General features: G+C 43.7%; 1 protein-coding gene across 1 annotated transcript; it reads right to left on the reverse strand.

The window, feature by feature from the left end:
* Positions 1-8232: 8232 nt before the first annotated feature.
* GNGT2 (G protein subunit gamma transducin 2) lies at positions 8233-59010 on the reverse strand. Its single transcript, XM_063963552.1, has 2 exons — positions 58779-59010; positions 8233-8415 (listed from the first exon to the last, which is right to left on the reverse strand). The coding sequence occupies exons 1-2, from the start codon at positions 58860-58862 to the stop codon at positions 8290-8292; spliced, it is 210 nt and encodes a 69-aa protein (XP_063819622.1). The 5' UTR covers positions 58863-59010; the 3' UTR covers positions 8233-8289.
* Between the last annotated feature and the right edge of the window lie 13079 nt (positions 59011-72089).

Below are 72089 nucleotides of genomic sequence, written 5' to 3' on the forward strand. Positions count from 1 at the left end.
AAAAAGCATTCGGACAGAGGTAGGAATGGGGTCAGAGATAAATCACTTTCTTCTAAAGGGTGTTTATATGACGGTGACATTCCTATACAGAGAACTTATTCGGGTTTCCAAATGATGTATAGTATAAACCATGACTAAGTTTAGTGCCTCAACCTTAGATAAGGGTGAAACCCTTGAGGCCCATATGGGAATGGTCTATAGAACATGAGACATTCCGATGATGGGGTTTCGGCCCACTTCAAGGATTTCCATCAATGTCAACCCACGGACTTGGTCGCCTTTTGCGGAATCCATATCATAAAGGGAAACTGGAGGAAGAATAGTATGGAGGAAGACCTTGCCAAGAGAGAGATGCGTAGCATTTTTGAAATGGGTACCCTACACCCAGCAGGTCTCAACCTGGACTTCGAGACAAAATGGTTCCTGTGATTCCATCATTCAGTCTTTGCTTTTTTCTGGTTGGAAAACCTAAAAATTCCAACCAGGATTAGGGTAAAGTGTATTCTATGTAGGGAACCTAAATGGCATTAAAAATGGCATACATTATACCAGATTATCATGACATATAATAGTAATCCATACACTACTCCGTATCTGAACACCCGTTAAAAAATCATCGGAATGTCTCATGTTCTATAGACCATTCCCATATGGGCCTCAAGGGTTTCACCCTTATCTAAGGTTGAGGCACTAAACTTAGTCATGGTTTATACTATACATCATTTGGAAACCCGAATAAGTTCTCTGTATAGGAATGTCACCGTCATATAAACACCCTTTAGAAGAAAGTGATTTATCTCTGACCCCATTCCTACCTCTGTCCGAATGCTTTTTTGCTACATATAACACATGTACCCATCCTAAAAAAGGTTTTTTTATATGCAGAATTGGAAGGAAATCTTAAAGACCCACTTAATATTATTAGATGGAGTACCATGTATTTTCTGTGCTCTATGTTCTGTATTGAATTAGGCCCGTTATTGGGTGTACAATTAGCTCGTAGTTTTTGTACTTTTTAATGATATTTCATATAGGTGTTTACTTCCCACCTGCGTTCCATTGTAATTGGAACGCAAGAAACAGGAAGACTCACGGCACAGCTGCCATGGAGGCGTGATACACCGAGTGACGGGTCACGCCACTACAATGCGGGATGACGTCAGTTTCTACAGACACGTCACCCTGCATAACCATGGTAACCAGCTCTTGTGGGCGACGCAATGTTTGAGCGGTACCATGACAACCACGTCTCAGAGCGGGGTCACGGTAACCGCTCACTGCAGCGATGCATTGGCTCACATGTAGTATCACTTCCGCCGGATGTCCGGCGGAAGTAGTGTGCGTTCCAGACGTAATGGAACGCAAAAAACGTATATACACTCTCCAAACTCCCTCTATCCTTATTTTTCGTTTAAATACGATTGTTTTTATCACAACACCCATTGCAGTATTTCACCTTTATAATTTTGAGTTTATAAAGGTTATATATTAATTAATGAACCAGGACCCGCCCAGGAAGGGGCGGTAGGTTACACACCATGCCAGGTATAAATAGAAGGCATGGTACACCACACATGCACCTTGACAAAGACTTTTAGTAGAAACGCGTTGGTGGGAGCATGTGACAAGTTGGATCACCACAGCAACCAGTTATTCCAGCCAGAAAGCGGTGAGATTTCCCGGGGTAATATCTTTTTCTTACTGTCGGACTAGGCTGTATTAAGATCCTCATTACTGGTTTTTGTTGTGGGGATCCCATCTCTGTTTTATCTTTGGAAACACTTTTTATCTTTTTTTATAATAAATATATTACGTATCCTCAAACGTCCCCTCGTTTGTATGCTTTTTATCGAGCACAATACAAAGTGAGGAGACATTCGAGGACGACAAGACGACTTACCCATAAAGAAACCGCTACATGGAAGAACGGCATCTTTTAAAGTAAGCCTAAATGTGAGCGGCTAATTTTAAAGATTATATGATATTATCACTATTGGAGCACGATTGGAGCATATAAAGCATATATGTTAAGAATCCAAAGAAACCTTTATGAGCTTGTTTGGAATCATATTGAAGTAAGCACACATGTGAGGAGCCCATAACACCTTTCACACCGAGGTGAACCTGTACGGCTAGAACATCACTTCCCATAGACATCCCAGCACAAGGAACCCGGGAAGAAACATTCATATTCCCTATTTCACATCTGGGATTTTTCTCTGAACTAGTGTGTACCATTTGTGTTTTTTTACATGTTACCATTTGGTTTTGGACAACTCACGAGAAGCAAATTTGAGAAGCCTTTGGACTCTGGACTTTTGACCTATAAGGACATTGCATAGTCTCAGCTGTGTCTAGGTAATCTGTATCCATTGGTTTGATGCACTTTGTTTTTCTTTTTGCGCCACCAGTTGGTTCCCATCCCATTGTTTTGCCTTGTTTATGTTCTTTAGGTGTGTGTGGTGACACATCAGGGTAAGGCACCACTAAAGGCTGCATTAGAGTGCGCAGGATTTTTACCTTGAACCCAATTCCACACTTGCACCCATATGAAAGAGCCGAGTCCGAGCATCCTGCCGGAAGCCCCGGACAGCGTCGGCCCCAAAATAAGGCAACTGAACAAATTGATACCCTTATAGATAAATTATTAGCTAGGGGTTATTCCCAGAAACTCCTCTTAGACACAAAGAGTAGAGTTTTGAAAATGAACCGTGAGCATTTACTTAAGAAACAGATTGAATCAACGAAAGCTGCTAAATTACCATGGGTGAGGCAATATAATGCCAGATCTCCTAAAATCAATAAGGTTGCCAAGAATAACTGGAATATATTAAAAACTGATGAATCCCTTCCATTTACAAACACGGATTTAATGCCGTGCTTTACAAGGGGATGCAACCTGATGATCACTTAGTGAGAACTGATATTACTAATTATGACAAACCGACAGGTGTAAATTTCTTATCTACAAAAAAGAATGGATGCTTTAGATGTGGTTACACGACCTGTAATTTCTTACTAACAGGGTATACTTTTTCTCATCCCTATTCGGGTAAGAAATACACGATTAATTATCATTTTACATGCGAGTCATCATATGTGATCTACCATATTTTGTGTACATGCGGGTTATCCTATATAGGGAAGACGCAATGCAAATTCAAGGAACGCATGACAATTCATTGTTACACTATCAGGGCAGGACTAATGGGTAACGGTAAAATGGATCACCCAGTAGCACAACATTTTTTTGAGAAAAGCCATAGTTTGGCCTTATTACGATATAGAATGATCGATTGTGTACCTAAGCCACGAAGGGGTGGCGATCGTAATAGGCTGCTATTACAAAAAGAGGCAGAATGGATCCATCGATTAGGAGTTGTAACTCCACGTGGATTAAATGAAAATTTTAGTCTATCTTGTTTTTGAATATATCAATTATACTGCTACCAATAATGTAGTGTTACTAAGCATGTACTTATGCCTGATGTCTATGACAGACTTTTCATTATAATTACCATGTTAGATTGTAAGCTTGCGAGCAGGGCCTTCCTACCGCTGTCTGTCTGTTTTTACCCAGTTTTGTTCTATTACTGTTGTTCTAATTGTAAAGCGCAGCGGAATATGCTGCGCTATATAAGAAACTGTTAATAAATAAATAAATAAATGTAGGAGGTATAGATCTCTTTTATGTAATGAACATAATGTACTGTACAGCCGCTTTTGCATTTGTTTAGATGTTACTATGATGATGGTTCACGGCAATGTCCCTGTGGGGATGACGTCATTTTGGAGCCAACGCTGTCTGGGGCTTCCGACAGGACGCTCGGACTCGGCTCTTTCACATGGCTGCAAGTGTTTATAAGGTAAGATTATATGTATTGTCTTTTTGTATCCTGATAATAGTGCGGAATAAAATGCACTGAAACGTTGAAATTACATTAAGAGTATTTGGAATCTATTTTGACTGCTGAGTGCTGCACTTGTATGCCGTATATATATATATATATATATATATATATATATAGCCTCCTGACGAAGTGTGATACGAAACGCGTTGGGGCGTGGCCTGTCTGACGCACTGTGTCCACCTGTGCAGCTGCTCCCACTGTCTGATCCAGAAAGGTTTCCCGACGAGTCACGGCTATGCCATAGCCGGCGGCGCGGTGTGTGGTCCCGGGTGGCGGCCAGCGGGTATGCAGTTTGTGCCAGTGGATTTTCTTTGAACCGTGTGGCAACCAGCCCACAGCGTGTGCTATATGGTACGAGTCCTATACAATTTGTCCGTGGACCTGTTACTGTTTTTAAATTGAATAAACAGTCTGCACTATGAGCGCCTTTTCCATTATGTTTTATTCCTAGAAATCAATCCTGCTCCAGGAGTCCGGAGCCTTCATTGGGAAAGTGCTGCGGTATTTATCCTATACCTGTGCTGCAACTCAGAGGTTTCTGGTGCTTGTAATTTTCTCTACTGTTGAGAGAAAAAGGACTGCCAGCGCATCTGCACACCTTCTAATCGAACTGATATATATATATATACATACATACACACATTTATAGCAAACCTGCACTTACTTTCAGACACTCCAAGACAAGCCAGGCCAACCCCCAGTAGCTCTCCAGCTGTTGTGAAATTACAAGTCCTAGCATGCCTTGCCACAGTTTTCTTATTCGGGAATTATAATACTATGGCAGGGCATACTGGGATGTGTAGTTTCATAACAGCTGGAGAGCCAAAGGTTGGCCAGGCCTGCTCCAAGACATGGGATTTGAACACCAATCCTCTTATACACTATTTATGCACTTACTGTAAGAGCACCTTGTCATTCCATTACATTATCCCTTATTTGAAACCTCACATTTCTCAGCAGTCAAACCTGGTATTTGAACCCAGAATCCAGTGGCGGAACTTGTGAGTGGTGGGCCCAGCAGCAAAAATATGATTTGGGCACCCAAGTTTACAATATTCCGCAGTGGGTGACAGGGAGAGGCAGAGGGTAACAACATAATGTAGAGAGAGGCAGAGGGTCACTGTGAAAGGCAGGGGCAGGCAGAGAGTGACAGGGAGAGACAGTGGTTAAAAAGGGTATAAGTGCAATGTCCTGCAACATGCAGAGAACAAGAGGCATGTACCTTGGTTGGGGGCAGAAACACAGTGGCCTCTGTTCGGTCTGTAACAGAGGCCCCTGCTACTTGTGCTTTCCTCAGTTTGGCATCAGGCAGGAAGACTCTAACAGTGCCAGTTACACTGGTTGTGGGATGCCTTTAATTCATTGACAGCTGTGAAGCAGAAATAGTATTACAGCTGTCTGTTAGAGGCAATATGTATGTGGCTGTGATCATCAGCGCTGAAAGGTGGCAGGACTTCCTTATCAGTCTAGCAATCACAAGGTCAGCCATGCCTCCCTAAGATATGGGGCAGGTCCCTCAGATGGCTAAACCCAGTACTAATCGGCGCACATACAGGGCATGTGCGCCCAACGGGGACAACAATTGAATAGCCTCAGTGGGTGCCCAATATGTTTAGGCACCCACAAAACAATTGAATCAGCCCATATGTAGTGTGCAGCCAAACATCCAGTCCACTGCAGCCACACATAACACAGGTCTATTCAGCTGCCATGGTTTATGCTGACGATTACATTTAGCTTTATATAGTTAAAAATAGCAATGATTCCTAAGCAGAAACGGGTTGGGATCGTGTGACTTGCAGCTGGGATCCTGGCGGTTAGCATCCCAACGCCGGGATCCCAGCCACTAGAATGCTGGCAGGGGGCGAGCACAATGAAGCCCCTTGCAAACTCGCTGAGCTTGCCACGCTGCGGGATCGGTGGTTTGCTGTGCTCATCACATGTTCTATTCCCACTCTATGGGTGTCATGGGCACCCACGAGTGGAAATAGTCCCTGTATGTTGGCATTCCGATGGTCAGCATTTAAAGCGGTCGGAATCCCGGCATCAGTATACTGACCGGCGGTATCCCAACCACCGGTTACGTGACTACATCCTGCAAAAACAAATAGCAACATGTGCAAGGTGTTTGACTACAATGAGAGGTCCTGGGTACGACTGCTGAGAAATTAGGTTGGTAAATAATGGAGGATAGAACAGAAGGTGTACATATGCTTCTGTACTTATGGGATCCCTCAGGGTGCCAATCATTCTTCTTCTTTCACCAGTGAAATCATTGCAGGCGGCGGGGCCCATTCTGTCTCCGTTCATTCCCCTCCCTGAATATTTTAACTTATCTCTGCTTGTGCAGAGATCAGTTGCACCAGGGGGGACTGTCCCCATGGCACACTCTCCACTATGCTCTGCATGGGGAATGTGGGGTTTACATAACCATGGGGGTGCAAATATAAGCAGTGTGGGGAGGGGGGTGGGAGGAGGGCCTGAAGAAAGGTATTTCAATTATTCTGGAGGGGGAGGGGGGGAAATAATAATTAAAAAAATACCCTGGTTGCAGGGTATTGGGGGGAAGGGGCTTTTAATGGGGTAGGGGGTTTATAAAACATGTTTGTTTTTGCTACTAAGGGGCTGTGAGGGCTACTACCGTTTAGGATTGGAGACCAGTGGGGGGGAAGTCTATTGACAAAGGGGGTTGGGAAATTATTTTATACTGGGGGCCTATAGACGCAGGGGGATAGGGGGGTACAAAACACCTCCCAGATAGATAGATAGATAGATAGATAGATAGATAGATACTGTATAAATATATATAATTTTTTTTAAATAAAATTTGTGGGGGGAAAAATGTCAGTTAAGTGGTTTAAACGTGAACGTTTGGGGATTGTTTAGGTTGAAATGGTATTAATGTGCTTGATATAAAAAGAATCAACTGGTCATTGTGATAACAATCTGACAATACTGACACACTGATAACCAGAAGCAACCAGAAAACATTCTTACAATCTATAACATAAAGTAAATATTGGAGTAACATTATAGAATATGGTAGATAAAGGATTAGGCATAATACAGGGGTGAACTACAATATATTGGTGCTCGGGATCCCAGCGCCCAGCATACCGGCGCTGGGATCCCGACCACCAAAATTCCAGCAGCGGGGCGAGCATGTGGGCATGATGGCGCACTATGTGCGTCACGCTATTTGTTCTCCATCCAGGGGTGTCGTGGACACCCCAAGAGGGAGAATAGTTGTCAGTATCCCGGCGCCAATATGCTGTGCGCCGGGATCCTGACAGCCAGGATATCGAGTGCCTCCCATGATACAGATACATCTTTGCTACAGTTGTGCCAAACCAGCCCTCTTAGCAAGTTAGCACGCCAGGCCCCACGAGACTATGCTAGCACCAGGCATCTATTTTGCCACAAATGCATCTTAGTCGCAACGTGATGTGACTAGGATGCACCAGGAGACTGTGCTGATTAATTTGATATATATCGGTGTCCAAATGAGTCTATGAATCTGCATACGTAGTGCTACAATGCAGCCGCCACAACTTTTTTCCATGTCAAGTTCCTTTGTACTTTATATACAGACTTGGGTCTAGGTATGGGGAGATGTACTAAGCCTTGAAAAGTGATACATTTCATGGTGATAATGCACCAGCCAATTAGCTCCTAAATGCCATGTTACAGGCTGGGTTTGAAAAAATGACAGGAGCTGATTGGTTGGCACTTTAACATTGTGAAATGTATCACTTTTCAAGGCTTAGTACATCTGGCCCAGAGAGAGATAAAGTGGACAGAGATTAATTACTAGCCAATCCGCTCCAAACTGCCATGTTACAGGCTGTGTTTGAAAAATGACAGGAGCCGGTTGGTTGGTATTTTATGTCTGCTCACTCTATCTCTCTCCAAAGCTTAGTACGTAGACCCCTCAGTCACACACAGATATATGTGTTACATGTCAAATTAATCAGCACAGTGTCTTGGTGTGTCCTAGTAACTCGCTTTCGCTACTAACCTGACAGGCAGGTTAGCTCTATTCTGTTTGTTGTAAACATGAGTTAGGTGTGCCACAGTTCACTTGAAGACTCACATATTGACATCTATTTGATGAACTGGATTTGATTAACATTGATGCAACATATACCATAATCCTTATCTGCAAGCCAACCTACCAGAGTTCTGTTTCATTTAAAACTCCAACACTAGATACATTATATCAAATATATAGTGGATTCTAAAATTTGTAATCATAAACACAATTTATTGTAATTGCTAAAAATCCAATAATTCACAAGGATTGTACCCATATAATCTAACTTGTTACAGAGAAGGAAATAATATATTATAATTTATTGTATGGCTCCATCGAATGAGGTCAGGACAAAGAACAGCCACCCTTCTCTTTAAATGGGTTTTTATCTTCTGGTACTCCTTTCAGCAAGGGGTCTTCTGTTGCTAAAGACTCAACAAAGGTCTTCATTTCTTGTGCAGATTTAGAAACCTAGAAAGAAAAATATATGAATATATTACAATATCAGTGTAAAATGAACATTTGGGAGAAAAATGTCATTGCTCTATTATAAACGTGCAACCAGTGTCTCATGAGTATTACAGGTTGAGTCTCCCTTATCCAAAATGCTTGGGACCAGAGGTATTTTGGATATGGGATTTTTCCGTATTTTGGAATAATTGCATACCATAATGAGATATCATGGTGATGGGACCTAAATATAAGCACAGAATGCATTTATGTTACATATACACATTATACACACAGCCTGAAGGTCATTTTAGCCAATATTTTTTACAACTTTGTGCATTAAACAAAGTGTGTGTACATTCACACAATTCATTTATGTTTCATATACACCTTATACACACAGCCTGAAGGTCATTTAATACAATATTTTTAATAACTTTGTGTATTAAACAAAGTTTGTGTACATTGAGCCATCAGAAAAGAAAGGTTTCACTATCTCACTCTCACTCAAAAAAGTCCGTATTTCGGAATATTCCATATTTCGGAATATTTGGATATGGGATACTCAACCTGTATTTGGAAGTCATAATTATCATCAGTCATGTCACTGACAGCTAATAGGCTACATTCTCATGAATATAAGTTTAATCGATAAACTGGCTGCTTACACTGTGTAGTAACTGCCGTATTTTATGAATTAAAACAAATTGTGATACAGGTTGAGTATCCCTTATTCAAAATGCTTGGGGCCAGAAGTATTTTGGATATCGGATTTTTCCATATTTTGGAAAAATTGCATACCATAATGAGATATCATGACGATGGGACCCAAGTCTAAGCACAGAATGCATTTATGTTTCATATACACCTTATAGGTATCCGGACTCCAGGTCGACAACAAAAAGGTCGACACACCTTAGGTCGACGCCAATTGGTCGACACACCTTAGGTTGACATGGACAAAGGTCGACATGAACCAGGTCGACATGGAAAAGGTCGACATGAGTTTTTCACAATTTTTTTCTTTTTTGGAACCTTTTCATACTTAACGATCCACGTGGACTACGATTGGAACGGTAATCTGTGCCGAGCGAAGCGGAGCGAAGGCACCATGCCCGAAGCATGGCGAGCGAAGCGAGCCATGCGAGGGGACGCGGTGCACTAATTGGGGTTGCTGGTCACTCTACGAAGAAAACGGCACCAACAAAACATAAAAAAACTCATGTCGACCTTTTTCCATGTCGACCTTGTTCCTGTCGACCTTTTGTCCATGTCGACCTTTTGCCCATGTCGACCTAAGGTGTGTCGACCAATTGGTGTCGACCTAAGGTGTGTCGACCTTTTTGTTGTCTACCTGGAGTCCGGATACCGGGATACATAACCTGTATTGAATTACATTTAAACCACCTGCATATTTATAACTGACAGTTGTTCCACAAGTATCGTCTCTACCAGTGTCAACCGACTATTTGCTTATATTTGTATTTACAGAGAGGTATCTAGCAGGAACTGAAGTAGCTTTTAATGTATGGTTTTGAAAAATCGAGATTTTTCTAAAATTGATTATAAGCATAGCCAGCATTCACAGCTGGTCACTATTTCCACATTTATCTTCTGAGAGATGTTTGCATTCAGTAGCATAGAGCGTACATTCAATTCATTGTGAGCAATTCATTTGAGTACAAATACTGTATTTGTCATCAACTATGCGTACAATCTCTTAAAAAGGCAAGTCAATATATCAGTGGTGTCTGGGTTCCTTCTGAGTCATTAATACCCCTTTCACACCGCCACTGCCGGATCCCACCCGGGAATTGGAAACGGGACCTTCCCGGCTGGGATCTGGCATTGGCCGCTGCTGTAGGCTTCCCCGACCTGGCAATAAGCCGGGCGGGTTGCCATAACAGCGGGGGATGGAGCCGGCAGCGGGGGCGGATGCGGCGCTGGGAGATGAGATTATCTCCGTGCCGCCTCTCCCTGCTGTAGTAAATGGGTCCCGGGACGCATCGACCCCGGAGCCCGTTTACGCAGCCACTGTGACTGTATTCAACCCAGGTATAACACTGCTTTATTCCTGGGTTGAATTGCCGGGTCAGGCGATCCGGGATTTCAGCTATGGTGCTTTCACACCGCACGCTGACCCGTGTCAACCAGGCAATATGCCGGGTCGATACCGGGTTATTTGTGCGGTGTGAAAGGGGTATTAGTGGAGCTCCAGATTCTGTTATAGGAAGACGAAAGTAAAGTGTATTATGTAGGTTTCATACTGTGTCTGTTTGACAGATCCACCCTAGTGCTAAGACTGTGTGAAGCATAGGTGCTATTCACATTGGAAAAATATACCTATACTGTGCATGGTGGACACTGAAGATAAGTACATGACAGTTCTTGAAGCCTAGTGTCTTTTGTGCTAGAAAAATGTAGTCTTCACTGATATGGTGGCACACTGTAGTGGAGGGGAAATGCTCACCCTTTGTCAAGTGCCCAACTGAGCACTGAAAGCTATGCATGTAATTATTTCAGAGCTATATCACTCTCATGAGAAGCACTGGCATGTGACACCACCCAAAAATTAGAGATGTATGCGGACCCGCATGTTTAGGGTTTGCCAAAACCACCCTAAAGTGTTTTGGTTTTGGATCTGCATTTTTTTTATTGCTAAAAATATGTAATATGGGCCTGTTTATGTTACTACAGCAGAGGTTCTCAAACGTGGTCCTCAAGGAACCCCAATGGTCCAGGTTTCAAGTATATCCAATGCTCAGCACAGGTGGTTAAATAAATTTGATGGAAGCACTAATTAAGTCACCTGTGGCCAAGCATGGATATACTTAAAACCTGGACTGTTGGGGTTCCTTGAGAACCGCGTTTGAGAATCTCTGTCCTATAGTATTATTACCCTCAATAACATTAATTTCCAGTCATTTCCAGTCATTTTTGACCATCTCACAGCTCACAATATTGTCCACCAATATTAGCCAAAGGCTGGCTGGCTGAACTAAGCAACAGAGCAGCAGCACAAACACATGGCAGTTATTTCTGTTTAAAAATGTGTAGCAAATTAGTAATCTATTAGAGCAAGCTATACATATTATAAAATTGTAAGGGTTGTGCCCAACATAGCATTTTTTATTTAAACATATACTTCTATGGACTATTTATGAACTATGGTGATGAAAAATCAAAAATTCAAAATTTCTGTCTGTTGTCTGTTCATTCCAGCATCATGCAAAAACTACTGGATGAATTTGGATCACATTTTCACTATTGTATAGCTTAGTGACCCAGAAAGAAACTGAGGTATGTATTATCTCGATATGACATCATGGAGATGTGCAATGCAGTAAAAACCAGATGCTTGAGACTCGGTGCATACATTATACAGGCTCAATGTGACAATATAAAATAAACAAAGTATAGACAACAGGTACACACAATGAAATAGTTGCCTATAGATAGGACAAACAATGAGGATAGCCTCACTCCCCAAATATATCAACCAGTTAATATAAAATATACATCACAATATTAGTTGGCACTACTGTCTTTGTAAAATTAATTCCGGTGAGCAATAACAGGCATCCATGTGAGCGATGCCACGAGCAGATGCTAGTGACCAATAAAAATGTATGTCTATGGAAAAAGACTGTCACCAATGCCCCCCAAAAACAGAGCACATAATTAAAAGTAGTGCATGATGGAATTGTCCTTGAGTCCTCCCATCCACCCTTACGTTGTACATTAAAAAAGACATGTACAGTTTAACAAACCAAGCACTTCAGCGACACTGACACTTTTTTTGGTTGCTTTGTTTGGACCCCCACAAAACAAGCTACCAATGGGCTTAACTTAGCTAACAGTGTTGTTAATCATCTCTACAGTTGGTAGATATTCTTATCCTATTAGCTCACCCCACTGTAATCCACCATTACAGAAGTCTCTGTACTTTGACTTAATTGCTAGGAAAGGACTTTCCTCATGCAATTTGTAGTTCATTTTAATAAACATCAACTTTTCCACATTTTTAGGCAGTAGCCTCCTATACAGATTACAGATAAGGTAGCCGGCTGTGCTGAAAACTCTTTCTGAGTACAGACTGGAGGAAGGGCAGCTTAAAGTTCGTTAGTTTGTACAAGGTGCTCGAAATTGCCTTCTCTTCTGCCAGTATTCAAAGGGTCTGAGTGATATGCTAATTTGTACATAATCATTACAATAATCCTCCACCATTCTATTGATGGTTACTCTATCAGATTGGATCACAGTAAAAGGTAGCAATAATTTTAGGCAATTATTTTAGGCCTGAGCAGATGTCATTATGTTGTTTCACTCTGGTGTGCTGATTTGGCTCATCCTCATCACCAGTGGGTTGCTTGGAAACCGTCATTTTCTTTCCTGGCATCAGCACTTGCAGGAGAAACTGAAGCAGGAAACATCATTGTGTCATGTGCTGCTTGAGCTGACAACTTTTTCAGAAGCAGATATCTGTATATCTTAAGATCTGTGTAAGTTGGGAAGAAAAACATTACATATAACTTAAACCTAGTATCAAGCATTGTTGCCAAAATGTAATGATCTGATCACAAGATGTTGATAACCCTTTGGTCCTTTATCCAGAAGTCCAACATATTTAGTGGAATTTGCTTCATTTTATCTCCTCCATCAGTTTATGCAGTTGCTTTTCCAGTAGTTTCATTAAAGGAATTCACCTGATTCAGACTGTCAGAGTCTGAACTCACTTCATTGGTTACTACTTTAAATGGTTTCAGTAGCTTGCATAAAATTAAAAGTAATCTACACTGTGCTGAACTAAGGTACATTCACTGGCATAACTACAGCCCCCACAGCCACTGCGGGGGCTTGGAGGCATAGCACAGCAGATTCCCATGTGGACTAGCCATCCGCATGTAAATCTGCTAATGTCCCTTCTAAAATGGCTGCCGCCTTGGAGGAGACATGCTAGAGGTCATACTTGACCTCTAGCATCTGACTCCCCTGTCCCTGCACAGTGCTGCAGCATTACTCAGAAGTGCTGGGAATGCTCAGCCACTACCTGGCATCAACCCATTACACCTCTGGCAATGAACATGACACCCCAGAAGGCATTGCATTGTATGGCATAATGTGTCAGGGGCACTGTGGTGTGTGGCATAATGTGTTTGGGGCATTGTGATGTGTGGCATAATGTGTCAGAGGCATTACAGTGTGTGGCATAATGTGTCAGGGGCATTACAGTTTTTGGTTATTGTGTAGTGGGCATTATGGTGTGTGGCATAATGTGTCACAGGCATTATGGTGTATGGCATAATTTGTCAGGGGCATAATGATGTGTGGCATAATGTGTCGGGCATAAGGTGTGTGGCTTTTGTGTAATGGGAATAAGGTGTGTGGCATAATGTGTCACAGGCATTAATGTGCATGGTATATTGTGTAATGGGCATTATGGTGTGTTGCATAATGTGTAAGGGGTATTATGGTGTCTGGTATAATATGTAATGGTCATTGGAATGTGTAGCATAATATGTAAGGGGCATTATGGTGTGTGGTATAATGTCTAATGGACATTGGAGTGTGTGGCATAATGTGTAAGGGGCATTACTATAAGGAGGAAAAAGTGACAAATAATGTAAGGGGCATGAATCAGGACTCTTTTTTTTTCCTGTGGTGGCCAATGTCTGGACATGCAGGTTGCAAAACTGGGGTATAAGGTAGTTTTTTCCTTCACTGTCACATCCCTTGCAGGGAGGTCATGCCCCTTTCAGTAAGGCCACGCCCCTTTTTTTAAGAACGCATCTACGGCACACGCAAATTATTTACTTTTTAAATGGCAATGGGGGGCAGGGGAGCAACAGTTATAGTTACGCCACTAGGTACATTCTCCTCTCCCTATGTCATGGCTGTTCTTCCATTCTCAGAAGCAAATAAAGGTTGGAATTCCACCTGGTTACTACACTTTGCTTCAGTTTGTAGCTTAGCAAATTGAATGGTTCCTGTGGCTGCTGCAATCTTCTACATGCAGTTGGTGAATGCCAAAAATATCCCAAAGTTTTTCAGGCCACAGACAGCATCTCCTTCATGTACCTGTCATTTAAAAAACAAAAATTCTGTACTACCAAGTTTATTGTGTGCGCAAATTATTGGACGTGTTCCAATTCAGCTATAAAGCTCTCACAATATTACTGGTGTTATCAGAAATGACAAATCCAGTGGAGAGTCCTAGTGGACTAAGTCATTTTGCTATGCCATACCTGAGTATTTCTAATAGGTTGAACCATTGATACAGAGAATAGCATGCCTGTGAATGAGCTGACATTGTGTGTATAATACTGTTGCTGCTGAAGGTGATACAACCACCCAGTGGGCTATCACAGTGATGTAATCTTTAGTTTGACCAGTACTGCTTGCCCACATATCTGTGGTTAAATGTTTAGTGGGTATAATGGCATTTTCAAGGCCAAGAATTCATTTTTATGTTTTAACCTACCAGTACAGGCAAGGAATTTCTGTTCTGGTAAAATGGAATTGAGATAGAATTAGGTAGTGAGGACACAGGACCTCAATTAACTATCTAAAACTGGATGCCTTGATGGCAGATATTGGATGCTGATTTAATATTAGCATAGTCATCATGAATTCAGTGATCTGCTGTGCAAGTGATGGCAGCTTTCATACTTAATTCCTCTTGCAAAAGATTGTTTAAAAGTCAATTATTGTTTGAAACTACTAGTAGTCTTCTTGGTCCTCTTCTGGGATGAAGATTCACCCCCTAGCAGCAGCAGCTCTAGCGTGCAAGGAATCTTCTGGGGAATCCTAGATAAAGGAGAAGTTAGCCTTTGCAGATTGGATGCAGGAAGACTACCTCCAATTATTAATGAGGAGATTGATGATGAAGGTGTTATCACTAGAGATTGCATGTGCTGAGATCTAGCTGAGACCCAGGACCCAGCTGATGTGCGACTGCTTGTTATTATTTTACCAGATTTTTTTTTTACTTTGACACAAACAACATTGTCATCAACATCAGAGACACATCCTCAATTTCTATGTCACAATCTTTACTTATACTGCTCATCCCCACAGTTGAAGAGGGTGCAGAAATGGTGGAAGGAGGCATCTTGAGTACAGTATTAGAAATGTCAGACTCACACATAGCACTCGTGGACACCCTTAGACTCTCCTCAGAGATTTGTGAACTTTGAGTATGTTCTTCAGCCTAAAGCTGAGTATACACTGACGCGGTGTGTACATAGCCGATATGTCAGGCATACACATTGCCCAATATGCCTCAAATTGAGCGATGTCGGTCTGAGCCGCCAGATCAGAGGACATATCGCTCAGTGTACGTATACCCAGCTTTCATTTTTTTTTCTGCACTTATTTGCCTGTTTTACAGGTGACAGCTCTACTAGAGTGATAAGGTGTTGCATCATAATATGAGGCTACAAAAGAAGTTGCCTGTTTGGCCTCGACTTCCGCAATAGACATTTTAGTGAACAAAACAACAGTAGCCCTAGCATGACCCCCACCATGGCCTGAGCCTTTCCGTGATACTGCGTGTGATGTATGACGTGTTATCAATTTTACATTTTTTGGCAGTGGGTTTTCCCTTTATTATTAGAGGTGATGTTTTCTTTAACATTGTAAAATGTTGTTCAGATTTCAGGTGCCATTTCTTAAACTTTGTGGACCACCTTTAGAAGATGGTATAGTAATATTATGACTGACTGCAGTCGCAGCACAAGTGCTGGGTTGCTGAACCTGCTCTTTGTTGTTTATATTGACTCACAGCACTCCTAGTAATGGCACCCTAATGATGTTACTTTTTAACATAGTATCTACATACAAAATAGTTTGATTCAGTGTTGCAGCCTACAATCCGCATGTGTCACTATTTTTTTTATGCCACAGTGCCTCTTTAAGTTAGTAACGCAGTGTGCCTACTGTCATCTTTTTTAAATAATAATGACACAGTGCCCATTTATTACTGGCTTTGTCTTTAAGTTACACAGTACTCCTGTCCAATGGCGTTTAGTGCCTCACAGTGCCCACAGTCTCCTTCCAGTGTCTTGTGTGTTTAGTGCCTCACAGAGGGCCTAATTCAGACATGATTGCAGTAGCAAAATTGTTCTCTAATGGGCAAACCATGGGGGTATTTCAGAGTTGATTGTGTAACACCCTGTGAAAACTGATATGTAATGTATATATATATATATATATATATATATATATATACAGCAAATAAGGTATAGTTATAATGAAAAATACATGTTATACTGGATGCATTAGAGAAGGACATACAGTGATATATGTAGAAATATATATTGCCTCCCCAAGGGGTATTGGGGACTGTGTTTGCCTGCAAGCGGGTGAAGGAGGGACAGCACGCGACCTTAGTGTTGTGGGCCAGCTCGCGGGGAGCAGCCACGAGCAGGGTTGATCCGGGTAACCTAGGAGAGCCTATAAAGAGTCGGGACAAGAGACCGTTAAGGCGGTTGCTGGAGAATTGGAGGACGAGGAGAGTACCAGAACTGCGGCTCTGAGTTACCCGAAAGATAAGTGCGACATTGCGGAGGCGGCTCGACCATGGTCCTGGAGCTGGGTCATTGAAAGATCTGCGCTCGAAGATACAGCCCTCGGAAGCGGTAACGGCGGTGAGCGGTATCGGGCTCCGGCCAGAGGGACCACTACGGAGCGACGAATAGAAGATAGCTCCGTGTCGGGCCGCGGTGACGGGGAGTGGAGATCTCCGCTGACGGCTACTGTTGCAGGGACAAGGAAGAGGCGGCGCCAACACACATGACCAGCCGTAGTTGACGCCCCCGGAGCGGAGACTGATAGCCGGAGGCGGGGTTTTCTCACTACTGAGACCCAGGCAAGAAGCCTCGGTGGGGAGACTGATCGAGTGAGAGTCATCCAGAAAAGTGCATCCCCAGTCGCAGTCACCGGTAACGGTAGCTGTATACAGGTATTTACCACTGCACGTCCAGCACATAGGACACACACGAATGGACATGGAACATTGTATTTACCCATTTGTGCCAGACTTCGGAATATACTCCTAGGTTAAGCCCTCATCCCCTCCTAAATCATTCAGGGAGGCAGTAGTCTTTCTCAGCAGCTATTACTCGGCAGTAGAGACTGATACATTCTAATTAACGTCCCCGTACTCTTTCATTATCCAGCTAAAGAACCAATAAAAAGTGACCTGTTTGCCGGCGAACCTGATAGAGAGCTTGGCATTCTCGGAGATAGGGAAGGACGAACAGGGAGACGCTATATATTACTGAGTGTCGCAGTAGTCGCAATCTTCCCAACGCAATATCAACCCCGGTTCCACCAATAATACTCGTTTACTCAATTTTTAGTCCAAAATATTAAAGTACTTACCGTCACGGATTTACATCCATTGGAATATTAGGGACAGAGCAGGATCCCCACGGCTACCTCCTCTCTTAAAAAGGAATATAATCCCATAGGAATACAATAATACAGGCAGTTTCCTTGGAGTTTAATGCCAGGAGTACCTAGAACTCGGGAGAATAGACTTTATCCAATCAACCTGAGACTAAACAAGATCATTTAAAAGCAGTTGAATTGTGCACCAACGAGAAACAAGAGAGTACTCAGGGAGTTTGGGACACATTCAATTTTGGCTAAAGCAGTAGCTACATGTATAGTAACGGCAACCATAATGGCCGATTGATTAATTGATTTAGTGTAACTGTATTGGTTTGTTATCTTATATGTAAGATATTTCACACAATATGTTGTTATCTTTTATTATAAAGTGAATGTCAAACACGTTTACCTAACCTTTTATACCCTAGGGAGAGCAGATACAGCAAAGAGTTATAATAATTTAAGACCAGAGTTCCAACACCAATAAATCTTATTTTGCATAGCAACTTTATTGTGAATCGTTTAGATTGAGTTGTTTAGACTAAATAATCCTACTATTACAAATATCCACCTTGATATTCATTAGAAAGAACATTTACTAATAAAAATTTCTTAGAACATTTCTTCACTGACTGATGGGAAATTCTTGAAATACTCCGGAAGTAGATCAGACCAAGAACAAACTGGAAAGTCGCAATAAAACAGGTAACGGGTAATTGGTGGTAAAATAGAAGAAGTAGCCGAAAAACGACAACACAGATCTACGTGACCTAAGAGATACTGGTTATTACAATTTTTGGCGTCTACGAACAGGATCTTTGTAAAATGTCGGCTCCACAAACTCCTATGTCGACATCAGGCCGGAGGCACCTACCAGCGTCTCCGGGAAGAGGAAATTGGACTACCGCATCGGCATCACCTATCACCATGCCGTACTATTTCGGGGCACCATGGTTGCCGACATATGCTGGAAATGTTCGTTCCGCGGGTTCAAGTACGCTTAAGGATTTCAAAGACAAAATGTATTCGATGTTTCGCTTATATCCTCTTAGCGAGAAACAGCGGATAGAGATCGTAATGGGACAACTGAAAGACCCTGCATTGCGTGAGGTGAAGGCTTGGGAGGATCATGAAAAAGAAATGGTAGAAGATATTTTCAAGAAGTTAACAAATAGTTTTGATGCTAAAACAGTAGCAGAATGGAAAAGTCGTCTTTATGCGAGAAAACAACACGCTAATGAATCCCTGCGAGAATTTGCCCTCGGCCTTCAAGAAGCGATGAAGGCAGTTAAGAACCTTGACGCCCGAGAGATCGAACAAGCTGATGAGACGTTGATTAACCTCTTCGTAGAAGGAGCACAAGGAGAAGCCGTTAGATCGCAATTGAGAATGTGGAGACGGCAACAACCAAATTGTTCGTTCTCTGAATTTAAAGAGGCCATCTTTCAGATCATGGGGCTAAATCAGAGCGACAGTGCGGAGGGCGATGCGTTTTCTGAAAAACTCGATGAGGAAAACCCCCAGGAAGTCAAACTGTGCACTAAATTGGAAACTCTGATACAAAAAGGAACTGTTTCACAACAGGCCCAGGCTCCTTTGGGGAACGATCCTATAAGCATGCTAGGTAGTAAACTCACAGAACTTACGCTAAACCTGGCCCGGATGGATCAAAGGCTAGATGAACTGAGCCGTACGCGGAATGAGAATCGGCAAAGAGAGTGGCACCAAGGACGTGGTAGTAGGAATCGACCTCGTTGGGACATCCCCGGGGAATCAGGCCGAAGACCGACTGATCAGTTTGATTCTCAAGGAAGACCGATCTGCCGAGGCTGCCAGCAAAGTGGACACATTGAGCGAAACTGTCCCAATGCTAATTTAAACAGAGAGACCCCGAGGCAAGGGACCGACCCTCGGGAGGAGACTCATTAACCGGTCCGTCGGCACAAGGGTGGTGGCCCAGGTATGTCAGCGAATGTCCCCAGTTGAAGATCTGGATTAATGGGGTTGAAATAACAGCTCTCTTACATACGGGTTCGCAAGTGTCGACTATTCGGCTTACGGAGTTTCGTCAACATTGGGATGAGGCCGACATTGTAACCCCACCAACTACCTGGCTCCACCTATTAGCAAGCAACGGACAGCCAATTACTTATCAAGGCTATTGGGAACCCGACATGAGAATAGGCAAAGCCAAACTATTCAGACAAGGATGCCTCATTACCACCACCCATAATGAACATCTACCTCCGGTAATTTTGGGCATGAACATATTAAAAAATTGTCCAGATGAGTTAGTAGAAACCCTTCGTGGTGAGATGAGGATTGCAACTTCTACAGAAAGGAGAGTCTTGCAGCAGACAGTACGGTTGATCGAACAACAGAAGTGTTTCGCCAACATGCGGGGAGAGGTCGGAAAGGCCCGAATTACTGATCAACATCCAGTCCTGTTAAATCCCCGGTCCGAACATGTAGTGTGATGCAAAACCCGGATTGGCCCTCTGGGTAGAGATTACGAGGCCTTAATAGAACCCTGTGACCCTAGTGGGCAACAACCGTTCGTAGTGGCCAGAACTTTGGCCAAAGTGAAACATGGCAGAATACCTGTACGGATGCTGAATCCACATAATTACACTATCCGGCTGTACAGGCATTGCCCAGTGGCAAGGGTACTACAAGTAGATTTTCAGGATGTAGTGGTGCAGAACCTAGCGACAGCTTCTCAAAGAACGATTTCAGAAGAACAACGGAAAAATAACGACGGGGTATCCTGGTGGGCTGATATCCAGATTGGTGACGAGAACACCCCAAACCACCAGATAAAAGGAGTCCTCCAGGTAGTGCGGCAACATGCCGGAGTCTTCAGCCAATATCCGGCCGATTTCGGGAAGGCAGAAAAAGTGTTTCATCATATTTCTACAGGGACGACCCCTCCGATTAAGGAACGACACCGACCTTTACCCCCTGCGATGTATCAACCGGTACGGAGTATGATAGCAGAGATGAAGGAAGCCGGTGTTATCCGGGAAAGTCATAGCCCATGGGCGGCTCCGGTAGTGATAGTAAAAAAAAAGGATGGAAGTCTTCGTTTCTGTGTCGATTATCATAAACTAAATGCCGCAACACACAAAGACGCATATCCACTCCCGCGAATCGAAGAGTCCTTAACGGCCTTGAAAACGGCTGCCTTTTTCTCAACATTAGATCTCACCAGTGGGTACTGGCAAATCCAAATGGCTCCTGAAGATAGAGAGAAGACCGCTTTCACGACCCCGATGGGTTTGTTTGAATTTGACAGGATGCCGTTTGGACTCTGCAATGCTCCAGCCACATTTCAACGACTGATGGAACATTGTCTTGGTCACCACAATTTTGAGACAGTCCTATTATACCTTGATGATGTGATTATTTTCTCCAAGAGTTATGAAGAACACTTACGGCATCTGGAGGAGGTATTCGAATTATTGGCCAGGGCCGGACTGAAACTCAAACCGGCGAAATGCCATTTGCTCAAGCCCAAAGTGCGATACCTCGGTCACGTGGTTAGCGCCGAAGGAGAAAGACCGGACTCGGAGAAGATTAACGTCGTGCAAAATTGGCCCACCCCAAAAACGGTTAGGGACATCCGAAGTTTTCTTGGATTTGTTGGCTACTACCGACGTTTTGTTGTAAATTTTGCCAAAGTAGCAACACCATTACATGAGCTTTTAAGGGGCAAGACAGGCATTGAAAGACGAGGCGCATCTTCAGTTGATTGGAGGCCAGAACATCAACAAGCTTTTAATCAATTGAAGATTGCATTAACTGAAGCTCCCATACTTGCCTATCCCGACTATGATAAACCATTCGAAGTGTACACGGATGCCAGTCACCGTGGGTTGGGAGCTGTCCTGTCACAAAGGCAAGATGGTCGGGAGAGAGTCATTGCCTACGCGAGTAGAGGTCTCCGCAAGACAGAGCGTAATAGCGAAAATTATAGTACCTTCAAATTAGAATTGCTTGCGCTCGTCTGGGCGATTACAGAAAAGTTCAAGGATTATTTGGCTGCCGCACCGTTTATTATCATGACAGATAATAATCCATTAGCTCATCTATCCAATGCACGGCTCGGGGCCCTGGAGCAGAGATGGGTATCTCGACTTGCCAACTTCAATTACACAGTATCATACAGAAGCGGAAAATCCAATGGCAATGCGGACGCTCTCTCCCGCCTACCCACTACAGAGCTTGCCGAAGAAATTGATGATGTGAATGAAGACATTGAGACTCCTGTATTCAAATGCCGAAGAACCGAGGAGACAGTTATTTCAGGTCCGGTAATCGTCTCGGACAAACCATTGGGTGAGGAACACTTGTACAACACACCCATCGTCGATTGGACGGAAATCCAACAACAAAGTCACATATTGAAAGAACTTGGGAGAATGATACGACAGCAATATGGGTTGAATAAAACCCAACGAGAAAAGGCTGATGTAGAGCTAGTGAAGTTATTAAGACATCGTGATCGTATTCAGTACAAACAGGGTCTCCTGGTACGTACTAGCCTCGATCCTAGTACCCATCAGAAAGTCAACCAGATTATCGTTCCTAGGGATCGGGCCAATATATTATTAGACGCCTACCACAATAAATCCGGACACTTTGGCATACAAAAAACGGAGGCTATATTGAGAAAAAGATACTTTTGGATAGGCATGAGGAGAGACGTCGAAGAATGGTGCAGAGATTGCGTACCATGCAATCTCAAAAGGCATCCTGACATTAATCAAAGAGATCATCTTCATCCTATTAAAAGTTCTTATCCCCTACAGATAGTTGCCTTGGATCACGTAAAACTTGAACTCAGCAACAGCGGGTATCAGTATGCCTTGACTATGATCGATCATTATAGTAAATTTCTAGTGGTAGTGCCCGCCAAAGATACAACCGCAAAGACTACTACGGAGCTATTCTTAAAACATTTTGCCCGACCCTATGGATACCCTGACTGTATCCTGACAGATCAGGGCTCTGCGTTTGAATCTCAACTTTTCCATGAGTTTTGTTCTTACTACGGATGCCGAAAGTCGAGAACTACTGCTTACCACCCGCAAGGGAATGGACTATGTGAGCGGGCGAATCAGACCATTATCGGAATGCTAAGAAGTATGTCAAAAGAGGATCGAGCTAGATGGCCGACTCTTTTGCCAGAACTCGTTTACCTATACAATAACACCGAACACTGTTCCACGGGATTTACTCCTCATTATCTCCTGTTCGGCAGACTGGGTAAATTACCTCATGATCTAGAATTGACACACCCAATAAATCATACTGAACAACCCAAAACAGACTGGGTCCGCGAACATCAACGAAGAATTAAAGCAGCTCATGCCATTGTAGAAAAGAGGATGGAGTTAGTACACCAGTGTCAGGAAAGGAATTACAACGCACAACCGATCCATACCTCTTAAAATAGGGGGTTTAGTCTGGAGGAGAAGGAACCGTCGTTCTAGTAAGTTGGATCCTATGTGGGAAGTCCGTCCTTATGTAATAATCAGAGTACCGGATCAAGAACATTATAATTACGAGATCCGTCGCGATCCAGAGGGCTCAGTAAGTGTTGTATCCCGTGACCAAATTAAACTTTATACTGCAAGCAACACTGGAGATAATTCGGACATGTTCGAAACGGAAGAGTTGACAAGCTCAGAGTGCATCCCCTTAAATGATCCCGTTGAACTGTTGCTATTTATGGGAAATTCAGCGACTCAATATTCGGACAGACAAGAAGTCACCGGCGCAGATGTGTACGAATCAACAAAGGTTAACAAAGTACCTGAAAATACGGAAGATAAAACAAAAGGGGATATACCTATTTTATCAGTTAGAAGGTCAAAACGCGCCAACCAAGGTATGCTTCCGTTGAGGTATCAAGACTAAAGTAGTTCCTTGGCCGGCTATTGCCCTGGGTTAATACACGGAGTGGAATAGGGTAACCCAGCACACCATGTTCTCTATATCAGAATGTAGAGGCCACTTCAGCTGAGTGATAAACCAGTTGGAAACATTGTTAAGAATAAGATAGAAGAATGCGTGTGGACACGCATATTTCCAGTAGGGAAGAATGTAACACCCTGTGAAAACTTATATGTAATGTGTATATATATATATATATATATATATATAGCAAATAAGGTATAGTTATAATGAAAAATACATGTTATACTGGATGCATTAGAGAAGGACATACAGTGATATATGTAGAAATATATATTGCCTCCCCAAGGGGTATTGGGGACTGTGTTTGCCTGCAAGCGGGTGAAGGAGGGACAGCACGTGACCTTAGTGTTGTGGGCCAGCTCGCGGGGAGCAGCCACGAGCAGGGTTGATCCGGGTAACCTAGGAGAGCCTATAAAGAGTCGGGACAAGAGACCGTTAAGGCGGTTGCTGGAGAATAGGAGGACGAGGAGAGTACCAGAACTGCGGCTCTGAGTTACCCGAAAGATAAGTGCGACATTGCGGAGGCGGCTCGACCATGGTCCTGGAGCTGGGTCATTGAAAGATCTGCGCTCGAAGATACAGCCCTCGGAAGCGGTAACGGTGGTGAGCGGTATCGGGCTCCGGCCAGAGGGACCACTACGGAGCGACGAATAGAAGATAGCTCCGTGTCGGGCCGCGGTGACGGGGAGTGGAGATCTCCGCTGACGGCTACTGTTGCAGGGACAAGGAAGAGGCGGCGCCAACACACATGACCAGCCGTAGTTGACGCCCCCGGAGCGGAGACTGATAGCCGGAGGCGGGGTTTTCTCACTACTGAGATCCAGGCAAGAAGCCTCGGTGGGGAGACTGATCGAGTGAGAGTCATCCAGAAAAGTGCATCCCCAGTCGCAGTCACCGGTAACGGTAGCTGTATACAGGTATTTACCACTGTACGTCCAGCACATAGGACACACACGAATGGACATGGAACATTGTATTTACCCATTTGTGCCAGACTTCGGAATATACTCCTAGGTTAAGCCCTCATCCCCTCCTAAATCATTCAGGGAGGCAGTAGTCTTTCTCAGCAGCTATTACTCGGCAGTAGAGACTGATACATTCTAATTAACGTCCCCGTACTCTTTCATTATCCAGCTAAAGAACCAATAAAAAGTGACCTGTTTGCCGGCGAACCTGATAGAGAGCTTGGCATTCTCGGAGATAGGGAAGGACGAACAGGGAGACGCTATATATTACTGAGTGTCGCAGTAGTCGCAATCTTCCCAACGCAATATCAACCCCGGTTCCACCAATAATACTCGTTTACTCAATTTTTAGTCCAAAATATTAAAGTACTTACCGTCACGGATTTACATCCATTGGAATATTAGGGACAGAGCAGGATCCCCACGGCTACCTCCTCTCTTAAGAAGGAATATAATCCCATAGGAATACAATAATACAGGCAGTTTCCTTGGAGTTTAATGCCAGGAGTACCTAGAACTCGGGAGAATAGACTTTATCCAATCAACCTGAGACTAAACAAGATCATTTAAAAGCAGTTGAATTGTGCACCAACGAGAAACAAGAGAGTACTCAGGGAGTTTGGGACACATTCAATTTTGGCTAAAGCAGTAGCTACATGTATAGAAACGGCAACCATAGTGGCCGATTGATTAATTGATTTAGTGTAACTGTATTGGTTTGTTATCTTATATGTAAGATATTTCACACAATATGTTGTTATCTTTTATTATAAAGTGAATGTCAAACACGTTTACCTAACCTTTTATACCCTAGGGAGAGCAGATACAGCAAAGAGTTATAATAATTTAAGACCAGAGTTCCAACACCAATAAATCTTATTTTGCATAGCAACTTTATTGTGAATCGTTTAGATTGAGTTGTTTAGACTAAATAATCCTACTATTACAAATATCCACCTTGATATTCATTAGAAAGAACATTTACTAATAAAAATTTCTTAGAACATTTCTTCACTGACTGATGGGAAATTCTTGAAATACTCCGGAAGTAGATCAGACCAAGAACAAACTGGAACGTCGCAATAAAACAGGTAACGGGTAATTGGTGGTAAAATAGAAGAAGTAGCCGAAAAACGACAACACAGATATACGTGACCTAAGAGATACTGGTTATTACAATTGCAGCATCAAATTTGTTAGCAGTTGGGCAAAACCATGGCCCTCATTCCGAGTTGTTCGCTCGCAAGCTGCTTTTTAGCAGCTTTGCACACGCTAAGCCGCCGCCTACTGGGAGTGAATCTTAGCTTATCAAAATTGCGAACGAAAGATTAGCAAAATTGCGAATAGACACTTCTTAGCAGTTTCTGAGTAGCTCCACACTTACTCGGCAACTGCGATCAGTTCAGTCAGTTTCGTTCCTGGTTTGACATCACAAACACTCCCAGCGTTCGGCCAGACACTCCTCCGTTTCTCCAGCCACTCCCGCGTTTTTCCCAGAAACGGTAGCGTTTTTTCGCACACACCCATAAAACGGCCAGTTTCCGCCCAGAAACACCCACTTCCTGTCAATCACATTACGATCACCAGAACGAAGAAAAAACCTCGTAATGCCGTGAGTAAAATACCTAACTGCATAGCAAATTTACTTGGCGCAGTCGCACTGCGGACATTGCGCATGCGCATTAGCGACTAATCGCTCTGTTGCGAGAAAAATATAACGAGCAAACAACTCGGAATGACCACCCATGTGCACTGCTGGGAGGGCAGATATAACATATGCAGAGAGAGCTAGATTTTGGGTGGGGTGTGTTCAAACTGAAATCTACAGTAAATTAAAGTGTATAAATAAAGCAGACAGTATTTACCCTGCACAGAAACAAAATAACCCACCCAAATCTAACTCTATCTTATAATTATGATTAAAAAACAATGAAAACAATGAGATCCATGTAAATTAATTAATATATATAATATGGGCTTCTCTATATGATCATATGTATGATGAATTGAAAAGCTAAATAATTATGAGTCTCTCAGTATGTGGAGACATATATATATATATATATATATATATATGTTTTATTAAGGTTTCCATGTTAATACAATAATTATGCTCCTTCTCTTTTTAGCTTTTATGATATTACAGTCTGTTTAGAGTAATATATATATTTATTTATTTTATTTGAGGACATTGTATATATAGATTATAGTTGTTGATCAATTGTGAAGTGCTATAACTTTGTTATTATAGAACACAGGCTGCGCTCACATACTATGTAAATATCTCCCATTGTGAAACAAATGAATGGCCCCGTTTGGGGAGACGCGTGAACCACAGCCTTCCGGGTCTCTGTGGAATGCAGCACCATTTTGGCGAACCCACGGAGCAGGATGACAGGCCCATCTCCCGATCATGTGATCTGAAACGATCACATCATCGGAACACTAAGAGGCCTGAAGCAGCCAGTCACACCGATAAGTCAGCAGCAATCATGTGATCGGAGGCGGTCACATGATCGGCTAACTAGAAGAACACGACAAGCTGTGTATACTAATAGGCTAGTACTAACCACGTGATCGGAGATGGTCACGTGATCAGGAAGTGTCAAAATCAATTATAATTATATATACAGTATTATTTACAAGCAACTAATACTCGTTTTTAATGTGTGGTATGTTCATCAGTTATGTGTGACAACAGGAATGCCTTCTGTATAAAACGTTTGATATTTTTTGGGACATTTTTTGTAAATGAATTGTGAATGTATCAGGTGTCCCCACTCTCACCCTAATTAAGAGGGTATATAAACATATAAGGGCAGCATGAGGGATATATGCTCCTGAGGAAGCTGGCAAGCATTAGACCAGCGAAATGCATTGAGCCTGAACCCACAACCACTTACCACCAGCACTGCACCCACCAGTGCCCATTACTGGTAACAACTGGACTTGTTGCTTCCATTGGATTCTATAAGTGTATATTCATTGGGACCCGGACTTCTCCCCTGCTGCTAACTGGATCTCCATTTGCAATAGAGATTCCTTGGGGACTACACCTGCAAGGACCAGGTAATATCAACACTTACAAATGAACTGATGGTTACACTGAGGACTGAGTCCTAGCCAGAAGCGGTAAACAGTTTATCTGTTGAGTGGGATTTTGTGGTTATTCATGTGATACTGTTTTTAGTACAGTTGGAGAGTCACGATACCTTTTTATATATATTATTTTTTATATGTGTAATAAATTGCTGAATATTTTATTCAAATTGCTTTACTGTCCCCTTGATTTGGATCAACAGCTGGCGCCAGTATATCCTTTATCTTTGGCCAAATATTACTCTCTCTGCAAATATTATATCTGCCACACCTTCAATGCACATGGTTTTGCCCAACTGCTAACAAATTTACTGCTGCGATCAACTCTGAATTACCCCCCTTGAGTAGTGCAGGTGGGGCAGATAACATGTGCAGAGAAAGTTAGATTTGGGTGTGGTGTGTTCAAACTGAAATCTAAATTTCTGTGTAAAAATAAAGCAGCCAGTATTTACCCTGCACAGAAACAATATAACCCACCCACATCTAACTCTCTCTGCACGTTATATCTACATCCCCCCTTCCCCTGCAGTACACATGGTTTTGCCCATTAGAGAACAATTTTGCTGCTGCAATCAGGTCTGAATTAGGCCCAGAGTCCACAGTCCCATATCCGAGATCCAATGCCAGGAATATAATGGTTTGCCTCATTTTGGGATCCAAGTTAGGCAGGAAGACCCAAGCCAGGTGCTTGGATCCACTCATAGTCTGTAAGTTTAGGACGGTTCGGTTTCTAGGTAACCAAACCCACTTATCTCTGCTTAGAACTAGTGCACCTGAGTATGGTTTAAATGCAAACCCTTTTTCTCATAAAGGGGGGTACTCACAGAGAGATCCATGATTAAAATCTAAGCAATCTGACTAGATTGCTTAGATTTTAAGCACAGATCACTCGTGTGTAGCCCCCTCAGCAATAGCGATGCGCGGCCCCGCACATCGCTATCGCCGCTGCTACATTGAGCCTGCATGCAGGCCAATCTAGCGGGTCGCTCACTTCACCCGCTGGGTGAAATGAGCGGCCCCCGTCCTCCCCCCGCAGTGCTCAGCACACATCGCGCTGTGCTGAGCGGCGGGAGAGATGTGTGCTGAGCGGTTCGCTCAGCACACATCTCTCCTGTGTATACCCCCTTAAGGCTCATTCTACAGAACTATGGCATACAATGACTTTATGAAGTACTCCAGCACACAGGCTTTTTGGAGCAATTAAATTTTCCAGTAAAACAGTGGTGTCCTGAGACACTCCATTCAATGGAGTGTATCATAGAGAAACTGAGAAATAAATTTTGGGATTTTAATTCAACATATCTTAAATGCATGTGTCCCTGTCCTAATCTTTACATAGGTTCTTGTGTCTGATTTCAACCACATGAAATACAAAGTTTACAATAATGCTGCAGAAAGGCATGCCCATACTGCTTCATTACTAGCAAAAATGTACTTAATTGCCCAACTACAATTCATTTCTAGGTGCATGTCTATATCTTGGTCTGTTAAGATGGGATACATATGATATCCCGGCAGACGGGATGCCGGCTATCACTATACCAACAGCGGCATCCCGTCTGCCAGAATACCGGCAACGAGCCGCCTTGCAGGCTCACTGTACTCGCCATGCATTGGGCCCGGCCAGGTTCTAGTCACACTCGGTTGGTGTCGGGATTCCATGTGCTGGTATTTCATCGACTACCGGGATTCCGGCATCAGTCTCCTGAACGCCGGGATCCCGACAGCCGGTATATTGACTGCATCCCTTGAAGACGGCTCAGTAAATAATTTTCAGCTTTTTATATACTCTGGAAAATTTGTATGGTGGGGACAGTAAAGTTCATATCGAAGTGGACCATCCCATTCAGTTTTTAAATGTACTGTATGTATATTTTTCTTCTAAAATGCTGTTTGGTCTATATTATATGGGTCATTGAAAATATAAGGAACATTTAAGACCATTAGCATTTCTGATCTATTGTAAACAGGTAAAGCTGTGTGTACTTGGAAATTTCTGAATGCCAATCTGAATGTACCTTCACAACCCTAACAAACAGCTCATTCAAATAATCCTTGTCAATACCTGATTTTTCTGAATTTGGTTCAGGATCGGAGGTACTGTAGTTATATGGATTGACTTGAGGCCATGTGGTGGAAACTAGGAAGGTTAATAAAGCTTCTCCACATAGGTAATAAATGGAACTTGTATATTGAACAAAGAAGAAAACATCTAATAGTGCACAATGTACAGTCACTGATTAGCAGCGGAGCTGCCGAATATGATCAGCACAGTAACTGCAGAGAGTGCTCAGCACTACAATACGGATACTCTCTGTGGTAACAGCAGGGCTGCCAGTAGAAATTGTGGTGCCCAGTACAAACTAAATAGCCCCCCCCCCCAAAAAAAAACAAAAAACCTGAATATATATGTATATATATATATATATATATATATAATCCTGCGCACATACTCTGAGTAACACTATATTATGCTCCACAAAGTAATGCCCCTTGCACCATAATAAGCCCCCACAGTAATTCCCCTGACACCATATTAAGTTCCTACAGTAAAGCCCCTGGCACCATATTATGCACCATAGTAATGCCCCTGTCACCATACTATGCCCCCACAGTTATGCACCTGTCACCATATTATGCCACCATATTATGCCTACATAGGCCCTCATTCCGAGTTGATCGCTCGCTAACTGCTTTTAGCAGCAGTGCAAACGCTAGGCCGCCGCCCTCTGGGAGTGTATCTTAGCTTAGCAGAAGTGTGAATGAAAGATTAGCAGAACTGCTCGGAAAAAATTTCATGCAGTTTCTGAGCAGCTCCAAACCTACTCCTACCTTGCGATCACTGTTTAGTTCCTGTTTTGACGTCACAAACACGCACTGCGTTCGGCCAGCCACTCCCCCGTTTCCCCAGGCACACCTACGTTATCTTCTGACACGTCTGCGTTTTTTAGCACACTCCCGGAAAACGCTCAGTTACCTCCCAGAAACGCTCCTTTCATGTCAATCACTCACCGATCAGCGGAGCGACTGAAAACAGTCGCTCGACTTTGTGTAAAAATGCATAGTTTTGTGTGAAAGTATTTTGCGCGTGCGTACTGCGGACCATACGCATGCGCAGAACAGCCAATTTTTAGCCTGATCGCTACGCTGCGAACAACGGCAGCTAGCGATCAACTCGGAATGACCCCCATAGTAAAGATGCCAAAAATGCTGGTTGTCAGGACCCCCCCCCCCCTCCCCCTGGCACCTCCGCAGGTCTGCGATCCTGGTGTGGGCCACTTTCTGCACCTGCCCCTTCAACCTTTTGAATTTGTTTCTCCCAAAATGGCCGCTGCCTCCTCTAGCAATAAAATAACTATCTCCCGAAAATTCTTAACTGGTCTAGATCTTTGTTGCCGGCAATTCAATATCAGGAGATGTTCTTGAATACATTCCATAAAGCCTCTTATTCGCCTCATAGACAATTTTTGGCAGGGATGTCCACATCAGCGTCTTGCCTTCGTTGTCACTCCCCAGTGGCTGATGCATATCATTATTTCTGGAGCTGTCCCCTATTGAGAAGGTTCTGGATACAAGTACATAAATACACTCTGGAACATTTGGTAAACTATGTTCCACTTACTGATGGGTGGGCAATATTTGGTTTACTCGCGGAGGGTCAGCGAGGGGAAAAAGGCTGCAAAAAGTTACTGTTGATTATAAGTGCAGTAGAACGTAAAACAATTTTGCAGACATGGATTAATACTAACCGCCCAACACTATAAATTATTCTAGGAAAAACTCTTCCATGTTTTTAACATGGAATGGATTGAAACAATTTTGGACGGAGACACCCGTGTTAAAAAGTTTATGGAGACGTGGGATAGTTACATTAATTCTCTGCAATTGGACAAGAGACGTTAAATTAATAACTCCATTAAAAACACACAATGGTACGCTACGCAAACAACTATGGGTGACACCCTGATTAATATAATATCGTAGGTTGGGGACCGGGGTGCTGACAGATGGGTTGTGGGTTGGGCCTCCTTTCTTCTACTGTTCTTTTTTTTTTTCCCTCTCTTTAAGGTACTGATCAAGTTGCAACAATATTTCCTTTGGTCAAAACTTTTTGAATGTCTGCATACATTATGAGAAAGAAACTTATTAATGTTCATAATTACTACATGCTTTTGCTATGGACCTGTATTACAATTCATGTATGCCCTTTGCTTGAAATGTTGTTGCATACTTCTATATGCACGTTTATTATCTACCGTATATACTCGAGTATAAGTCGACCCGAATATAAGCCGAGGCACCTAATTCTACCACAAAAACCTGGGAAAACTTATTGACTCGAGTATAAGCCTAGGGTGGGAAATGCAGCTCTAGCCTTACACAGCCTTCAGTGCCAGATATGCCCTCATACTGCCAGATATGCCCCCACAGTGCCAGATATGCCCCACAGTGCCTGATGTGCCAGATATGCCCTCATGCTGCCAAATATGCCCCACAGTGCCAGATGTGCCAGATATGCCCTCATGCTGCCAGATATGCCCCTCATGCTGCCACATATGCCCCACAGTGCCAGATGTGCCAGATACGCCCTTATGCTGCCAGATATGCCCTTATGCTGCCAGATATGCCCTCATGCTGCCAGATATGCCCCTCATGCTGCCAGATATGCCCCACAGTGCCATATATGCCCCTCATGCTGCCAGATATGCCCCTCATGCTGCCAGATATGCCCCTCATGCTGCCACATATGCCCCTCATGCTGCTACATATGCCCCTCATGCTGCCACATATGCCCCCTCCCCAAGTGCCAAATATGCTCCCCCAGTGCCTGTTACTTACCCCTCCGTCGATCCCGCGCTGTCTTCTGAAGGAGGGACACGGAGCGCACAGCGCGCGCCTCTCCTGTGTCCCTCCTGCATCTCCAGCGGCCGCGGCGGGTCTATTAAAGGAAGTGCCGGTTCGTGATCAGAGGTCACGAATGGGTACTTCCTTTAATAGACCCGCCGCTGCCACCGGAGATGCAGGAGGGACATGGAGAGGCGTGCGCTGTGCGCTCCGTGTCCCTCCTTCACACTGCACTGCTACTGACTCGAGTATAAGCCGAGGTGGCTTTTTCAGCACAAAAACAGTGCTGAAAAAGTCGGCTTATACTCGAGTATATACGGTAATTTAAAAAACATGGTGTTTCAATAACAAATGTATTTAAAAAAAGAATAACTGTCTCCTCTGAGGCGGCAGCCATTTTGGGAGGGACATTTTCAATAATTAGAGCTGGGGCCCTCTCAGTAGGGGGCAGCAGGCGGCATGCGGCCCAGGCCTTCCACTCTCTGTCAGAGTGGCTGGGCCTGGGACAGTTGTGCCCCCAGCACCCCCCAGATGGCGGCCCTGGGTAACAGCAATCTTGGAGCAGGAGTTTACGAGTAGTAGGTCTCACTATGATACTTCTTATGGTGTATTCAGGGCCGAGGCAAGGTTTTTCAACACCCTAGACAAAATTTCAGCCAGCTGCCCCTCCTCCCCAACCACTCACTAGTATCCACTTTCCAGTCCCTCAGGTGAAAGTGTGGAGGTAGCATCTTAGAAGTTCATAGAAGTACAAAAGCATTAAGTTTGACACTAATTTATCTTTTAGAGTTATCTTTCAGTTTGTGATAACCAGACTCAGGGCTGCCCAGACATTCATTGAACTGTCATTTTAGACACGTCTGGTAGCCCCCAGGTTCACTTTGATGTTGAGCTACTCTACTGTAGTGTGTTGATCGGCCCTCACGCACTTTCATAGCCGACGTTCACCTCTCACATCAATGGCACGTGGTGTTCCGCAGTTTCCACATCAGTTATTCACAATGGTGCCATTTATCCAGTCATAATACACCTTCACCACAACAGCATGCGAACAGTTCACAAACTGCACTGTTACAGAAATACTGCCACCCTTCTCCCGAAAGCTGATATTCATCCCTTTTTGCAACTTGAATAACACCCCTTTTACCCATTACAGCAACAAGTGATATCTGTGCAAATGGCTTATCGCACACCTTATATACCCACCAAGCCAGTGCACGACACCTACTTCATGGCTATGGGCTGTCGATGTCAGATGTTAGAGGTGGTCATAATAATGTGACTCGACAGTGTTTAACAAAAAGTACTGGAGGTTGTGTGTTGCACTTAGTGGAACTGGCTAGCACTTGAGAAATACACAGCTTGCTCGGTAGTCCTGAATGTAGTACAGCAGGACTGTCTGGAAACAGGAGGCTGTGGGTTGTACTCAGCAGGAGTGGCTTGCACTGGAAAAATATAAAGCATTACACAGGAGTCCTGAATGGTGTTCAGCAGGACTAATTGGAACTTACAGTGCATTCGGAAAGTATTCACAACACTTCACCTTTTACACATTTTGTTATGTTACAGCCTTATTCCAAAATGGAATAAATAAATTTTTTCCCTCAAAATTATACACACAATACCCCATAATGACAACGTAAAAACGTTTTTTTGTGATTTTTGCTAATTCATTAAAAATAAAAAACTAAGAAATCACATGTAGATAAGTATTCACAGTCTTTGCCATGAAGCTCAAAATTGAGCTCAGGTGCGTCCTGTTTCCACTGATTATCCTTGAGGTGTTCCTGCAGCTTAAATGGAGTCCATCTGTGGTAAATTCAGTGGATTGGACATGATTTGGAAAGGCACACACCTGTCTATATAAGGTCTCACACTTGACAGTGCATGTCTGAGCACAAACCAAGCATGAAGTCAAAGGAATTGTCTGTAGACCTCCGAGACAGGGTTGTCCCGAGGCACAGATCTGGGGAAGGGTACAGAAAAATATCTGCTACTTTGAAGGTCCCAATGAGCACAGTGGCCTCCATCATCCATAAATGGAACAAGTTCGGAATCACCAGGATTCTTCCTAGAGATGGGCGGCTGTCTAAACTGAGCAATCAGGGGAGAAGGGCCCTAGTCGAGGAGGTGACCGAGAACCCAATGGTCACTCTGTCAGAGCTACAGCATTCCTCTGTGGAGAGAGGAGAACCTTCCAGAAGGACAACCATCTCTTCAGCAATCAGGCCTGTATGGTAGAGTGGCCAGACGGTAGCCACTCCTTAGTAAAAAGCACATCGCAGCCCACCTGGAGTTTGTCAAAATGCACCTGAAGGACTCTCAGACCATGAGAAACAAAATTATTTGGTCTGATGAGACAAAAATTTAACTCTTTGGCGTGAATGCCAGGCATCATGTTTGGAGGAAACCAGGCACTGCTCATCACCAGGCCAATACCATCCCTACAGTGAAGCATGGTGGTGGCAGCATCATGCTGTGGGAATGTTTTTCAGCAGCAGGAACTGGGAGACTAGTCTGGATAGAGGGAAAGATGAATGCAGCAATGTACAGAGACATCCTGGATGAAAACCTGCTCCAGAGTGCTCTTGACCTCAGACTGGGGCGACGGTTTCATCTTTCAGCAGGACAACGACCCTAAGCGCACAGCCAAGATATCAAAGGAGTGGCTTCAGTACAACTCTGTGAATGTCCTTAAGTGGCCCAGACTTGAATCCAATTGAACATCTCTGGAGAGATCTGAAAATGGCTGTGTACCGACGCTTCCCATCCAACCTGATGGAGCTTGAGAGGTGCTGCAAAGAGGAATGGGCGAAACTGCCCAAAGATAGGTGTGCCAAGCTTGTGGCATCATATTCAAAAAGACTTGAGGCTATAATTCCTGTCAAAAGGTGCATCAACAAAGTATTGAGCAAAGGCTGTGAATACTTATGTACATGTGATTTCTTAGTTTTTTATTTTTAATAAATTCGCAAAAATCTCAAACACTTTTTTTATGTTGTCTTTATGGTGTATTGTGTGTAGAATTTTGAGGAGAAAAAATGAATTTATTCCAGTTTGGAATAAGGCTGTAACAGAACAAAATGTGGAAAAGTGAAGCGTTGTGAATACTTTCCGAATGCACTGTAAAGCATACACAATGCATAGGATTCTAATGATAGCACTCAGCAGGACTGGCTAGTGCTGGAGAAACACACATTGCAGTTGATGGAACTCACTGAACTGTGGATCAAAACTCTGGATACTGCAGACTGTAACTTAGCAGGCAGGAAGACAGCAGAAGTTGTTCTGGCAATAAGTAGAGGCCAAGAAGAGACTTGTGCAGGGAGCCCTGTTTACTGATAGGACTCTGAAGTCATGTGCAGGAAATCTGGACTGGAATTTGTATAGCAGTGGGCAGCTGATCTCATGCAAGATGGTGGCACCCATGTCCCGGCAGTAGCAGCTCCACATGAAGAAAACAAACAGCCTTTATTATATGACTTAGGACATGTCCTCGGCAGTCTAGTTGACTGATGCACTGCTATGACGGTGGTGGGGAAATGGGCTTTACCAGCCTGACGTGACAATCATGTTCCATCAAATTAAATCTTGTTTTTCCCTTTCAGTGCTTAAATTGGGAAAATTATGTGCCTAATCTACATTAACAGTTAACATCCTTTATCTTCCCTTCCCCCTACATAAATATAGTGCAAACTGCTCTAGTATTGTAAACTCCAGAATGTTGGGCAGTTCCTGAGCACTGCAAGTGCGGATGACTTTGGCAGCCAATGAGAGTAAGGCATTAGCATATTGCTCAAACTGCTCATTGTTTTTCTGTCCACGGTCACAACCATTAGTATCGGCACTTACACCAGCCCCATGCTGGGTGCAAAGGTTCTGTCGGAAACTGGTTTCACTTCTCCATACCTCAAACTAGCATGAAAATCTGGCTGCAAGCCCATGGCACTCCCATGAGATGGATCTTTTCTGTGCGTCCGCATGGTTGCCTCCCAGTTTCCAGAAATGCCCATTTTATGGATGAAAAGATCTGGCCACACACTAAGCAAATCAGCTGCTTAATATCTTTGAACAAGATGCACATGCGTAGGCTGCAATTGCTGATAATGCTGATAATTAAGAGGGTAGGCAGATGGAGTATTATTATTATTATTATTATTATCCTTTATTTATATGGCGCCAGTGGCGTAACTAGAAATTTTTCTCCCCCAAGCCAAAAAATTCTCTGGCGCAACCCCATAATTGTCACAAGTAAAGTGGTGAATCTGTGCGCGCGAAGGCGAGCACCTCAAAAAGGGGCGTTGTCTTGTATACGTGGGCGTGGCTTTGCATAAAGGGGCGTGGCATTGCAGGAAAAGACTACCTTGTACCCCAGTTTTGCAACCTGCACGCCCAGACATTGGCCACCACAGGAAAAAAAATAATCCTGATTCATAACCCCTTACATTATTTGTCATTTTTCATCCGTATAGTAATGCCCAGTATACATTATGCCACATACTGCATTGGCCCCTAGACATTATTCCACACATAATAATGCCCATGACACAATATGCCACAAACCATAATGCCCCCGACACATTATAACAGGCATCGCAATGTCCGTTAAACATTATGGCACACACTGCAATGCCCCTGATACATTATAGCACATACCACAATGTCCGTAATACATTATGCCACACACTGCAATGACCCTGAGACATTATATCACAATGCCCGTGATATAGTGTACCACACACCGTAATGCCTGTGACACATACCGCAATGCCCGTTATACCCTATGCCATACACTACAATGCCCGTTATACATTTTGCCACACACTGCAATGCCCCTGAGACATTATACCACATACCACAATGCCCATGATATAGTATGCCACACACCGTAATGCCTGTGACACATACCGCAATGCCTGTTATACCCTATGCCACACACCGCAATGCCCGTTATACATTATGCCACATACTGCAATGCCCCTGAGACATTATACCACATACCACAATGCCCGTGAGATAGTATACCACACACCGTAATGCCTGTGACACATACCGCAATGCCTGTTATAACCTATGCCACACACCGCAATGCCCGTTATACATTATGCCACACACTGCAATACCCCTGAGACATTATACCACATACCACAATGCCCGTGATATAGTATGCCACACACCGTAATGCCTGTGACACATTATGACACACACCGCAATGTCCGTGATACATTATGCCACACACCGTAATGCCTGTGACACATTATGACACACACCGCAATGTCCGTGATACATTATGCCACACACCGCAATGCCCATTACACATTAAGTCCTACAGTAAGTTTTCTAATTACTTTTAAATTACCTGCTCGTTGCCAGAGGTTTCATGCTCTTGGTTCCATGCACGGTGCCAGGGGTTTCATGCTCAGGGTGTCGTGCTCATTGCCAGGGGTTTCATGCGGTAGGTGTTATGCTTGTTGCCAGTGGTATCATGTGCTGGGTTTCAAGCTTTTGCCAGGGGGTAAAATTCGTTGCCAGGGGTTTCATGCACTGGGTGTCATGTTCATTCCTAGGGGGTAATGCTTGTTGCCAGGGATTTCATGAGCTGGATGTTGTGCTTGTAACCAGTGGGTAATGCTTGTTGCTAGGGCTGTGCTCCCAGTGCCACATATGCCCCCAGTGCCAGATATTCCCCCACAGTGCCAGGTACACATAAGCCCCCAGTGCCCAGTACACATATACCCCCAGTGCCAAATATGCCCTCCCCCCCAGTGCCAGGTACACATGCACCCCCCAGTGCCATATATGCTCCCCCAGTGCCATATATGCTCCCCTCGTGCCAAATATGCCCCCACAGTGCAATTATGCCCCCCCAGTGCCAACTATGCCCCCACCCAGTGCCAGATACGCTCTCCCCCCAGTGCCAAATATGCCTCACCAAGTGCCAAATACGCTCTCCCCCCCAGTGCCAAATATGCCTCACCAAGTGCCAAATATACTCTCCCCCCCCCCCTCCAGTGCCAAATATGCCTCACCAAGAGGTGTCCCCTGGAACATGGCGAGCGCAATGTTCTCTGTAACCTGCGCATGCGCAGTAGGCTCTGGCTTTATGCCAAAGTCTACTAGCTGCCGGAGAGGAGGGGGCCCACAAAAGAGGCTGCATGCAGGTCCCCTCCTCTCTTAAAATGCCCCTGGTTCAAGACAATATAAGACAAGTACGGAAAACCAGGTGTTAGGTACCATCATAGGGAGTATTGAGTATAAGATAATGTAAGTAAGAGAAGGAAAGTAAGAGAAGGAGGGGATAAGGCCCTGCTCTGGCAAGCTTACAATCTAAAAGTTCTGCATCTGTCTCAGAATCAAGCCCTTCATGCTGACAAACCTCTCATCCCCTAAATTTCTCACAGTTGCCTCCTTCTGGTCAGCCTTGCTCACTTTTCCTGAATCCTCATCATAAATAATCCCCATATCTTCAAATTAATTCTTTCATAATAGTCACAAATCCGATCATTCTCAATCATTAACTTCCTCAATGAATTAATCTCTGAGCTGCATGATTCTAAACTCTTCACCATCTACAATTTCCCCATTATCCATTAACCCCAACAACATAACTAAACTAGAGATGATCGGGTTCGGTTGTCAGAGAACCGAACCAACCCGAACATAGAGGATTCGGGGCGATCCGAGCCACAGCTCGGATCTCCCTGCCTGCTCCGGATCCCCAAGCGAGCCAAAACCTAAGGATCCTGCTAGCGGATCCTAAGGTTTTGGCTCGGACGCCAGTCTCCATAATAGGCTACGGAAGACTGCTGATTGGCTGAGAGAGCCGTCTGTCACAGCTCTCAGCCAATCAGCGTGTCCCCTTAAGCTACAACGGGGCAAGATGGATGCCCCCACCGCACTAATATCGCCACTGCCGACACTGCCGACACCACCGCCTGCACTGCTGACACTGCCACACTTTTGGAACCCCTGCATTGCCCACACTGCCGACACTGCCAGCACCCCTGCACTGAGGACACCGCTGGCACTCCCCCATTGTCGACACTGCTGCACCCCTGTACTGAGGACACTGCCGGCACTCCTGCACTCAGGACGCCTCCAGCACTCCCGCATTGCAGACACTGCCGTCACCTGTGCACTGAGGAAACCACTGGCACTCCTGCACTGCCGACACAGCCAGCACCCCCGCACTGCCGACACCTCCACATAGACAAAAACAAAATGTGTAGGGGGTGGTCCAACGGGCGCAGAGCAGCTTAGATGTAACAGATTTCAGAGTAATTGTCACCACATTTAGAACAAGAAATAGAAACCAACAATTTGAAACACTGTCATACACAACAAGCGCTAAATGGAGGAGATATCACCATAACATTCCTTTTAGATTGAAGGTGAGGTTCTTTTCTCTGAGATATCTCCCCGACTCGGATCAATAAGATGTAGACTTGCCAGGTATAGATGTCATAAAAAAGACAAAAGAACAATGACGACCAATGTGTAGTAAATTTTACCAAGACTTATTATAGTTCATAACAATGCCTCTAGATGACTAAAGTAGATTCAAAGCGTACCCCACTCACACTTAGAATAGGGATATTAAGCGCATCAAGGTATCTTTGTGAGGTTAACCTCTTAACACCCGGTGTGACATAAAGGGATCTCAGTCAGACAGAAGAGTGGCTTGCAACAGATTCCTGGAGGAGACAGATGATGCGTACCCCAACACTCACACTCGATAGGCTGGTGAAAAGCATATAAAGGTATCTTTCTCTCCTTCAGGGAAAATGGTAATCCAACAATAGCTTACCGCAACTCGCAATTTGAAGTACTGTATAACTCCTATCAAGGTATCTTTCAATTTTCAGGTGGAGATTTCAACTTGTGATTATAATGAGGTCTCCGGACATGGATCATATAAAAAATAGCAAGAAAGCAACCAATGTGTAGTAGATATTGCTAGTGTTTGATGTAATAAACAAAGTATCTCTATCGGACTAAAGTGAATTAAAGGCGTACCCCACTCACGTATGAATGGATAATTTTAAATATATCAAGGTTTCTTTGTGATGGAACATATATAGGACTCAAGAATGGCTTCAATAGATAAAACAGCCAGTGCGTACCCCAACACTCACACTCAGGAGGCAGGTTGAAAACTCATAAAGGTATCTTTATCTCCTCAGAGTGGAAAAGGTAATACAATATGGCGTACCCGACTCACAATTTGATGTGTCGTGTATCTCCTATCAAGGTATCTTTAGACTTCAGGCAGAAGATGCAGCTTATGGGTTACACCATGTATTGTTCCATGTACCCCAAAATAAAAGAAATTACAATACTCATACCGGAGTAAATAAAAAAGGGGGTACAGATGTTTATTTAACAATACATGGAAAAAACAGAAGAAATAAATGCATGGAAAAGGCCATGCAAGGCAGTACACCAAATTATATAATAAAAAATGGCAAGGAGAGATGGTAGTCTCTTGCAAGAAACAAAAAAATAAAAAATATTTTAAAATATATAATAATAAAAATCCGGATAAAAATTGCTACTCACACTCCTGTTTGTCGACGCGTTTCAGCCCAAAGCTGAGCCTTTATCAAGTCATGCTGGAGTGTGTTTGTAGCTTGATATTTAAAGGGCAAAGCGCCAATGGACAATGAGCAGGAAATGATGTTATATTTAAAATTAATTATCTATTCTCTTTGCCATTTTTATATAACAAACATATCTTAATCTAGCCAGAAGGATCTACAATTCCTAGCTTAAAATATAATACCAATTTGAGAAAGAGAGAGGATAAAAGATTACAATTTATGTATCACGTATGCTGACTTCCGGCGGAAGTGACGCTCTGGCGCGGGGTTTGTGGGGAATGTAGTCTTTTTTTCCCCTGCACACATGGCCGTTGATTGCTCGGAGACCGGACCAGCAGAAAGCAGTGTGATGTTGATGGGAAATGTAGTTTTTTAGGCCCGTATTGACTGGCCGTCACCGGAAGTTGTAATCTTGTAGTATCCCCGCAGTATGTATGGGAAATAGAGTCCGCTGTACGTTCTTATTCGAACAATTTGCCGGAAGTCCCTCCTCCCTCTAATAATGTTCCGTAATGGAACAGAAAATGTTCAATTTCAAAGTACTTACTTAACATCATATGTCAGATGGATTCGATTCTAGGAAACAAAATTGTCATCAGAACACAGATATATCCACTCCTGACATTTCCAACACAGAGATATAATTCTTATTGCAAATAAAATAAATAGTGAAGACATTAATTTATATATTAATATAGAATACTCAAAATATAATCAGGTGGGAGAATATTCCCATAATATAAAGTGATGAAGTGAATAAAGTGCAGAAGTGTATAAAGTGCCCAAATTACCCGTAGTAGGGGCAATTAGATGAATAAATATATGGATAAATAGATATATTATACACTTGGGTAATTATTATATAAATACTTATGTGAAAGCGATATGATAAATAAAAAAGTGTGAACGACAGAAGAAAAACAACAAGTGATTTACACAAACCATTTCATTTCAAAATCGCTATTTAAGCCTGTGGGGTCCAATGTGTTGTAATTAAAAATAAGACTCATCTCTGTTTTTGCTAACAGGGTCGCAGTATTGTTATTGCGTTTATTCCCTTTTATATGTCTCAACCCATAGAAACCCGAGACTTCAGAAATACGGCATCCATGTTTTAACTTAAAATGGGCTGACAGGGAGTGTGTTTCAAGACCCTTTTTGATATTTCGGACATGTTCTCCCAGTCTAGTTTTTAGAGGCCGGGATGTTCGTCCTATATATGTAAGGTTACATTTGCAGCTAATTGCGTAAATGACATTGCTTGTATCGCAAGTGATGAAATCTCTTATTGCAAATGTTCTATCATTAATAGTCACTTTCTCGATTTTACTACACCCGCCGCTTTTAATACTTCGACAGCCCATACAGTTACCACATCTAAAGAAGCCCTTGGACACTATTCTTGATGTGTTAGGTTGGGTTTGTAAGGTGCTGGAGACTAGTTTTGATCTAAGGTTCGGAGCCCTCCGGTAAATATGGACCGGTCTATCTGGTACCAGTGGTCCAATGACCGGATCATTCTTAACAAGGTTCCAATGTTTCCTTATAATTTTTTCAATAGATCTATGTTGTGAGGTGTATTCTGTGACAAAAGCCAATTCATATTTTTTATCTCTGATTTTTTTTCCGGTTATTAATGGTAAGGAGGTCTTGTCGATCTACTTCATTGACCTCTTCCAAGACCCTATTGATATTCTCACTCTCATAACCACAGGCCTCAAACTTCTGTGTTAATGTAGCGGTCTGTTGTTGGAAGACAGCATTCTCGCTGCAATTCCTTTTTAATCATTTGAGTTGACCAACTGGGATGGAATTGAGCCAACTGGCGTGGTGGTGACTCTATTTCCCATAAATACTGCGGGGATACTACAAGATTACAACTTCCGGTGATGGCCAGTCAATACGGGCCTAAAAAAACTACATTTCCCATCAACATCACACTGCTTCCTGCTGGTCCGGTCTCCGAGCAATCAACGGCCATGTGTGCAGGGGAAAAAAAGACTACATTCCCCACAAACCCCGCGCCGGAGCGTCACTTCCGCCGGAAGTCAGCATACGTGATACATAAATTGTAATCTTTTATCCTCTCTCTTTCTCAAATTGGTATTATATTTTAAGCTAGGAGTTGTAGATCCTTCTGGCTAGATTAAGATATGTTTGTTATATAAAAATGGCAAAGAGAATAGATAATTAATTTTAAATATGACATCATTTCCAGCTCATTGTCCTTTGGCGCTTTGCCCTTTAAATATCAAGCTACAAACACACTCCAGCATGTCTTGATAAAGGCTCAGCTTTGGGCTGAAACGCGTCGACAAACAGGAGTGTGAGTAGCAATTTTTATCCGGATTTTTATTATTATATCTTTTAAAATATTTTTTTCTTTTTTTGTTTCTTGCAAGAGACTACCATCTCTCCTTGCCATTTTTTATTTTATCATTTGGTGTACTGCCTTGCATGGCCTTTTCCATGCATTTATTTCTTCTGTTTTTTCCATGTATTGTTAAATAAACATCTGTACCCCCTTTTTTATTTACTCCGGTATGAGTATTGTAATTTCTTTTATTTTGGGGTACACGGAACAATACATGGTGTAACCCATAAGCTGCATCTTCTACCTGAAGTTTAAAGATACCTTGATAGGAGACACACGACACATCAAATTGTGAGTCGGGTACGCCATATTGTATTACCTTTTCCACTCTGAGGAGATAAAGATACCTTTATGAGTTTTCAACCTGCCTCCTGAGTGTGAGTGTTGGGGTACGCGCTGGCTGTTTTATCTATTGAAGCCGTTCTTGAGTCCTATATATGTTCCATCACAAAGAAACCTTGATATATTTAAAATTCTTCATTCATACGTGAGTGGGGTACGCCTTTAATTCACTTTAGTCCGATAGAGATACTTTGTTTATTACATCAAACACTAGCAATATCTACTACACATTGGTTGCTTTCTTGCTATTTTTTATATGATCCAGGTCCGGAGACCTCATTAGAATCACAAGTTGAAATCTCCACCTGAAAATTGAAAGATACCTTGATAGGAGTTATACAGTACTTCAAATTGTGAGTTGCGGTAAGCTATTGTTGGATTACCATTTTCCCTGAAGGAGAGAAAGATACCTTTATATGATTATCACCAGCCTATCGAGTGTGCGCTTAATATCCCTATTCTAAGTGTGAGTGGGGTACGCTTTGAATCTACTTTAGTCACCTAGAGGCATTGTTATGAACTATAATAAGTCTTGGTAAAATTTACTACACATTGGTCGTCATTGTTCTTTTGTCTTTTTTATGACATCTATACCTGGCGAGTCTACATCTTATTGATCCGAGTTGGGGAGATATCTCAGAGAAAAGAACCTCACCTTCAATCTAAAAGGAATGTTATGGTGATATCTCCTCCATTTAGCGCTTGTGGTGTATGACAGTGTTTCAAATTGTTGGTTTCTTCCTCCACATAGAGGACACAGCCCACACTGCCGACTCCTCTGTACAGAGGACACCAGTAGCACCCCCACACTGTGGACAATGCTGACACCCCCCCCCCCCCCCACATAGGACACCACTCACTGGCATCCCCGCACTGCCGACACAGCCAGAACACCCGCACATAGGACACCACTGGGACACTTGCACTGCCGACACTGCCAGCACCTCTGCAGTGAGGACACCATCAGTACCCCTGCACTGAGGACACCATTGTGACACCGGCACTGCAGACTGCTGGCACCGCTGCAGTGAGGACACCGTCAGTACCCATGCACTGAGGACACAGCCGGCACCCTTGCATTGCTGACAATACCTGAACTCTTCCCCGCTGCCAACAGTGCCAACATACCCACACTGAGGACACCACCGGCACCCTCACACTGCCGACACTGCTGGTACCTCTGCATTAAGGACACCCCTGCTCTGTGCACAGCCCCACACTGAGGACAACGTCAACACTCCCAGCCACACTAAGGGGGTCATTCCGAGTTGATCGCTCACTAACAGTTTTTAGCAGCCGTGCAAACGCATTGTCGCCGCCCACTGGGGAGTGTATTTTCACATTGCAGAAGTGCGAACGCTTGTACAGCAGATCGCCTGCAAAATCTTTTTGTGCAAAACAAGACCAGCCCTGTAGTTACTCTTCGTGTGCGTTGATTCTAACGATAGAGGGATGGCTTTTGACGTCACCCACCCACCCAGCGAACGCCCAGCCACGCCTGCATTTTTTCTGCCACGCCTGCGTTTTTTTAAGCACTCCCTGAAAACGGTCAGTTTACACCCAGAAACGCCCACTTCAAGTCAATCTTCCTGCGTTCGACCGTGCGACTGGAATGTTCGTTACACTCTGTTGAAACCCACGATGCTCATTGTACCCGTATGATGCGCCTGCGCATTGCGGTGCATGCGCAGAAATGCCAATTTTTAGCCTGATCGCTGCGCTGCGAACGGTAGCTAGTGATCAACTCAGAATAACCCCCTAAGTGCACTATTGTTGTATCTGACCTGCACTGTATCTCATACTGTATCTGAAGCGCACTGTATCTGACCTTGCACAATAGCCAACCCACACTGTATGCTAACTGCACTGTATCCGACCCACACTGTAAACTGGAATGTATCCAAACAACACTTTATTCCCCACTGAATCCGACGCACACTGTGTCCAACCTGCACTGTAACCTACACTGTATCCAACCCGCACTCCAACCTGCACTGTATCCGATCCGAACTTTAACCTGCACTTTATCCGGCCTGCACTGTAACCTGCACTATATCCAACCCGCACTCTGACCCACACTGTATTCAACCCACACTGTATCTGACCCGCACTGTATGCTACCTGCACTATACTATATACAACCTGCAATGAATTCCTACACTCTATCCGACCTGCCCTGTATCCACCTGCACTGTATCTGACCCACACTGTAACCTGCATTGTATCTGGTATCCGGTCTATAGGTCGACCACTATTGCTCGACAGTAACTAGGTCGACAGGGTTTCTAGGTCAACAGGATCTCTAGGTCGACATGTTCTAGGTCGACAGGTCAAAATGTCGACATGAGTTTTTCACAAATTTTTTTTTTTGCATTTTTTTATACTTAGCAATCCACATGGAATACGATTGGGAATAGTAACCTGTGCTGAGCGCAGTGGTAGCGGAGCGAGGCACGTTGCTCGAAGCATGGCAAGCGAAGCGAGCCATGCGAGGGGACATGGTGCACTAATTGGGGTTGCTGGTCACTGTACAGAGAAAATTACAAAAAAAACAAAACCTCATATCGACCTTTTGACCTGTCAACATAGAACATGTTGACCTAGAAACCCTGTCGACCAATAGTGGTCGACCTAGACACTGTCGACCTAAGTGTGGTCGACCCTCCTTGACACACCCATTGTATCTGACCCACTCTGTATCCAACCTGCTCTGTAATCCGCACTGTGCCTGACCTGCACTGTATCCGACCAGCGCTGTATTTGACCAGCACTGTAACCTGGTCAATATTTAACTGTGTGTCCCAAAGTATTCCACACTGTACTACACAGATATGGAATGCTGTTTTTCTGTGATTGGGGAGATTTTGGGTAGCTTCTCGACAAAATGGCTGATTGATTGGGGCTTTACATGGGCACAGGGTGCCAGTCAGCAGTGACCCAGGGCCCCCAGGAGGGAGGTACAGACTGGGCACTGAGAATAGGCATGTGCTGGGTGCATGTGCACTGTGTAGGGGGCATCAATGTCTGCTGTTGCTATATTACACATGGCTTGAAATGAGTGGAAAATAATGTTATTGAAGTTAATAATACTGTAGGAACAAAAACAGGCCATAGTTCTGTAATTTTAGCTGTTTTTATTATTTTTCTAATATAAATACAGATCCAAAACCAAAACCAGCAAGGGCAGTTTTGGCAAAACCAATCCAGATCCAAAACACTAAGGAGATACGGATCCAAAACCCAAGATTTGGCCCGGTGCACACCCCTAAATTAAAATCCTCATTATCATGAACTCCCCCATCATTCCTATCATCAATAATTATTATTATAATTATTAGCACCTTCAACTAATAACACTGCTTTCAATTTTATTGACATCTCTATAACCATTAATGCCCTCACTCCATCATTAACTCCCACGTCAGCAATTAACTCCTTTATTACCTACCTCAAACTCAATGATATTGTAAATTAACTTGACCAAGACTACTAACTCCCTCACCCTCGTAATGATCATTCTATAATCATACATAACCACCTCAATTTCAACATTAACTTCCTCCTATTATATTAATTCTTCCCTCCATCCCCTACTCATCACAAATCAGTGCCCCTCTGTGAGAGGGAGAGTAATGTGCATTGTAGCAATCATTTTTATGATTCCCAACTTGAACATGAGACAAGTATGAAGAATTAATGTTTTGCAAAAAAAAATAATGACACCACGGGTGTAATGACAGTGCAGATTGTAGAGGTCATGCCTCCTATCCAGATTTAGCAATCTCCCCTGTTGGGAGGTATATATTATCTGCATGATTTATGAACCATAAAATGTATTGTTCAGAACATAGGGGGTAATTCCAAGTTGATCGCAGCAGGATTTTTGTTAGCAATTGGGAAAAACCATGTGCACTGCAGGGGGGCAGATATAACATGTGCAGAGAGAGTTAGATTTGGGTGGGTTGTTTTCAATCTGCAATCTAATTTGCAGTGTAAAAATAAAGCAGCCAGTATTTACCCTGCACAGAAATAAAATAACCCAACCAAATCTAACTCTCTCTGCAAATGTTATATCTGCCTCCCCTGCAGTGCACATGGTTTTGCCCAATTGCTATCAAAAATCCTGCTGCGATCAACTTGGAATTACCCCCATAACTGGATAATGAACTAATTATTGACTCACCTAAAGTGACATTTACCTGAGATAACAAACCACTTGTGTTCCCAGGGGTTATAAACAAAACATATACAGTCATTCGGTAAGTTCTGAAGACAGGTGTGAGTATCCGTAAGGAACAAGAAGTATTAAGCAGGAATATTATCTAATTAGTCATTCATGGGGGTTTAAATGGCATTTATGTATGGTTTGAATAAAAATTGCCTTATAGGCAAATTGGACTTTGATTACTTATATAGGAGATGATCTCCTCGAGAAAAAGGCTACTTGCAAAATAAGTGTGGAGAGCCTGACCAGAGCTCCTTTCTGTGCAGTAAAGCACACCCCTGTACTAGAATATGCTCATCTAGACTTGTAATAAACAGGATGACTAATAATACCACAATCTCTCCTAGACACCAATATCCTGCAATTACTGATTATAATTGCTAGAGATGTGCGGCGGGCACTTTTCGTGTTTTGAGTTTTGGTTTTGGATCTGGATCCCCGCTCGTGTTTTGGATCTGAATTTGTTTTGCCAAAACCACCCTTTCGGGTTTTGGTTTTGGATTTGGATGATTTTTTAAATGAACATAAAAACAGCCAAAATCACAGAATTTGGGGGTAATTTTGATCCTATGGTATTATTAACTTCAATAACATTCATTTCCACTCATTTCCAGTCTATTCTGAATACCTCACACCTCACAATATTGTTTTTAGGGCAAAAGGTTGCACTGAGGTCGCTGGATGACTAAGCAAAGCGACCCAAGTGGGCGGCACAAACACCTGGCCCATCTAGGAGTGGCACTGCAGTGGCAGACAGGATGGCAGTTTTAAGAACGAGGCCCCAAACAGCACATCATGCAAAGAAAGAAATAAGAGGTGCAAGATGGAATTGTCCTTGGGCCCTCCCACCCACCCTTATGTTGTATCAACAGTACATGCACACTTTAACAAACCAATCATTTCAGCGCCAAATTATTGGTTTGTTTGGGCCCCCACAAAAAAAAGAAGCAATTAATCCCCCCACCAAAAAAGAAGCAATTAATCCCCCCACCAAAAAAGAAGCAATTCATCTCTCCTTGCACAAACTGGCTCACAGAGGCAAGATGTCGTCCTCATCCTCGTCCTCCAATTCCTCATCCCTTTCAGTGTGTACATCCTCCTCCTCCCCACAGAGCATTAATTCATCCCCACTGGAATCCACCATCACAGGTCCCTTTGTACTTTCTGGAGGCAATTGCTGGTAAATGTCTTCCAGGAGAAATTTAGAATTCATTTTTATGAACATCATCTTCTCCACATTTTCTGGAAGAAACTTCCTACGCCGATCACTGACAAGGTTACCAGCTACACTAAACACTCTTTCGGAGTACACACTGGAGGTGGGGGGCAACTTAGGAAAAATAAAGCCAGTTTGTGCAAGGGCCTCCAAATTGCCTCTTTATCCTGCCAGTATACATATGGACTGTCTGACATGCCTACTTGCATTCTGTCACCCATATAATCCTCCACCTTTCTTTCAATGGTGACAGCATCATATGCAGTGACAGTAGACATGTCAGTAATCACTGGCAGGTCCATCAGTCCGTACCAGATGTCAACACTTGCTCCTGACTGCCCTGCATCACCGCCAGTGGGTGGACTCATAAATTTTATAATTTTCCTCGCAGCCCCAGTTGCGGGAGAAAATGAAGGAGGAGCTGTTGCCGTGTCACGTTCCGCTTGAGTTGACAATTTTCTCACCAGCAGGTCTTTGCACCACTGCAGACTGTCTGTCGGAAAGAGAGATACAACGTAGGCTTTAAACCTGACATCGAGCATGGTGGCCAAAATGTAGCGCTCTAATTTCAACAGATTGACCACCCTTGAATCCTAGCAAAGCGAATGAAGGGCTCCATCCACAAGTCCCACATACTTAGTGGAATCGCTCCATCTTAGCTCCTCCGTCAATTTCTCCAATTACGTCTGCAAAATCCTGATGAGGGGAATAACCTGACTTAAGCTGCCAGTGTCTGAACTGACTTCACGTGTGGCAAGTTCGAAGGGTTGGAGAACCTTGCACAACACGGAAATCATTCTCCACTGCGCTTGAGTAAGGTGCATTCCACCACCTTTGCCTATATCGTAGGTGGATGTATAGGCTTGAATGGCCTTTTGCTGCTCCTCCATTCTCTGAAGCATATAGAGTGTTGACTTCCACTTCATTACCACCTCTTGCTTCAGGTGATGGCAGGCAGGTTCAGGAGTGTTTGCTGGTGCTCTAGTCTTCGGCATGCACTGGCTGAATGTCGAAAGTGGCCTGCAATTTTTCGGGCCACCGACAGCATCTCCTGCACGCCCCTGTAATTTTTTTAAAAATTCTGCACCACCAAATTGTGTATGCAAAAATTTGGGATATGCTGGAATTTGCCCAGATGTTATGCACGCACAATATTGTTGGCGTTGTCCGATATCACAAATCCCCAGGAGAGTCTAAGTGGGGTAAGCCAATGTGTGATGATGTCCCTCAGTTTCCGTAAGAGGTTGTCAGCAGTGTGCCTCTTACGGAAACTGGTGATACACAGCGTAGCCTGCCTAGGAACGAGCTGACGTTTGTGAGATGCAGCTACTGGTGCTACAGCTGTTGTTGCTGCGGAAGGAAATACATCTACCCAGTGGGCTGTCACAGTCATGTAGTCCTTAGTTTGCCCTGCTCCAATTGTCCACATGTCCGTGGATAAGTGGACACTGGGTACAACCGCATTTTTCAGGACACTGAGGACATTTTTCTTAATGTCCCTGTACAGTCCGGGAATCGCTTTCCTAGTGAACTTGAATCTAGATGGGATGTGGTACCGGGGACACACTACCTCCATCAATTGTATAAATCCCACTGCACTAATGGCGGATACCAGACGCACGTCTAACACCAACATAGCTGTCAAAGCCTCAGTTATCCGCTTTGCAACAGGATGACTGCTGTCATATTTCATCTTCCTCGCAAAGGACTGTTGGACAGTCAGTTGCTTAGTTGAAGTAGTACAAGTGGTCTTCCAACTTCCCCTCTGGGATGACGATTGACTCCCAGCAGCAGCATCAGCTGTATGCGTACCACGCAAGGATCTTCCGGAGGAATCCGGGTTAGGAGAGGACTCATCAGTCATGCCAGTGACATGGCCTGCAGGACTACGGACGTTCCTTACTGAGAAGGAAATTGACGTTGAGGGGATTAGTGGTGTGGCTTGCAGAAGCTTGGATACAAGAGGAAGAAGGGATTTAGGTGTCAGTGGACTGCTTACACTCTTACCCAGAGTTTCTGAACTTGACAATGACTTCTGATGAATGAGCTGCAGGTGACGTATAAGGGAGGATGTTCCTAGGTGGTTAACGTCCTAACCCCTACTTATTACGGATTGACAAAGGCAACACACTGCTTTACACCTATTGTCCGGAGTTGCGGAGAAATAATTCCAGACCAAAGAGGCGGCTTTTTTGGTATTTTGCCCAAGCATGACAATGGGCTTATTCATCCCACAGACAACAACTGTCTCCCCCGGTGCCAGATTTAAACAAACCACATCACCATCAGAATCCTCATCAACTTCCTCCTCACGCCAGAAACACCCATATCCTCATCCTGGTGTACTTCAACAGTGACATCTTCAATTTGAATATCAGAAACTGGACTGTGAGTGCTCCTTACAGCACTTGCAGAAGCTGTGCAAATGGAGGAAAGAGCCACCTCTTCCCATCCAGTGTCGGGAAGGTCAGGCTTCGCAACGGCCGACACACTTGGACTCTCCTTGGGGATTTGTGATACCATCTTAGAATGCACAGTTCTTTGCTGTGCTTTTGCCAGCTTAATTCTTTTAATTTTTCTAGTGGGAGAGGAGGGCTTCCATCGTCATGTGAAGCTGAACCACTAGTCATGAACATAGGCCAGGGCCTTAGCTATTCCTTGCCACTCCGTGTTGTAAATGGCATATTGGCAACTTTACGTTTCTCTTCAGATGAATTAAATAAATTTTTTGGGGTCATTTTACTGAACTTTGGCTTTTTTGGATTTTATATGCCCTCTACTATGACATTGGGCATCGGCCTTGGCAGAAGACGTTGATGGCGTTTCATCATCTATGTCATGACTAGTGGCAGCAGCTTCAGCACTAGGAGGAAGTGGTTCTTGATCTTTCCCTATTTTATCCACCAAATTTTTGTTCTCCATTATTTTTCAGAAGTTATATAACAATATGCGGCACAGGAGAGCATACCCCTACACCACACTGGGCAAACCCTGTAAAAATTGATTGGATTAAATATTAATAACCCCTTTATTTGGAGTAAATAATATTCAGCACAGGACAGTACCACTGGACTTATACAGCAGTACCGCTGAACTTATATGGCAGTACCCCTGGACTTATACGGCAGCACCACTAGACTGTACTTATAAGGCAGTACCCCTGGACTTATACGGCAGTACCCCTGGACTTATACGGTAGCATCACTGGACAGGACTTATACAGCAGCACCACTGGACTGGACTTATAAGGCAGTACCACTGGACTTTTACGGCAGTACCCTTGGACTTTTACAACAGTACCACTGGACTTTTACAACAGTACCACTGGACTTATACAGCAGTACCGCTAGACTTTTATATGGCACCACTGGACTTATGGCAGCACAGGACACCACCACTGGAGTGATTGGACTGATGCAGCACAAGACAGCACCACTGGACTGGACTTATGTGGCAGCACCACTTGACTGGACTTACATGGCAGTACCCCTGGACTTACATGGCAGCACCACTGGACTTATACAGCAGTACCCCATGACTTATATGGCAGTACCCCTGGATTTATACGGCAGTACCCCTGGACTTTTACGGCAGCACCACTGGATTTATATGGCAGCACCACTGGACTGGACTTATACTGCAGCACCCCTAGACTTATACTGTAGCACCACTGGACTGGACTTTTACGGCAGCACCACTGGACTGGACTTATACGGCAGTACCACTGGACTTATACGGCAGTACCGCTGGACTTTTACGGCAGTACCCCTGGACTTTTACGGCAGCACCACTGGACTTATGGCAGCACAGGACACCGCAACTGGAGTGACTGGACTGATGCAGCACAAGAAAGCACCACTGGACTTATACGGCAGCACCACTCGACTGGACTTATATGGCAGTACCCCTGGACTTACACTGCAGCACCACTGGACTTATACGGCAGCACCACTGGACTGGACTTATACAGCAGTACCCCTGGACTTATACAGCAGTACCCCTGGACTTATACAGCAGTACCCCTGGACTTATATGGCAATACCGCTGGACTTATACACTAGTACCCCTGGACTTATACGGCTGTACCCCTGGACTTATATGGCAGCATCACTGGACTGGACTTATATGGCAGCATCACTGGACTGGACTTATATGGCAGCACCACTGGACTGGACTTATACGGCAGCACCACTGGACTTATGGCTGCACAGGACACCACCACTGGATTGATGCAGCACAAGATAGCACCACTGGACTGGACTTATACAGCAGCACTGGACTTATGGCAGCACAGGACACCACCACTGTGACTGGACTGATGCAGCACAAGACACCACCAATGGACTGATGCAGCACAAGACAGCACCACTGGAATGATACAATAGAGCAGGTCACCACCCCACACTCCACACCACTTTCCCACACAGACATTGAGGAGACATGTCCTCTCGCTACACTCTCTCCAGGACTGGAGTGAAAATGGTGGCGATGCACGGCTCCTTATATGGTATTTAAATCCCACGAGAATACAACAGTGGGATGATAACATTTTGCCTCGTTCTAGTTTCCGAGTCTGGTGGGAAAAACCTGAGACTCTGATTCGGAGTCAGAGCGTCAAGTTCGGGGGGGGGGGGGGGGGGTTCGGTTCTCAGGGAACCGAACTCACTCATCTCTACTTATGATAAAGTAAACAACTTATACTTACTTTATGTCCATTTGTGAGTGATTTATGATTCTATATGTTTATGGTTTTTCAGTGTTGCAATACATGCATACTTAATGAATTTTAGAACCAAAAACCGAAATTTTGATTATGATGAAAATATTTCAGGTACATTTTTTATTTTGACTGGTTATACTGTGTTATACTATTAATGTGCAATACGATAAGACTAGTGTGAATAATGAAAATTCTTTGATACAATTAACTATTATATTTGTAGCATCACTAAGTTACCTCTACTGTCTAATAAATCATCCTGTCAGTACCCACTACCTGAGTAAAACCTCTCATCAGCTGTTCAATGCCCTAAAGGAAAACAGAAGTCAAAAGGTAGAAAAGCTGCAGTTCTCTTTTCTTACATTCCTATAGGTTAGCTGTTGGTACACTTCTCTTACTGTTCACTGTCAATCTGACACATGGGGGTAAATATAATAGCCTGTAACATGCCGGGATCAGTGAGTTACCGGCTAGTCTTGACAATGTTTTACGGGGACAGTCATTTAAACTGCAAAAGTTTCAGAAGTCCATAGAAAACAGCATTGTCAACATGCTTACTGTCGACATTTGCAATGCTGATACTGTATCGGGGTTGACATTGTGAATATCAACATTTGACATGCACATATTGACATTCAGAATGTCAACATTCTGAGTATTGACTTTTTGTACCACACAAATTGAAGGCATGGTGCCCAAACCAGTATCTTACCTAAGTTCCCATTGGTTAACCTGACTCTGAGCAGGATGAACAGAAAACATTTGTCACTTCCTGGAAAGGAGTGAGCATTTTTGAAATCACTGAAAATGTCAGTCTACAGCCAGGGGTGTAGCCAGAACTAGCAATATGCTGAAGGGGCCCGTGCCACAGTGTTTCTTCAGAGACATCTCTCTATGCAGCAGTTCTTCATTTTATGCCCCATAGTAGTGCCCTAATTAATGTTATTGTCCACAGTAGTGAACTAGTTCATTTTATATTCTATAGTAGTGTTCTACTTCACATTATACCACACAGTGCCCTCAGTTTATATTATGTTATACTGTAGTGCCCCCAGTTCCCAATATGCCACATAATAGTGTTGTCAATTTGCATGATGCCACAGAGTGCCCCCAGATCACATTTTCACACTTAGTAATCAGTACATATTATGCTACATTGTTGTGCCATCAGTTTTTAGAATACTACATTGCTGTGCCACCAGTTTATAGAATGCTACATTGTAGTTCCAGTTGTTCATATCATGGGGACTCATTACAGTGTCCCCAGTTCATATCATGCCACATTACAGTCCACCAGTTCTGATTATGCCACATTATAGTGCCCTAGTACATTGTAACATTCACAACACACACAATCCATACCAGTATAATATCCTCTACACACACAACTAACTAAAAATGGAATGTCACCCTATTAGCAAGGCGTATCCTACTTAGAATTCTAGTAGGAAATTATATACTATTGACCTCTGATATTATTTCACTTTATTTGTCAATTACAATGCTTCAAGTTCTCCTCTTTATTACCAGCTTTTGAACCTTACATGGCAGTGCCACTGCAGGGCCTTCAGGGCTGATAAGACTGCAGTTTACAGGGGACAGGGGAGGAGAGGGTGCAAAGATCTGAGGCGGTTCCTTCATAATATATAACATTCCACAATTTCAATATACTGTCCCTTTCTGGAACAGTCCTAATGTTGGAGCTCAATCCTTGCTTCCTAGCTCACTTTACAAAGTCTGTAATCAAAGAATCTACTCCCCAACTCTGGGCATACTGATTAGCTGAATTATGCCTGTAAGGGTGAAATGGAAGAGCAGAAAATGGATCATACGAGTGTAGGCCATTACTAAAAGACAGAGGCCTCTACCTATAAGAGCACTGATGAGTCTCCCTTTGTAGGCCAGACAGTGGACCTGACCCAATTACTATAGGCAATTCAAGGGACAGCCTAGGCCCCCTAAGCATCTGGACCCCATAGCAATAGCACCTCCTGCACCAATAGCTATGCCCATGTGTACCATAAATCTGATTTAATATTGGTTTATTTATAAACAGGTACAACTTCATTGCATTAAAGATAGTGGTGATTTCTGCAAGACATTTAATTTATGTGCCACAAATTTACAAAATAATTTTTTATAGGTATCTCGGAATACAGATATGTAGGAATGACAGGGCATATAATTTAAAATGCCCAATAAACTAGTGCTCAGAACATTTACACTCTTTTGTCTAGTGTAAATACTTACTGTGGAAATAAGACATACTGTAGTGGGGTCTATTCATTATCAAGGGGGACCAGGTGGGTAGCAGTGGTAGATACAAAACCACAGAAGCAATTCAACATTGCTCTGTGGTGGATACATCTGATCCCTATCATCTCCACTTTTATATCTGACTCCGTTGTAATAGTTTGCATGCGTGAATTGGGTTCACGCATACGTGACTTCACGTGGAGAAATCCAAAAGTTCCTTTTGCAACCCGGGGCCCCTTCCCATGGGGAAGGTGCAATGTTTGGGAATCAATGCAGTTTTCCCTTAGAATGTTCAATATCTATACTCTGACATATTATAATCCCCCCTTGCCTATGTAAAATATACACTAGCACCATACAAAGCATAACTTAACTTGTCTGTAAACCTAATTTCTCAATGTATAATTATGCAACATTTCATCAAACACACAGATGCTTAGTTAAAAAACAAAATATAAATTAACTATTTGGTGGGGAAAAAAATAGCTGACACATTACTGACCTTTATAGGCTAGGTAGATACTATGGGGTAAATTTACGAAGATGGGAGTTTTATTTAAGATGGAATGTTCCCCATAGCAACCAATCAGATTCCAGGTATTATCTTCTAGAAGGTGCTAGATAAATGAGAAGTATTATCTGATTGGTTGCTATGGGCAACACACCATCTTAAATAGAACTCCCATTTTAGTAAATTTACCCCTATGACTCCTTGGAGGTAGAGGTGTAGCTAGGTGCCATGGTGCCTGGAGCAGGGGTATGTTTCAGTGCCCCCTCCCCTGTACTGAATTGGGTACAGGTTACATTTGAACAGGAAAAATATTTAACAATCCTAAATTGGTGACAGGGCTAGTTTTAGACCTTGTGGATCTCAGGGCAAAAGTTTCCTTTGGGCATCCCATGTATAAAACAGGGACAGTGCACGCCGAAGGCATGCAACAAAATATAGTGGCGTGGCTTCATGGGCAAGGACCGTGGCCACAGAATAGCACCAATTCAGATTACACTGCACAGTAGTGTCTGTTATTCACATTACTCCATACAATAGTGTCTGTTATTCACATTACGCCACACAGTAGTGTCTGTTATTCACATTACACCACACAGTAGTGTCTGTTATTCACATTACGCCAAACAGTAGTGTCCGTTATTCACATTATGCCACACAGTAGAGCATCTTACACACAGTACGCCACACAGTAGAGCCATTATAAACGTTAGACAACACAGTAGAACTGCTTATACATGTTATGCCACAGTAGAGCTGCCTATACACATTACGCCACAGTAGAGCCAATTATATATGTTAACACCACAGCAGAGCTGTTTATATATGTAACACCACAGTAAAGCTGCTTATATACGTTATGCCACAGTAGAGCCGCTTATACACATTACTCTGCACGTTTTAATGCAGAGAGAGAGGTGCTGCAGCAGCAGCTGGGGCACAGAGAGGTGCTACAGCATCAATGTAGAGAGAGGTGCTGTAGCAGCTGGGGTAGAGAGGGGTGGTGCAGCAGTCAAGGCAGAAAGAGGTGCTGCAACAGGCGGAACAGAGAGAGGTGCTGCAGCAGTCGAGGCAGAAAGAGGTGCTAGAGCAGGGACAGGTGGTATCACGCCCTCAAACTTTTCCGGAGCTCGTGCTCCACCGGAGCCACCCTCGCTACACCCCTGCTTGGAGGATTTTATTGTCCATGCAGGACTGATTATTTTTGTTGTTTTTGGATTTGTCAACAGATTATCTCAATGCTGCATCTACAATTGCATCTACAAGGAAAGTCTTAAACAGGCAAGGAAAACAATTATCTGCCTGGACAATATAGTTCTGTGACTGTGATGTGCCTCTGTAAATAAAATAAATAAAGCTGTTTAGCTGTAACTTAGGAAAAATACAGTTTATATTTTATCAGCATTCTCCTAATATGCACAGCCACATACATAATACCTGCAATTGTTTTATTGCTGGCACACAATGCTACATTCCAAGTCATACTTACTGTAAGACATGTATTTTAGCAAATGCATGTGACATAAATTATATTATGGGGAAAAAGAATAATTTCACAATGATACGAAAAGGGCTTCAAGAATAATGTGAAGACATTATAAACATGCTGTAAGGAGACGGATTCTGAAACTGCCAAGATCTTGGTGAGATTGCACTCGAATGTAGAGCGGCAACATTTTGTAAGGCAAAATCAATCTGGTTTTGCTTTGCTAAACATTTCCACTTTAAATTTGACTGCTATCTCTCCAAGATCTTGGCAGTTTCAGAATCCCTCTCCCTATTACATTTGGTCTTTATACATTTGATCAGAGTACTAAGTCAGTGGGAGAGAGAAATGATACATTGCTACACATTACCATTATCCTTTCTGTCTTGATCTCTTTCCTTAACTGCTCCACCTCCATCTTTAGAAGGTCTTTCTCTGTCATGTCCTGAGCCATTCCACAGTTCTATGTACTGTATGCCACACCGAAAACGAGCCTCAGATAGGTCACAGAAGAATAGTGATGTTGAAAAAACCAAACTCTGTGGTTCGGTACTCTGAGAGATGTTTGTGTAGTAAAGTTCACAACAGGACAAAATCTTTACAGCTGTGTGATGTTCTTCAGGAGTATATGATTGGTGTATGGAGGACTCAGGGATTGTGATCAGAAGATGACATGAAGGATGTTACTGTTTACCTGGCTCTGGATCATCTAGCATGGTTCAGGGATGCCTTTATGTGTGTGACAGAATGGGGGATGCTGATCCTGCCCTTTCTCATCTCCTCTCATGTCTGATCCTGCATTTTAGAAGACCACAGATGGAAGATTCCCCTTTAATCCTAATCTGATAAAGGGCTTAGTGTGTAACTTGTTTCTAGCTCGGTACAGGCTATACATGTGTACTAGAGAATGAAAACGAGTTTCTAACACAAAGAGAAAGGTGTTTAATACACACATTTGAATTGTATGTTTAGGTCTGTTGTCAGTATGCATGATAAGCAAATGAGGCAACTACATGTATATTTAGGTATTTTTATTTTGTACCAGTCTTTATACAGGCTAAAACCAATTCCAACTAATGAAAATAAGTAAACATTTATCTTTGCCTTTAGTAGCAATCACTAAGAACAGTATTGAAACCACTTAGTTCTATGGGCAGATCATTGATTAGAATGAACAACATTGTATTAAAAAAACATTATTACTAGGTCATGCAGTAAATGCTTCCTCATGTGAGGAATTTAGGATTCATTTCTGTTTAAGCAATATTCATGTCTGAGCCTTTATTGTCCTTATTCTCCAAATAATGACCATAGAGGAGCAGGAGATGAAGTAGGTGGAGCTAGTCCAGCAAGTAGCCAATCAGAACATACAAATTGCTTTAGAACGCCTATGATGTTAATTGAAAAGATGTATGGATTAAAGATCAAACCTTTCAACTTCTTTAATGTTAAACCAAAATTGTGTCTATTTTGTGCAATAGACTTATTATAAAGGAGTATTCAACAGTCTACCCTTCAGCTGCTATTAGGGTATTCTAAAACTGTGGTAGGGCATGCTGGGATGTATAGCTCCACAGCAGCTGGAGGGCCGCATGTTGAATACCCCTGACAATTTCATATGAGTGTAGTTCTGCTAGCTTCATTTTATCCTATTTAGATTGTTATTGGTTTGACTGAAATCACTGAGCTACGTTTTGGAAGTAATGCAAAAAAAAAAAGCAAGCAACTGTGTACCTGGGCAACAGCATGTTTTATGTAGGTGGTGCAGATGTAAATTGCAGTGTAAAAATAAAGCTGTCTAACATTTGTGGGCTACATGCAAAAGCAGTCACAGGAAAAATAGAAATGTTTTTGCTCCCCTTGCATGGCAAAATGGTTTGTCCCAGAAAAAGTTACTAGCTTTTTTTGTTTTAATTCTAGATCAGAATTAGGTCCAGAGACCTCACTCATTCAGCTAAATGAAAAGAATAAATAATTTCAAAGCATTAAGAGGCCTATTTATTAACATTATTTTTAATAAAATAATGTGAAAAGGGGTGTTTTGACACCCTTTTCTCATTATTTTAGTATCACTCCAATGTATTAAAGGGCATTTGGAGCAGTTTTCATAAAAAAAAACTGCTCCAAACCCTTTAATTTTTTTTTTTTTTTTTTTTTGTAACCCACATTGCATTCCCCATACTTATAATGGGAAATGCGATGTGGCTGAATTTACTAAAAAAAATAAATGTAAAAAAACACCACAGTGTGCCCTGTGATAATTTCGCCAGCTGAGGCTGGAAAAATCATGGGGCAGCACTGTGATATGCAGCCTTGCCCAGCTTTCTCTGCCCCTGGTAGAGGAAGCTGTGCGGGGACCGGGCTCCGGTGATCAGCTATGTGTGTCCAATGGACACAGAGGCCGATCACGGTTTAAAAAAAAAAGTAAAAAAAAAACCCCCAAAACATACTTACCAGTCCAGGAAACCGGTGATCGGTGCTCCTGTGTGGGCTGCCGGGTGTCGGGTCCTCTATGTGTTGCGCTGTGACCCCCAGTGCAGTAAAATGGCAGCTCACTTTACAGCACCGGGGGTCACAGAAGCGCACAGGATCCGGCACCTGGCAGCCCAGCAGGAGCAGCGATGACCGGCTTTCTGGACTGGTAAGCATATTTACCGTGAGGAGGGGGGGTCGCGGTGCGCGGGGTGTAGTCACAACGGGGGGTGTCAACCCGGCAGCAGCGGCAATGTCGGTGCATGTGCAGCAGGACATTGGGGTATTTTTCCTGAAAAATACCCCAGTGATGCTGTAGAGTGTCATCGCAGGGACAGAGCTTGCTCACTAGCTCTGTCCCTGCATGCAATAATTGATGTAATCAATTATCGCAGTATGGATTCGGGCGATTTTATGACACCTGATAAAGCTGATTATCTTTACAGGAATGAAAGCAATACCTTAAACACACCGTCAATACACTTTAAACCTTTAGCCGCTGCGGCCGCTATACTTAGTTCACACTCTACGCACCTTTTACCCTATTAGCGTACAGAGTCCCGTACAGTGTACGGACTTTGCGTACACACGCCGCGCTGACGGTACAAATTACTCACAGCGCGTACACACCCAGAGATACACTTTAAACCTTCTACAGCAATACTATGCAATAATAGTAATAATACACTTTAAACCTTAGCAGGGCAATGAGCACACGACACCAATTGTGAGTTTACCGCTGGGTTCCGACACCACAGTGGATTATTTCTAAAAGGGGATTTACAATACAAATTATACACTACAATACAAGACAATATGTATAACAGAATAATGGCTACAGTCAATGTACATACGTGAGAATATTCGCGTGCGCTTCCTGGTCCAGTCCTCCGTAATCTAATAGATAACGTTGTGAGTCTTGTGACTGGCCGGCCTGCAGCAGGCTTTATTTATACAAGTCTTCCAAAAGCAATACAATGGATACTGTAATCCTTTTGTCCATTGGACACAGGGATGCACTTTTACAGTACAGGAGAGGTCATAGGTTGATTTGAAAAGGTAGGCGATGTCTTTCTCAACTGCTCTTGTGGGTGGTCTTCCTAGGATTCCCGCCGCATACATAATATACAGTAAATACAGTTTATATCTATATTCTGCTTCTGCACATAACTATCGGCAGGAACATGCGATCTTCCGCAGACAACCACCGGAATGTTACCCTTAAAATACCCTACAGCTGGATACCAAATATCACCTTATAACCTTAGTCTGTCCCCTCTTATCCTGTAAAGGTGAATCCCTTTGTTCTGCAACCATTTAAACAGCTATAACTTTCTGATGTGGTGCAGGGAGACTATGTGTACATTGTGCACTATTTGGATTAAATATGTAATGTGTTCTGATGGCCCTCCATGTGTACATAAACTCTGCCGTAAATACCCATACCACGCGCCGATGCGCAGGACTGCGGGAGCGACCATATGCAAAGTGCGTACATGTGCACGCACTGCAGAACAAGTGCACGCGCAGTGTGCATGTGTGTGCAGTTTGTACGTGCTGTGTGTTCTGCAATATTTTTCGACTTTGACACACCACATCTACATCCTTGAATGCGGATGGTGATAAATAGGCCCCTTAGTCTACTAACATTCCTAAATGTTACAAATTGCTAAAAAATATTTAACTTAAGGCAGTAAACTAGTTAACAGCAGATATTTAGAAGATTTCCTATTTAAAACAGCCAGTGTTAATCACAACAGAGTCTACGTATTAAGACTCTGCAAAGCAGGATCAGCTGATCCTTTTTTTGTACTGAATGGTCCTTAGTGCACATAAATTTAAAAAGCAACTACATCTGACTAAAAGGCTGACAGCAGAAATAGTTTTTGTCTTAAATTGATTTTTTTTTTAAATGGCAAGATATACTCTATTGAAAAATGACTGGTCCTTAAAAAGTGTTTATCATTTCACTTATTCAAATTACTCTTGGGGAATGTTAATACTCGTCAGTGAGAAACGTTTATTCAGTTTGTTGAATAAAAACGGTTTATAATGGATGATAGAAATGTATAAAACAGACATGCCCAATTATTGTTCTCCACTATTTAATACAGAACGTACAATGTTTATATTATTATTATTATTATTATTATTATTATTATTATTATTATTATTATTATTTATAACACTACCATAGACAATACAATGTACAGATTTTCTAAAGGTGCATGCACATGGTGCAATGTTTGCTTACGATTTTGACTATATAGTCAAAATCATAAGAAAAGTTAGCATGGGTTGAGAGTTGAGAGAGAGAGATTGCTTTAATTTAATTTACTTCTTTTTGTTTTCCTTTTTCTTTTAATCATTATTCTTTACTACTTCCAACATGGAGGTATAGTCCAAATAATGTACAGTGCTTTAAATATACTTCCGTTTTGTTAACAAAGAAGTTATTTTTCTTGAAAATGATGTACATCAACTCTTTTATTCCCAAACTTAAGTCTTTATACTAAATATACTAATCAAAACGTAATGGGTTTTTTTTTACCTGTACAATGGCCCTCATTCCGAGTTGTTCGCTCGCAAGTGAATTTTAGCAGATTTGCTCATGCTAAGCCGCCGCCTACTGGGAGTGAATCTTAGCATCTTAAAATTGCGAACGATGTATTCGCAATATTGCGATTACACACCTCGTAGCAGTTTCTGAGTAGCTTCAGACTTACCCGGCATCTGCGATCAGTTCAGTGCTTGTCGTTCCTGGTTTGACGTCACAAACACACCCAGCGTTCGCCCAGACACTCCCCCGTTTCTCCGGCCACTCCTGCGTTTTTTCCGGAAACGGTAGCGTTTTTTCCCACACGCCCATAAAACGGCCTGTTTCCGCCCAGTAACACCCATTTCCTGTCAATCACATTACGATCGCCAGAACGATGAAAAAGCCGTGAGTAAAATTACTAAGTGCATAGCAAATTTACTTGGCGCAGTCGCAGTGCGGACATTGCGCATGCAGCGGAAAATCGCTGCGATGCGAAGATTTTTACCGAGCGAACAACTCGGAATGAGGGCCAATGTCTTTATCTCTGTACACATTTTAACTTGTCTATTTACAATGACGAGACTGTACACCTGTTATGTTGTATTTCGAATGCCTTTATTGTATGGCATGCAGTGCTTTAATAAAAAATTTTATTGCACCATGTGTATGCAGCTTGCGATGCTGATAAGCATTCCCGCGGGGTAGGTGAGAAAAAATAGACTGTGCAGGCAGGGCAATTTTAACTAAATTGTGTACAATCTAGTACATGGGGGTAATTCTGAGTTGATCGTAGCAGCAAGTTTGTTAGCAATTGGGCAAAACCATGTACACTGCAGGGTGGGGCAGATATAACATGTGCAGAGAGAGTAATATTTGGGTGGGTTATTTTGTTTCTGTGCAGGGTAAACACTGGCTGCTTTATTTTTACAATGCAATTTAGATTTCAGTTTGAAAACACCCCACCCAAATCCAACTCTCTCTGCACATGTTACATCTGCCTCTCCTGCAGTGCACATGGTTTTGCCCAACTGCTAACAAATTTGCTGCTGCGATCAACTCAGAATTAGGCCCATAGTATAGTCAGTAGCGGCTCTTGCCACGGGCAAGCAGGCTTTTTGCCCGGGGCACAGGTACCCTGACAGTGCCGCCGTGGCAAGAGCCACTACTGCTCCTCCTTCCCTCCCCACTCCCCGGCTGCAGTGAGCGCTGTGTGCGCCCACTACAGCCGGCATCACTGACTGACGCTAGAGGTCAAAATTGACCCCTAGTGTCAGTGCGGCGCTGCTATGGGAGAGACGTCATTACGTCTCTCCCATAGAGCGGAGCTGGCGCCCGGAGACAGCAGCAGCGGCAACAGCGGTCCGGAAAAAGGAGTGAGGCTGGTAAGTATTTTCTTTTTTCTTTTAGGCTTTGAAAGCGTCATTACTGGGGGCAAATACAGGGGGCACAGCTACAAGGGGCCCCATCATTGGGGGCACAACTACAGAGGGCACATACTGGGGGCACTGCTACAGGGGGAACAGCTACTTGGGGCACTACTACAGGGGGCACAGCTACAAAGGGCACAGCTACTGGGGGCACTACTACAGGGGGCACAGCTACAGAGGGTACATACTGGGGCACTGCTACTGGGGGCACTACTACAGGGGGCACAGCTACTGGGGACAAATCTACAGGGGGCCCATACTGGGGGCACTGTTACAGGGGGAACAGCTACTGGGGGCACTACTACAAGGGGCACAGCTACTGGGGGCTTATCTACAGGGGGCACATGCTGGGGCACTGCTACAGGGGGAACAGCTACTGGGGGCACAGCTACAAGGGGCACTGCTACAGGGGGCACTACTACAGGGGGACCAGCTACTGGGGGCAAATTAACTGGGGGCACAGCTACTGGGTGCAAATCTACAGGTGGGCACAGCTACAGGGGGAAATCAACAGGGGGGCACAACTACTTGGGGCAAATCTGGGGGCACAGCTACTGGGGGCATAACTGTGGCCATGACCCTCCCCTAAGAAGCCACACCCCTTTTTTTTTGCAAACTAACTTTTGCCGCGGGGGAGGGGCGCCAGTGGAAACTTTCGCACTGGGCATCGCAAGGTGAAAAGGTCGACATGAGTTTTACACTTTTTTTTTTCCATGTTTTGGAATTTTTCATACTTAACGATCCACCTGGACTACGATTGGAATGGTAATCTGCGCTGCGAGGCACCTTGCCTGAAGCATGGCACCTATACATACTATTAGAGGCAAGCGACCCCTCCTGCATGAGATGCGGACAAAAAGGGAATCATCGCCTCTGCATTCCAGCGGCACCACCTATTGTGAGACTACACTGGCTAAAGACCTGCTGCCACAAACGAAATACGCAACGGGCCCGTCACATAGCAGAGGAACGGAGCCGCTATTCAAATACCTCTGGTTCAGGGGAGAGAGAGAGCTGGGAAGTGATCACATCCAGGCAGTAGTGAGTGATTGCTTACACGCAATTCATCAGATATACCAGCGTTTTTCAACCGCTGTGCCGCGGCACACTGGTGTGCCGCGAGCGGTTCTGAGGTGTGCCGCCAGAGATGCCCGCTGCATAACCCTGCCGCTGCCTCACTTTAATTCATAATGTCGGGCTCGGGCGGCGCTGGGCTCTTCCGGGTAGCCCAGACGCAGCCTGGTCCGTGACCTGAATGGAGCAGCAGCGTGACTCATGGGTTACACACGCATGCTACGTCGACCGCCCGCCCAGTACTCCTCCATGTCACCTGCCCGCAGAGCCGACCATAGGCATAGGCAAACTAGGCAATTACCTAGGGCATTTGATGTGCCTAGGGGCATCAGCAGCTTCTACTGATTAAAATGATATGCGGCATGCCTATATTCTGTGTGTAGCATTTCATATGCAGATATATGCACAGTCGCACACAGAATATAGGCATGCTACATATCGTTTTAATCAGCAGAAGCTGCTTGTGCACCCTAGCCACATAGCAATGCAAATTAGCTGCATTTTCATTAAAAAAAAGGTGCCCGACCTTAGCATTGAGGCAAGATTTATGAGGACACATCTGTATCCAAGCAGAGGCAGAGGTCACAGTGTTAGTGGCAGTGTGAGTGCTGTGTGCATGTGAGTGGGTTGGTTGTGCAGTAGTGTTCGGAATATGTGTAAGGAGCATTATGTGTGTCATTTAAAAATGCATTAATAATGTGAAACATGTGTAAGGGGCACTATGTGTGTCATGTGTATAAGGGCATTAATAATGTGTAGCATATGTGTAACAGGGTACTACTGTATGTGTGTCATTATGTGTATAGGGGCCCTAATAATGTACATCAAATGTGTAAGGGGCATTATGTGTGTCATTATGTGTATAAGGGCAGTAATAATGTGCGGCATATGTGTAACAGGTTACTACTGTATGTGTGTCATTATGTGTATAGGGGCACTAATAATGTGCAGCAAATGTGTATGGTTGCACTATGTGTGTCATTATGTGTATAAGGGCATTAAACATAGAAACATAGAAACATAGAATTTGACGGCAGATAAGAACCACTTGGCCCATCTAGTCTGCCCCTTTTTATTATCCTTTAGGTAATCTCATTAATAATGTGCGGCATATGTGTAAGGGACATTATGTGTAAAAGGGTATTAATAAAGGTTGTCATAATGTGTAAGGCGCATTATGTTTATAAGGACATTAATAATGTCTCATATGTGTAAGGGGCATTACTCTGTGGCATTATGTGTATAAGGTGCTCTACTATGTGGCGTTGTGTATAGAAAGGGCACTACTGTGTCGTCTAATGTGAATAAAGAGCAATAGGGTATGGTGTAATGTGAATAAGGAGCAATTCAGTGTGATGTAATGTGAATAAGGGGCTCTACTGTGAGGAGTAACGTTTATAAGGTAAAGTGATACTACTGTGGGATGTAATATGAATTATGGACACTATCGCATGATCAAATGTGAATAAAGTTGCAGTAGTGTGTGGCGTAATTGGAATTGGGGTTACTATTGTGTGGCCATGCCCCTTGCCAGCAAAAACACACCCCTTTTTGGGCTGAGAACCAAATGTGCAAACTGTTCCTATTTAAAATATAGGGGGTACAAACACCAAAATAAGGACTGCTATGGGTGAGGGGTGATGGTGCTGGGAAAGAGGTGCAGGGTCAGAGGCGGAACCAGCGATGGTGCTAGGGGGCACCAGCCAAAATCTTGCCTTGGGCATCATATTGGTTAGGGCCGGCTCTGCCTGCCCGCCTAGCGCTGCTCCACGTCACCTGCCCGCCCAGTGCTGCTCCTGTGTCCTCGCTTCTCGCCGCTGGCTGCACCGCTGAAGGAGGGAGACCGTACACAGCTCCTGCCTCCTCCACAGCTACAGATCAACTAACCTACTCAAGCACAGTAGGTTCCTGCAAATTTGTATTTATTGTTACTGTGGTGGCCAATGTGTGGTGTAACTAATGTGGGGGCCAATATGTGCTGCAATTACCGTGGGGTCAGTGTGTTCTGCATTTACCGAGGGGGCCAATTTGTGCTGCAATTATCATGGGGACCAATGTATGCTACAATTACCGTGGGGGCCAATGTGCTGCAATTACCATGGGGGTCAATATTTGCTGCAATCACTTTGAGGGCCAATGTGTGCTGCAATTACTGTGGGGGCCAATGTGTTTAAATTGCTGAGGGGGCCAATATGTGTTTTGTTTCTCTGGAGGCCAATGTGTGTTTCCCCAAACCCGCCCCCACTCCCCCTTGGTGGTCGTGGGGAACTGATGGTGTGCCTTGGCATTTTAAAAATCCGGTTTGGTGTGCCGCGAGTTGAAAATGGTTGAAAATCACTGATATATACGGTACTTTTCCACTTGTGGTAAGCTTCCATAAGGACAGTTACTCTTTCTTTTTACGCATGGACATTGGAATAGGAATATAAGGAATATAAAGGAATATAACGTTGGGTACTTCTAAATGTAATTCTATTTACGTGTGTGTGTGTGTGTGTGTGTGTGTGTGTGTGTGTGTGTGTGTGTGTGTGTGTGTGACCATTGTGTTTAAAAAAAAATTATGTGGAAAGCAAAAACTTTTTAATCTTAAAGTGTTGCATATTCATTCAGTTACAATTTATTGCTTGGTAACAGTAATTTAAATCAGTGCAGTAGCCACATCAATTTTTATTCCTAACACCTGCCTTTTATAGGAGTTCAAATAGAGGGAATATCAGAAAGAGGGGAAACGACACCCTGCAGCCAGAATTGCTACTGCAGTGCTGATGTAGTGTCCTTTGAACTAACATGTATGTCACTGCTCTAACAGCACTACCGAGTCATCCTAACTGTGCTCCAGTCAGTGCAGCAAGTCCTGATACTGCCGGCCCCTCCTTCATGGCATGATATCACATGCTGGGGGGGCATGTTCGGCACAGGGTGCTAAAATGCCTGGTTATGGCTATGCTGACAAGCTCCAATCACCATCACGGTCTCAGGCTGTGGCTCACACATGAAGCTACCACAAATCCCAGAATCCCCTCCCCCTGCATTTGTATGCCATTAACATGCTGGACAAGACCTCAGCTCAGTATGAGCCAATGGCTGCACTATGCATAGATGCTGGTCAGAGAGGTAGGGTTAGTGTCTTTGGGCACAGCTGTGCCCCCTGACCTGTGGTCCCCCAGAAGAGCTGCCATCAGAAATTTGGGGGCCCGCAACTGACAAAATAGCCCCCCTAGGGGGAGTCAGAGATGTGGATACTTTTGGTGGAGCTACAGCAGGGGTGGAGGTTAAATTGGTATGTAAACCATAAACCAGTTTAAAAAATAAATTGTCAAAGTTTGGGCTGTTGGAGTGGGTGTTATTATAACATGTCAATCTATAAAAACATTATATGATACCCTAACCTTGCCTCAGTCACCTCAGTATACAAATTCCGCAGCCGCCATCATTGCTGCGATAGTCCATATTGTTAGTTGTTTTGTCTCCTCATTGGTGGTGGCCATTTTGTGGAGGACATTTATATACAGTTAAACTCTCATCTGCAGCTGCGGAGGCAGCCTAACCCCCCTGTCTTTCGTGCCCAGAATAAAAGTCCCTGCAGTATCCCCCCTAATTGTAGCCCTGCCCCCAGACATGTGTTCCCCCTGACCCTCCTATAGACAGCCTTTATGTAAGATCTACCCAATATTTGAGCACTCAGGGGCAGATTTATTAAGCTCGGTGAAGTGATAAAGTGGAAGGTGATAAAGGACCAGCCAATCAGATCCTTGCTGCCATGTCACAGGCTGGGTTTGAAAAATGACAGTCAGGAGCTGACTGGCTGGTCCTTCATCACCTTCTACTTTATCACTTCACCGAGCTTAATAAATCTGCCCCACAATCTCATAGTCGCTTATCACTCATGTACAGATTTAGCTAAAATATCCCAAAACTTCCAGTTATCAACTGTAAGCACCTACTGATTCTGTGCAAAAGGAACCCCTAATACTGCTGCACTCAGATACACACACTATTATTCAAATAACATCTCTGACATACAGTACACTTACCTCCCTAGCAAATTGGGAGTCTTAACTCATTTTATTACCAAATTATTAAATGGTACAAAAAACTCAAACATTACAAACCAAATAAGAGACTGGTTTGCCTTGAATTATAGTTTTCGTGTTTGACATTGCGGTACAGACATGTGACATATAGGGATGGAGAAATTGGTATACCGCTGCACTAGTTAAATATTACTATATTGCCAAAATATTCTCAAATAATATCTACAAATGCTATTCCCATAAACTTTCTATCGGCTGATGTGTGTCATTGGTGCATACAATAACTTAAAACCAAACTCTCGTAAAAGAAGACATGGAGATACAGATTTGACAGAGAAATTGTTAGCAAATTTATTTATGGCATAATTATTATTGGTATTAGAGCTGTATTAAAAATGTATGGTGGCAAAGAAAGGATGGCCAGAAATCTCCAGTCTGCAATGCTCAAACCACAACAACAAAACAAGCATTGCACTCGTAGATCGTCCAGTGTGCTCATATAACACAGGTACCATCACCACTACCATAAATCAGAAGGTGTTGACTCAGCCTCGACTTGACTACCCACCTGTCAGGTGGGGATACTGCCCCCCGTCAGAGTGGTGCAGCTAACTTACAGTCACGTGGGGAGCGCACCTCAAATCACCAATTGCACATGGACTGGTGAAACTGACGTTCTTTCCCGCCACACTAAAGCTACTAAGGGTTGGGAGGGTGGGAAACCTGAACAAAAGAGGATTTGTCCTCCACAAACAGCCCTTTAGATACCTTTTCTTACTAACACACACCCTGCCAGCCATAGGATACAAACAACTGATTGACAAGCACCATTGCCAGCCCCCTATGCTCAGAAGTTTATTTTACTTCACTTCTCATCCGATCGCTCGGCCCTTATTACGGGGGTGCTGCCAGAAACAAGAGTTACAATTTGCAGAAAAAGAATGTCTGGGTTTTTTTTTACTTAAGGGTGAGAGGCCGACTATCTGGTGACCCCTGACCCCCGGCGAGATTCCCCAATAACTTGAGACCACAACGATCTTGGGCAAACTTGGCCACAGCTTTATTGAAAACACACCAATACAGAATAAATCGCAGGGCAAGGAAAGAATGAGTGAGTATGGCTCCTATAACCATGTTAGTAAAAATGGGTGGAGGCATGCCCGGCCCAACCACATGGGCGTGCCACATCCTGCCCCCCCCCCCCGTATACCTATGGGTGGAGGCGTGCTCAGCCGCATCCCGCACCCCCGCCTACCAGTGTATGTGGGTGCGTTCGGCCCAACCTAATAGGCACGCAAAATCCGCCCCACCTGGGGACCCCGGCCCCATGTGCATGCCACCTTGAAATGGCACGCAGCCCGTGCGACCCAACCATCCCAAGTCGGAGCCAGGCGTGCAGCCTGGTGAATATGACTGGCCGTCTGCCATCCCCTTACATAACATTCCATACCATGCCTTGCTCACCACTTTCCCCACGCCGCTCCCAAAGACTGTGACAATTTTTTGATCACCGCACTGATTGTAACCACATAACATTCCAGTTATTAACGCGTTACCAAATAACAGCTCTTGCATATACCTCTTATTTAATGGGGTTTTTTTGGGGGGGGGGAAACGTGACCTCAACAACAAAATTTTAAACACACATCACAATAAATTACCCTTCACCTGCTTACACCGCAATATGGTTCTACGCACAAGAAAGGCTTGGTATAGCCTCCCACTGGGCTGGGTGGGTGGGCAACCTTTCCGGTAAGAAGTGACTCCTCTCACTCCTGCTGCTCCTTAAGGACGCTGCGCCACCACTGTGCCCTGCCCGCGACCGTGCTGTCCCACTGGCTACCCTAGGTGCCAAAATGGGGACGGGCTCACTTGCCCGCCTCTGACTCCAAACCATCTCACTGCAGAATTTACTTGTGGCAAGCCCAGGCCACGCCCGTAAGGCCTGGCGGTGGCCCGCTCTCCTGCCCAGTGGATGAACGAATGACCCATAATCCATACTTGCTTAACACCTGCGCTGCCTAAAAAAGAAAAATGGGGAAAAGGACGGGTGGGTGTGAATGACAATGCACCAACCTATTCGCAGCCTGACCCTTTAGGGCCCACGGGCCTGACATACCTCTTGTAACAGCTTG

The sequence above is a fragment of the Pseudophryne corroboree genome, chromosome 3, assembly GCF_028390025.1.
Source record: "Pseudophryne corroboree isolate aPseCor3 chromosome 3, aPseCor3.hap2, whole genome shotgun sequence".
NCBI classification, from domain to species: domain Eukaryota; kingdom Metazoa; phylum Chordata; class Amphibia; order Anura; family Myobatrachidae; genus Pseudophryne; species Pseudophryne corroboree.

Bases quoted from the DNA above. Each gene is read 5' to 3' on its own strand.
- GNGT2 (XM_063963552.1), bottom strand. From the start codon at position 58,862: ATGGCTCAGGACATGACAGAGAAAGACCTTCTAAAGATGGAGGTGGAG. The intron at 8,416-58,778 runs GTAATGTGTAGC...TTTTCTTTCTAG, and splicing joins TCAAGACAGAAAGGATAATG to GTTTCTAAATCTGCACAAGA.